Raw genomic sequence first — 69,235 nt, 5'->3', positions numbered from 1 at the left:
TTTTTTTTTTTTTTTTTTTTTTGTATGTTTTCTGTAATATTATTTTATTATAATAAAATTAAATTATTAAACAAGAACAAGACGTTCATTTATATATAAAATTTCTAAATTTGTAATAATAAAATTAGAATAAGAAAAAAAGTTTATATGTGTATCATTTTCTATGTGTTTCTTTTTTTGTTTTTTATATTATGTATAATGATAAATAATATATAAAATAAAATATATTATAAAATTATAAATTAAGTTATTAATTTTGTTTTTTGGTTTTTCTATTATATTTATAATATTTTGTTTATATTAATTATATAATTTTTTGTTATTATAAATAAAAATTTATTTTTTTATATTTTATATACAAATTGAATTATTTATTTATAAAGTTATTTTATAAATTTGCAATTAAGTGAACTTCTGAATAATAATGAAAAAAAGAGGATAATAATAATATATTAATTACACATAACAAAAGGTAAAATTTCTTGTTATTCAGTTTTTATAATAGTGTATTTGTTTTGATTTATGTTTTTAGATTTTTTGATTTTTTATATGTATTTATAACATTTTATAAAGTTTTATATATTATAAAAAAGAGAGTTAAATATTTTTAAAAATTAAGTAACTTTGTAACTTTTATTGAAATTTTGTTTTTATTAATTGTAGATTTTTCACAAATTTAATTTATTGTAAATTATTAAATAGGCTTTTTTTTTTATACTAAAATTTCTAATATATTTTAATTTTATAATTATAAATTATATAATAAAATTAAAGAATAATTTAATAGAGTTATATATTATATAATAAAAATATGCATAATTACAAAAAATATTGATTAATTTCTTAAAATATAATCAATTTTTAACAGAAGTTAAGAAGACTCAAGAAAAAGAGAGGGTCAAGTCTTGTTAGTTACTTTTAATACTATAAAAAAAAAGGAAAATGCTGTTATATTAATTTTTTTTATAAATATAAAAAAGTTTTATATGAAAGGTGACGATTTATTTTTTTCTTAAAATTCATTTTCGTAAATGATATAGTGTAATTTAAAAAAAAAATTTTATATAATAGAATGTATATTTTATATAGGGGGGGTGGTTGTATGTTGTTTTAAATAAAATTTCAAGTGTTTTAAGAATACAAAAATTTTATTTATAAGAATAAATAAATGGGTAAATGTGTATAATTAAATTTAAATGGGGGGGCCCTATTATATATTATTCATCTAATAAAATTATATTATTTTTGTATTTATAATTTAAGAGTTATGTTAAGATTTATGAAATTTAAAAGTACCAATAAAATTATTAATTTAATTACTTTATTTTTATAAGATTCTATGTGTTGTGTTATTTTGTTTTTAATTTTTGGTAATTTGAAAATAATAATTGTTTTTTTGTTTTAATATAATATTTTAAAAATTAGGAATGTTTAAAAGTTTTACAGCATAATATTATTATAATATATATTAAATATTATATCTTATATATTACGATAATTAGAAGTATATAATATATATGTTGTGTGTATGTCATGATTTCGATATTTATAATTGATTAATTTATGGTAAAAAACAAACGTTATATATTTAAATTGTATTTATATAATATTTTATATTTTAAATTTAAATAAATTATTTTTTAATATATAAAATTATACAAAGTAAATATTTTAAAATAATGAAAATTATATTTATTATATATATTTTAAGAAAATTAAACATTATAATTAAATGTTTTTTCTTATTCACTTTATAAGTAAGTAATTATTTACAATAAATACTTACAACTTATAATAAAATAAAAATTCTAATTAAAAAAAAGAAACTAAGTAAGTACATTAATGATAAAGATGTGAAAAGTCATTATAATAATATTATAAAATTTGATAAGTAATTTTAAAAGAATTTTTTATTGATTATAAAATTACATAAATTTCCTATTGTTCCTGCGTTTTTATATTTTTTGAATAAATTCTTAAAATGAATTTTTTTTATAAGAAAAATGAATGGGTATTTGAAGTTCCTAATACATATTCGTAATCAAAAAAGTAATTTATAATTAAGATATAGATCATTTTATAATTTTTTTAAAATACAAAAAATACGTAATAGAAAATAATAAGAGTAGGCAAATTATATTTTTTTATATTTGAGGTTTGTAGGTTATTTTTCATGAATTCCAAAAAGAAAAAAAATACTGAATTTTTTGTTAAAATTTAAAATAAGATAGTAATTTCAAATTGATTTTTCAAAAACTTATCAAGTATATATACTATTTTTAAGCGAACAATAATGTTAAATTTTATAATATATATTTATCGTTATTGTAAAATAAAATAAAGCAGTACAGAAAATAATAATAAATATACCATATGTTTTTTTATAAATGAGTAAATATTGTAGAATTCATTATATATATGAACTGTAAACCAGTGCTATATGCAATGCTAAGAGGGAGAGGGTTTTAAATTCATACTAGTAGATTCTTCTAAATTATTATAATATTTACTATTTTTTGTATATTTTTAATAAATTATAGTAATGAAATGTTAGCTTAATATGAATTTTATTATTAAATTAAATTGTAATAGACCTAAGAGGGGGGGATATTGCACACAGACTAAGAAAAAAAATAACATGCTTCTTATATAGTGAATATATATAAAAAGTCCATTTAAATATTTAACTAATATGTGTTGAAGGTATTATTAAATTTTGTTGAATTATAACAATACCAACAAATAAGCTTTTTTTTAATGCGTTATTGTGTAAATTTAAGTTTAAAAATTTTATAAAAAAATTTAAACATGTTAAGAAAAGTTAGTAATCATTTGCTTTTTAATTTCGCTTACGAAGTCTTGAATACATATCTATTTGAAATTGATGTTATATAAGAGAAACGTTTCTTTTTGAACTAATTTTTTTAATATAAATATGTTTTAACTACTTAAAATAACTGATGCATTTTAATACAATATAAATAGCAAAATAAAAATATAATTATACATATCTTTTATGTTTTTTGACCATATGAAAAGTATGTGAACTGTTGAAGATGTAGATTTTTGTATGTATTAGGTATATTTACTATTTTTATTTTTTAATATATATGAGTTCATTAACAATTCAATATACAAACACATAAAATAATACAGAGATAATAATAGTATCTATATATATTGCTTAAACGGAGAATATATTAATTTTAAGTGTTTTTTCTTTTTTCCAAAAAATTTTAAATAAAAATTTTTCTTTTTAATATAAAAAAACAATTTTTAATTTCACTTGTTTTTTCTTTAAATTATTCATTAGGAGTTTTTTTTTTGGAGGGTGGCAAATTCTAATTAATAAACTATAATAATCTAATAAAGTAAAATGGGTATTTTCCTTAATATAAAAAGGAATTCTTAATTGTTATGATTTTCCAAAAGACACATAAAATTTAATTGGGCACGAAAAGAAATACAAATTATATATATATATATATAAAATATCATCGCAATCTTTATATTTTTTCTTACATGCAAGAAGCATTTTACTTTGCTATATTAAACATATTGCCTTGTTCTATTTGAATATTTATAAATTAAAAATTTAGATAAAATTTCTTATATCCGTAATAAGACAAGTACATAATAATTTGTTTTTTTTTCGTCATTCAATATAGTTGATCAGTGTTGTTATAACATGATGATCACTATTTATACTTTATGAATATCATTTATAAGGTTATAAAAAATACTGTACCTATTTTATAACATCATATTTTTTCAAATAATATCTCATGTTCTTTCATTTAGTGTATTATAACTGTACAACGGCTATTTTTTAACATTAGTATTATATCTTAACTTCCTTAATATATAGTAAAACTCAATGTGTTTTAAAATACATAAAATGCTTCTCTTATCTTTTAAATTTACAATTTAAATTGCGATACCTCAGAAAATGTCACCTATAATGGTAAACAAATGGGTACATATTACATTATTAATATAAATGTTAAAATAACGTCATAAAAACATAAATCATAACATATAAATAATTACAAATTGTATAAAGTACATTTAAAGTGGAGGCCATAAGCTGGTTAAAGGAAATTTACGTACCTATTCTGTTCTTTTTCGTATGGAAATGACATGCATCGTTTTGCGTTCATAATATTTATAAATATATACATAATATATAGAGTAATAAAAAACATTTCTTTTTCTACAAAACAAACCTTAACGAAAATTTAAAAATGTATATATTTTTCTTGGTTAATACTTACACATTTTTTTAATTTTATGTTATTCATGCCTTATACGTGTGTATTTGTTAAAATAGTGTTACACGAAGTTCTACAGAATTTATTATATTTTTTAAATTTCTTAAACGAAACACAATATTTACCATACACATACACACGTATATACACATGTATATCAATGTATATACGCCATTTAATTTTTCCTTTTGTTAACTTCATATGTATATGTGCTCCATTTCTCCCTGTTTGTCCTTATATTGCAAAATATTAATACTAGTATTTTCTTTCATTTTTTATTAAGTATTTTATCATTGCTGTTGTATACTTTTTCTTATCTTTTTGCTTATTATATTACGCTTTTCTTTTTGTTCATTAAAATAGTATCAAAAATGTGTAATAACAGTATCCACTTTTATAACGAAAAATAACAAGCCAATTTTCTTATACTATTATTAATAGTAAAAAGGAAAAAACAACAAATAATCTTTGTAAATATATATTACTTCAGAAATTCATTGTATTTACAATGTAAAAAATTAAAAAATAAACATACATACATACATACATAGACATATATAGCATCTATCATAATATATAAATTTACATTTTTCTACAAGTTTTATTAAATAATGATAACAATGTATAGCCACTATATGAACAACTACATTCTTTCTTAAAATTTAGAATTGCATAAGTTATTATGCTAACGTTTCCTATATTAGCAGAAGTAAAATATATTACAACAAATCACATACTTTGACAGGTAACTTTTAACTGTGTGTTCAGTTCATTAAATATTTACTTTCACAACCTTCATAAAATATTTTCAATCATGATGCATATTATTGCAATTATTTCATAAACGGAAAAACGTAGGAATGAATACGTATATATATATATATTTATGTAATTTTTGTTTTAGTCTTATTATTATATATATCGTGTCTTTATATAAATACTTTAATGAAAAAAAAAAAATTTGTCTTATTAGCACATATAATTTACTTTTCTATAGTTAACAGTAATTTAATGTAACTCATAAACATTAAACAAGAACATACAAAAATGTAATAATAGAAGTACGTCAAGTAAAATATACACTTCGAGCAATATATGTAACACACTACGCATAAATAACAGTATACAAACTTAAACAAATACAGGTTGTTCTATATTTATGTACTAAATAGCAAAATTATATTATTATTCAAGTATATATAACACATATGGAACAATACAGGTAAATATATAATTAAACAATATAAATGTACCATCCTCCCTAATTTAAATAAATCTTTGTACATGATTACTATAACTCTTTCATTATTTACTATTATAATTATTATTATTCCTTTTATTTACTACTATTTTGTTTTTAACAAAAAACATATTTTTCGCCTGAAACAGAAAAGAGATAACATTATTTTATATATAAACATCATTTACGTAAAAATTAAATTTGAACTAATTCGTTACATACACATAATAAAAATTAATGTTTATAAGTATATTTTACTCTTTCTTTAAATAACATATATTTTTAATAATAAAGATAATTATTTTTTTTAATAAAATCTTTTAACCTTTGGTTAATTTGTTCTTTATATTATTCCCTTAATTCATTATTTTATTTTATACTATTTTAAAAATATTTTCTTTAGGTGTACTATTACCATGTTGGATGTTAGTTAATTACTAATAATAAATGTACAAAATATAATAACAAATACCAATAAATTTATCCCACTATGTACATTATATAACAATGATAGGATGATAAATATAAAAAATGTATGTATAAAAAGTAGTAATGTATAAAATGTAATATATAAAATATATGTATAATATGTAAAATGTATAATAACACAAAACATACAAAATAATATACATATATAACAAATAACATATGTAATACATATAATTTTTATAATGGTATAATATATAAAAATCATAATTTATATAACGAATATACTACATATAATGAATATATTTATAAAATTCGTATAATTATATATATATATATATATTTTTTTTTTTTATATATTATATAAATTTATATATATATATGTGAAATATGTACGATTACACCTAGTATTATTTTAGATTTCTGCATGCAAGCACTTTAAAAGCAAGTGAATAATTTTCATTTTTCTAAATAGAAAATAGTAATAATGAAATAGTATATATACATTTTTATATAATAATAAAATTACCATTTTTAATGCAATAACCTTTTCATATATTTTAGTAAATTAAATAAAACACTTTAAAACATAATAAAGTGTTAAGAAAATTTTATTTTTAAATAACTAATTTTTGATTACTGTTTTTTTACCATTTCTGGAAGGGTAAAAAATTCGAAAAAATAGTTATCCAAAAATTAGTTATTATTATTCAGAAATTACATTAAATTAACACACCAAAAAATAAATAAAGGGGGAAGCAAGTGTCGCTAGGGTTATATAAAATATAACAAGATGCATGCACACTAATACAAGAAAATAATATTATTTAAAAAAAAATTATTAATTTAAAAAATTCCTATCCATTTTTGAGAGAAAATAACGATATCACTTACATTAGTGCAAATATATATTAATAATCAATTAATTTCAGAGATCAAATAAAAAAAAAATTAAATAAAAAGAACTCAAAATAAATCATAAAATATATTAATATATAAAAAATCTTACTAATTCCTAAATAAAAAAAAAATTACAAGGAAGAGGGAATATATTTTTTTTCTTTTAGCATTTTATGTGAAAAAAATAAAAATAGTTATATAAAATATTATAACACTTAATTTTATGTGTTCAATTATAATATATATTAAATATATATATATATATATATTATATATATATAATATATATATATATAACAATTTTTACTGAAAAAAGTTATAATTTTTACTTGCCATTTTTAGCATAACATTTTTATTGAACTATTTTACTGAACATTTTTAATGAACAATTTTAATGAACAATTTTTTTTAAACAATTTTAGTGAACATTTTTTATGAACAATTTTGATTTAAAAATTTTTGCTTTAGGATTTCTGTTTTAACATTTTTTTTTTTACCGTTTCTGATTTAACAAAAAATATATATTTTAATTTAATATACAAAATTATTTTAAAAACAAAAGCAAATTGCAGTAAAATAAAAGTTAATCAAGTTTATTGTTATACCTAATTAAAAATGAAATTCTCTAAAGTGTATACAGTTATTGCCGTTATCTTTGCCGTTAAATTAATAAACCCAACCCTTTGTGATCAGGTAAGTACCAATACGGGTCCCGTCAATAACAAGGCAAATAGTGGAACTACGAGTACTCCAGCAACACCTTCAAAGTCTGATTCACCAAATTCACCTTCAGTAAATTCCCCATCGACTAATTCCGCATCGACAAATTCAGTGCCTTCAACTACAGCTTCATTAAGTTCACTTTCAGCATCACCACCAACAGCTGATGAAAGTGATAAAGTAATTGATAAAATTAATGAAGAACTTGAAAAGAAAAAGAAGAAAAAGAAAGTATGTATATTGTCAGCAGCAGCCACGGCAATGGCTCTTCTATTAGGAAGTGCATTAGGTTTCGGAATTTATAAGCACAAGAAAGGATCCAAACAAAAGGTGTGAACTGTTCAAGAAAAGTGCACAACCCATTTCTTCAGGGAATCTCCAATAATATTAAACATCAAAGGTTTCATAATTAAACCGTTATTGTAGTTTATATATGAAGTAAATACACACACATATATGTATATATATATATATATGTGAATAATATGTATGTATACTTTTATATGCATAACAGGACAGCTAACATTATTACCGCATAAAATATTTTATTTAGTAAACTTAAAAAATAGTATAATTTTTTTTTTTTTTTTATTGTTTTATAAATGTTGTTTTTAGAATATAAAAACTTTTTTAAGTTTTACATGTATAGTTTTCTTTTTTCTTATCTCTTTTTTTTTTTTTTTCTTTAAATAACATTATTATATTTTAGTATTATATTTTAAATTATGTTATTACGTTGAAAAAGGAAAATTCATATATACATCTATATTTTTATTTATGTATATATATTAAGTATATTTAGATTTATTATTTATATATTTTTATTTATTGCGTAGTAAATTTGTAATTATTTTGTGAGTGTAAGACCATAGAAAATTTTTGTACAAAGTGATTTTATATATATATATATATGAAGTATTATTCATTAACATAAGGCGTATTTTCTGCGTCCATAAGGAATTTATAAAGACTGTACCGTTGCAAGAAAGTATACATTTAAAGTATATTCTTACACTTGTATAAGAATAGGAGGGAATGCTCCTATATAAAGCATTATTTTTTGGAAAAGTATTAAAGTGGCCCAATTTATATGTATAAACAATGCAATTTAACATTCTATGCTTTATTATTTATATTCTTATTATGTGTCTGAATGAGCTGGTTTACAAGTTTATTTATTCCTTTGTATATATAGGTATATATATATCTATGTAATTATGTGCAGTCCATATAACAGTTTTTGAGTATTGCAGCGGACCAAAAAAAAAATAAATGTACGTTTAGATCGTTCAGAATATATGAAAATGTATATTATTTTTATTGTGCTTATTTACCGCTTCCTTTAATGCTTTTTCGGAAGAAAAATACATATTTGTTGGAATATTGACATTTCAGTTTTAGCACATCATGACGAATAAGAAAAATATGATCTGATTTTTTTTTCCTTTTTTCATTACAAAATAGATGATTTTTGTGTGTTTGCGTGTGTATTTTCGTAATACGTAAATAATGTAAAAAAGTATGATCTTAAAATATATTTTTCATTTTAAGTATTTTTTGTTTATCCATTAAACGAGAACTTTCTATTTTATTTTTATATGGATTTCAGTTTTTCCTGCAAAAAAAAAAAAAAAAAAAAAAACATGAGAAAAATTTTTACTTTTGGAACTTTTTTTCTTTCTTTTTCCCTTTTTGCTGACAATGTTGCTACCGTTCTTATCAACCTTTGGATTAATAATTTTCAGTATTACGTGATCTTTTTGTTTTAAAATATATGTATATATATACATATTATAATGTACATATATTTTGAATTTTTAATTTTTCAGGAAAACATATAAAAAATTGTTTACATTAGTTCATACGCGTACATATATATATTATTTATGTTATTTAATTTAGCAATCCTTTTTCAGTATTATATAATAAAGTATTACATATAAAAAATTAAAAGTAACCGTTTTTCCATAATATTTTCAGTTAATCAAATTGTAAGGAATGTGAACTTTTTAAGAAAGAAATATGTGCAGTAAACCAAGTAAAATTTAAATTACCCAATCACTTATAATGTTATTTTATTTCCTTTTTTTTTTTTTTTCTGTGATTTGTTTGCCCTTTTGTCAATAAACTATACATGTAATTAAAATAATGTGACACTAAAAAATTAATATTATTTTATTTAAATATTGAAATAAATGCAAATATGGAATTGAGAAAAAATTATTAGAAAAGAGTTGAATTAACGTAGTATTCTCCGTACTTATGGAACTTAAAATATCTCCTCATATTTACTATAAATAAATAATACAAAACTGTATATATATGTATATTTATATTGAGAGGGAGAGAATTATTTATATACATACTTTATCATAAACTTCATTTGTTAAATAACAATAGTTTTTTAATACCTTACAATTGGTCAAAAATTTAATAAATAGCACCATTTTATTTCCAGCATAATATGTAAATCCTTAATTCGTTAATACATTATAATTTTTTTTTTTTAAATCTTATTTCATTGTCTGTCTTTTATTTTTGTACGATTTCATCTAAAGGACACTTGTTATATTAACTTGTAGAATAACTTCACATAAAAATGTGCATTCAGTATGGCATGTACATTATATATGAACGAGTACATCAATTATTACATATAAAAAATGTACTCAATTTAGCAATTTATATGTAAGCAAATTTGAGTGTACGTCATACATTTTTATTTTTTTTTTTCTTAAGTTCATGTTTAATAGTACACAACTTTAATAATGTGAAAATTAAAAATGCATAATTTGAAATGAATCAAAAATTATACGTCAAAAAATAAAATACTCTCTTCATACAATTTCATTACAACTGTAAGAAAATACGAGTAAATTACATTACAATGAAGTTTGAAAATACTAATGATATTCAGAATAATATAAAATTATATATAGCACATCTAATTTTTATGATTTATTTTTTTTAATTCTGTGTTGAGCAAAAATTAGAAGAATTTTGTACTAACTTTGCTTATGGCATTTTTAATGATCATTTTATTATTGAGCAAAAATTAAAAGTATGGACTGCCTTTGCTTGTGGCATTTTTAATGCTTCTTTCATTAAATCGTGTGAACGATCTTATCTTTTAATTTTGAAAAACTCTAAAATTTAGTAAATATATACATACATATATGTGTATAAATATCTATATAAGTATATATTTTGTTTTTAAATTCACTTGCATAATTGTGCAATAAATAGTTAGATATAAAGAGTTTGCGCTCTTTTCTTATTTGTAACACCCTAATAAGCTCATAATAAAAGAAAGGCCATTTAAAGTATATTTTCTGTATACAGAACAGCTGCAAAATCTTAAATGCTATATATATATATATATTATAAAGCATTATTATATGAGAAATTTATGAAATACGGTCTTGGAAAAAATGCATTTTTAGTAAGTAAACATAATTTGCAATAAGTAATGTTATATATTCTTGTGAATTATATTTTTATCATTTATTTTAAAATATTTCAATTAAAAAAAATGTTATTAACTAAAAACAAATATACTTAGTTGGATATTGTTATTTCATTTATATTTTTAAAAGAAAAACAAATATACTTGGTTAGAAATTGTTATTTCATTTATATTTTTAAAAATGTGTAAATATTTCATGTAATGCATAATTAAAATTTTATTATATGTTATAATTTTTTCTTTTTACTAATAAAAAAAAGAAAAATGAACATAAACAATATACAATGACATTTATTGTACAACTGTTAAATTATTACATGAAAAAAGGAAAAAAGAAATATTACTTTTTACAAAAGAAAAAAAAAACACATATAAATATTAAAAATAAAAATTTGATATTTAGCATCATAATGTGCACGGTAAAACTTTAATTCAAAATAAATGATTTGTTATTACAAAGTGAGTATTGTAAATTACTATATTAATCCGTAAAAATATGAATTATCAACCGCATGGTCGTAACAAAACTGAAAATATTAGTAGCAAAAATTGTTATAGAAAATTCTTTTCCAAATGAGGACATATAGTCCACCATAATTTTTTAAACATACAAAACATGCATTTTTTAACCTTCCCTTTAAGCTCATTAATGATATTTCATTTCTCATTTGTTCCAACAAACTTGCAATCTTTTTTTTATTTTGTCCGTATGTTTTATTTAACCGAATTACGCAACAAGCACACACGATTTAATAATGTATGTGCATGTGTGAGTGTTTGGGTTTTTGTTTGTATTTTTTAATTAATACAATTTCGAAGATGTTCAGTCTTTAAGTTACATATTTTTTCGTTCTAATTAGTACTTCTTTAGTTGACCTTTTAAAATACCCATCCACATTTTTTTCTTTCTGGAGGTAAAGTCTTCCCATAATTTTATTTTATCCATTATAAATTTTTTAAATTCTTCTGCTGAAATAAATTCTTTTCTTTGAAAAATTATAAAATTCTCTTCATCTGTTCTATGCAATTTCATTAAGTTACATATAAGAATATTTCTGCATTCCCACCAATGTTTAGATCTATAGTCTTCTGAGATTTTATTATTTTTTGCATACGTTAAAGTAAAATTATATAAATCATCTATCATTTTAAGATAATGTCTTCTCTGATAATCATCTAACTTTGAATACATATCTTGTATTTGTGTCTGAGTTAAATTTGTACCAGCTGCATCAATATGATTACATATGTCAGTTGGTACATCATGTATAACAGGGCTTTCATTCTTGTTACCATATTTATCTTCTTTTTCATGTTTTTCATGTTCTTCATGTTTTTCGTCTTTTTCATGTTTTTCATGCTTTCCATGTTTTTCATGCTTTCCATGTTTTTCAAGCTTTTCATGCTCTGCATGTTTTTCAAGCTTTTCATCTTTATCATGTTTTTCAAGCTTTTCAATCTTTCCATCCTTTTCATGTTTTTCATGCTTTCCATGCTTTTCGTCTTTTTCATGCTCTCCATGCTTTTCAATCTTTCCATCCTTTTCATGTTTTTCATGCTTTCCATGTTTTTCGTCTTTTTCATGCTCTCCATGTTTTTCAAGCTTTTTTTCATCCTTTTCATGTTTTTCATGCTTTCCATGTTTTTCAAGCTTTCCATGTTTTTCGTTTTTTTCATGCTCTCCATGCTTTTCGTCTTTTTCATGTTCTGCATGCTTTTCAAGCTTTTCATCCTTTTCATGTTTTTCATCCTTTTCATGCTTTCCATGCTTTTCATCTTTTTCATGCTCTCCATGCTTTTCAATCTTTCCATCCTTTTCATGTTTTTCATGTTTTAGAATAGTTCTTAAATGAAGTTTTACTGTTTTGTCTTTACCTATATCGGTGTCTTTCAAAAAAAATTTTCTTATAGTTGGAATTAACTCACCTAAATTTCTCTCCCATCTTTGGCTCAATAATAATTTTTCGCTTCCATCATTTTCTGATACAATAAACAAATTCTATTAAGAACAATTTTAAAAAAATAAAAATAAAAATTATTTTTGATATATATATATATATATATATATATTAAAAAAAAAAATTACGTAGCAACATAAACGAACACAACCTAATTGAATTATAATGTAATTTAAATTTATAATGGAATATTTAAAGTTACATGGTAAAAAAGAAAAAAAAAAGACAAAAATAAAAATTTATATATATAAAGAATCTTACTAATAACAGCAGATAGAAGGCAGCAAAAATAATAACATTATAAAGTTTAGAAAGTATATATATCTTGCAAATTCTCATTTTCCTATTTTTCTCCTTATATCTTCAAGTAAAAGACTTTCAAATTATTTATAACATTTGTTTTCTTATCTTCTAGTAATTTTAGTGATATATTTTAACAGTTAATACATAAATGCATGATAATATTTTTAATCGTTTTCTTTAATATGTATATACGTAACTTCAATTAATTTAATAAAAAGATGTTACTATTGAGTTATTTTTTCATGTATTACTACGACCTTATAATTCTATTTCTTCAGCTAATATATGATAATAATATTTTTAAAACAAACGTAGTAAAGGTAAATAAATACTTCACAAAAAATAAAGTTCCTACACAACTAATACAATTGTAGAAGGAATAAAATTTAACACGAAATAAACGTCAAACAAATAATAAATGAATATCACAACTAGAAAGGACAAAAATACGTTATGTCCACTTTAAAATTATTTGAAAATAACTGCAAATGCTAAAAAATATTCATTACAACAAAATATGACAAAAATTAAAATTATATATATATATATACATATACATAAATATATATTTTTTTATGTATTAACTTCTTAATTATTCATATTTCCAAAAATGATATAGTATTTCTTAAAAATCTAAACATAATATAATATGTCATGATAATTAAAAGTGGAAATAATTTAATCTAAACATTTTCTAGCTTTAAAAAATACAGATCTCCTTTTTCTTTTATTATGAACAAATTTCCCATATTTTTCTTGGCAAAAGAATTTTTTTTTATAATATTTCTTAAAAAAATGAAGAAAATTTTTATCTTTTTATTTATATACTATGTCTATAAAACATTTTAAAATAAGCAATTTAAACTATTTACACTAAAACATCAACACTATAAATGCTGTTACATCTAAAAAGTAATAATGCATTTCAATTTTTTTTTTTTTCTCCTTTTTTTCCCCTCTTTCTTTATTTTTTCTTTACTTTTCTATTTTAGAAATGTATATTTCTTTTTAAAAAAATCTATGTATTATTACTTTCAACCGGAATTTTCAAAATGACATGATATGATAAATTTGTATTAATTTATTTTATAAAAATTATCAAAAGCTTTTTATTTTTATGTAATATTCTCATCTTACGACAATAAATCAAAATATAACACAATTATATTTTATTTTTAAAATAATTTGCTATTAATTTAATTACTATTAATTTAATTACTATTAATTTAATTACTATTAATTTAATTACTATTAACTTAATTGCTTTTAACTTAATTACTATTAATTTAATTACTATTAATTTAATTACTATTAATTTAATTACTATTAATTTAAATTTAAAAAAAAGAAAAAGAATATTATAGTAGTTTAGCAAAATGTAAAAAATTTGAATAATACATAAATGGTTGTTTTTTTTTAACAGTTAAAAAATTATTACATTCATCTGAAGCAATTGTTAATTTTCTTAACGTTAATTTTTTTTTAATTAATTATTCTGTTTGTTTCCTTATTTTATTAATGATTTTTAAAGATATAAAAAGCACAAAAATTGTTAATAATAAAAATTTCATTTTTTATTTTTTAATATATTAACATGTGAATTTTCCTTTTTTTTTGTTTTTAATAATACCGAAAAAGTTTTTATAAAACTCAATAATTTTATGTTTAGTGCAATTTGTAAATGTAAAACATATCATGCATATATATATGAAATACATATATTTTTTTAATATTTTTACAATTATTTATTTTGAGCATTTATATATATACGCTTATATATATTGTTATTATATATATATGTTTTCTTATTTATTAGTATTTTCAAGTGGTTAAAAGTAATATAATTATAAAAATAAAACCTATTACTCATAAATGAATAAAATTATTAATAATTTACACATTAAGGTTAAAATGAGTAAAAAACAAAGTACCCATAAAGTTTCATTTATTGAAAACAAAGTGTTCATATGTTATTACCACTTAAAAAATACATTATAAGAATATATGTATTATTTTGATATTATATCCCTTTGAGGACAGAGGAACAAAGGGGTTAAGAAGCTGTATACTTTTGTTTTTCATAAAATGAGTTTATATCCAAATATATTATATGCATATTTTTTAAGTAAAATATTAAAATATGATGATAAAAGATAACTTTTTTTTTTTAAACAACCATTTTTGTGAGAATTTTTGGAAAAATGCATTAAAATTATGTCTACATATATATATGTATATATTTATATAAACGTAATAATTTTAAGGAACACTAGAAAATAGTTCATTTAAATTATAAACTAGTAGAACATATACATATGTGGTATGCAGGTAACCCAATGAACCACCAATTGTTTAAAAGAAAGAAGAATATAGAAATAATAAAGATTAATAAAAAATCGCGTTCCAAGATTTCATTTTACTTAATTTTTTCAATTATGTTAAAAATTAATGAAAAATGAAAAATTTGATTAATTATTACTTCTTTTAATGCCATATTTTGAATTCGTCTTTTTTATTTTTATCATAACTATTATTTTTCATTGGGGAACTGGTTGGACATATTATTTTCTTTTTACATATATATGCACATTTTAGAAATGTATTAAAAAATAACTGTATTTGTCTTTATTTTATTTAATTATTTTATATAATTACATTTGATTTATATATATGAAGATAAATAGATAAATAATTTCATGGAAAATATCAACGCCAAAGAAAAAAATAAAATAATAGAATATAACTCTGTATTAACAATTGGGAGCTGAACGATTATTTTTAACCCTTTCGAAAAGAAATAAATTAGAAATTACAAAATTTCATATATATTAAATTTGCAATAAATATATTGATGCACTATAGTTATGTATGATTAAATATAATATGAACTGTTCACATGGTGGTCAAGTAAGACATTCTAATTTCAAGCTTATTTTGTCAAATGTTTTACTTATGATACTTTAAATTCACCCATTGTTATGTATGTTAACAATATTAATGTTGTACTTGAGTAATATTTTTTGTAATAGCAAAAAGTGAGTTGAACGGTAGAATTAATTACAGTGGACTGTTTGCTTATAAAAATATGAAATATATATATAATTATTGTCTATATTATTAATAATTATTATAATATAGAAAATACAAAAGGCCTGTAAATGATATCCGCATAATGAAGTTGCATTGACATTGGAGGTATAATCTAATGAAATAATGTAAAAAAGAAACAGCACTTCGATTTATTACATAAATGTATGTAAGTATGTGTAGGTGTTATATATATATATATATATATTATATATATATATATATATATATATATAAATATGTCACATGTGTTAACAAAGTTCCGAACAGAATTAATTGCTGGACACATAGCATTTGTTTGACATGATGAAACGATTGCTATATTGAAATTTAGCTTGTGAAAAGAATATTCCATGAATTTACAAGGATATCTCTCCTTTAAAAAAAAAAAAAAAATTAACATTTTATTTAAAAATAAATTAGGTGACTTGTGATAATTTCAGTGTAATTTACTCTATTATTTATATACAGATTTATATGCATATGTGCCTAAATATAAGTTTGTAGGATGCACTTTATTTCATTTTTTACACTGACATTATTTCAGAACACGTGAATTAGACTAAGCCATATAAAGTATACATACATATATATATATAATGTTTATTATGCTAATTCACTAAAACATCTTTAGAGCTTCTTGAAAATCGCTTTTTTTAATGACAGGCTTTGATTAATAAAAGCGGGATTAACAAAATCTTCAGGGGTAATTTTTTGCTGCTGTTTTGGTGTACATTTTGCATTATTACTTCATATATGCCAATATAACATTTTTATGAAAATGATATTTTTAAAATAATTCTTTTTTTATGATATAGAAAACTATCATAATAATATCATTTTTTTTTTTTTTTTATATTAAGTTACGCTAGTTTATTCGTAATTATATATTATAGATTCGTTATACTTGTTTAATTACACTATATGTGAAATATATGTAAATTCTGCATTTTATAATTTAATATATTTTTTAATAAATGTAAAAATTATCATCAATGTTTTTGTCATTATCCCCAAAGATAACTACATAACACTGGCATTATAAGTATTTATCACATTCTTACTTTTCATTATATATAGGAAATATGAAATGCAAAATGTTTCAGGATATAATTCTTTAAATATAGCAACACTTTATATAGATAATCCATTACCACATATATTGAGCCTTATTTTTCAATTACTTTCATATGTTTCTCCTTATAAATTATGGAGAAAGAAATTAAGTTTGGTAAAGTTATGACAATGGGCAAATATCAAAAAGGAACATTATATATATATATGTGTGTATGTACATATTTGCATATATACATATATTCCTTTATATGCTCATGTTAGCGTTTACAACTGCTGCAGTAATAATGTTCGCTGCTGTGAAACAAAAACTAAATCGAGTAATAACAGCTACGTGTTCTGAATTCTATTATATACTATTATAACCCCTGCTAATATAAAGATGATCATCAAAATAATAAAGTTATAAAATTTGTGTCTACATTCTATAGGGACTGATATTTCGGAAAATATAATAAATAAAATATTAGAAAAGCTGTATAACATAAATGTTTTAAAAAAGCTTTCAATTTATATTTGACGTCATTTTGTGTACCATTAATTATTGTTTATATTAAGAATTGCGTTAGATTTATTATCATAGTAATTTAGTACTTTTTAAGAAGCAGTAAAAATCATGGAAATTTTTGAATTATTGTTACTTTTAAATGTATAATTTTATCAAATATACATTAAAAAAATATTAATCTATTTGATTTTTTAAAATTAAATTTATGCAATTCGTTATGAAACTCCTTCGCATTTACAAACTCACGCAATTTTTTTTATCATACTTATGCAATTTTATTTTATTTTATTTTTATATTACAAGTAATTTGAACTAAAGTATATAATAAAAAGATATATATTGAAAAACTGTTGAACTGTAATCATTTGCGCTTTAGCTGATAGATTTTTTGTAAAATTAATCAGTACTGCTGAAGGGAAAAAAGACAAAATACATTCTCTTGATGGATAAATTTTTAGTTAAATGATAAACTAAATCGTCCATTTCAAGTACTGTATGGTAAACATGTTCATTTTGTAGCTACACATTTCCAGAAAAATCTTAAATATGTACAGGTAAAAATATATCATAAATGATTATTAAAATAATCAAGAAATTTCGTAATGCCTTAAAACATTATAACTTATTTTGTTATTCCCAATTGTGTTTCACATTCCTGTTCCATGTTTTTCGAATGTATAAATGCATATTATTTATATTTTTACATTATGAAATTTTTCTAACTTAAAAAAATTTTTTTTTTAAGTTTCTGATGATTTAGATTCAATTTTTTCTTCCTCTGAAACTGTTGTTAAATTGTGAGTAAAAAATGAAAAGCTTATATTATTATTTTATACTTGTGAAATATCACTTCCTGTATGAGTACGAGAAACACCATTATTATCGTCATTATTCCGCTTTTCTTCTTCGTAATGTGTTTTTATTAAATCCACTGGAACAGACGGTTAAGAATTTCTCTTCGTAAGACTTACGGTCTTTTTCTCATTGTGTATATTTCCCTTTTTCTTAGGTAACAATGTGCTACTGAATGGTATGCAAAATCTTTCTGTATTTTTCGTCTTACCCGTTCTAGTATCTCTTTGAGTAGTGCTGCTATGTTCAGTATATGTTTTATTTTCTGTAATCACTTTAGGACTTTCAATATTTGTATTTGCAAAATGGCCTTCATTTTTGTTTGTATCACCGCTAACGTAGTTACAAGTTTTATTATAACATGTTCCAACTGGAGTGTTCTAAAATAAATCAAAAATAGAAAATGATTTAAAAGATGCTTTAAAATTTTTTTTTTTTTTTTTTTTTGTAATATCATTTATCAAAACGAAATTTCTTTAACATAAAAAAAAAAAAAAAAGTTGTGACATATGATTGTATAAAATATATGTCTAATGTTTATCTTACATTGTAAAGATATTTTGCGATAGGAATAGTTAATAAAATTGATATAAGTGGCAAAAGTAAAATTAGGTAATTTACAAAAAAATTAAATGTTAAATTACCATTTTCCAATGATAATTCATTTGATATACTAATATTTGAGGAATTCGGAATATTAGAAGCAGTGTAATCGTTAGCACTGTAAACATGGTGTCTTTGAAAATTGAGAGAATCTTTTGAAGTTATATTGCCCATTAAACTCGTAAAAACTTGTGTAAGGCTATTTAATAAACTTTCTATAAAATGACATTGTTTAAGGGTGATGACTAATTAATATTATTACCTAAATTACTTAATAGCGTATTAAGGTTACTTGATAGTGGTGATGAATTAGATGTACTTGTAATTAAATGAGAATTATTTGCTGAAAACATCTCACTTTCTATATCTTTTACATTATTCATTTTTCTGTATGATAATATTTTTTAGAAAAAATGCAAAATTAAATGTTGGCACAACGTATGTCTCAATATTAGTTTTATTTGCTAAATTATATAAGCTACTTGTGGTCAACTATATCAATATTTTAAAATAATAGCATATTTTAACAGGCATTTAAAAAAAAAAATGTACACACATATGTATATATGCATATATTTTTATATATATATATAATAGTTGTGCAATTTTTTCTGTCAAAATATTGTTTATTTTAAAACCGTTAAAGAGATGTTGCATTAATATAATATTTCAGTGTTCACATGTTTCACTCTTCCGAATTTGACCTCTTGTTATTTTACCTTTATTTGCAATTTTAAAACAAGCACTTAAAATGTGTAAATAAATTAATATACAAAAATCATGAACACAAATAAACAGAATTATTGAGGAGGCCTCAAATAAATTTAAAAAAAACAAAAAAAGTCGTATATTAAAAAGGTGATATAAAAAGAACTAAATATGTAATGTGGATTAATTTTGCAAAAATATAAAAATGGTTATGTACATATTTACATAGATATCGAATTTTAATTTACCTACCGTTTTGTATTTTTATTGTAATGCAAATTTAAAAATCTTTTTTATATTTCATTTTTATATTTTACATGTTTTAACCATATTTTTATAGGCATATTTGATTTTTCTTTTTCCCAATTTTGCCATTTAGTTAATGGTCTCATCTTATAACTATTTGAGTGTATAAACTTGCGCATGTAGAGAATTAAAAATATATAATTTTTTCATATTTTAAAGATATACGTAATAGGAAAGTAATATATACATATACATTAAATATATACATTATAAACATTAAATTGAAGCGTAATATACTTTTAATTTTTTTTAATTATTATAATTTTATTATTAGTTATATTATTAGATCAGGCGAAATCTAAATTTATGAAAAGGATGAGTTGTGAACACAAGCGTGCGTTTGTGAAATTCGATAATAAATTACACATACAGGATGCTCAGAAAAAGCATTTATCAAAGAACAACTGTGCCAATATACCAAAAATATTAAAGATAAAATTTGCTTGATACAGTGATATTTGTTGAAATGATTCACAAAAGACATCAAAAATGAGAGCACGATTAAGGAATGGAAAAATGTATGCACCTTTGTTCATTTATGTATACATATATATATCTTTTATTTATGTATTTATTTATTCCATTGGTTAATTTTTCGTATAAATTTGATTTTTTTTAAATATGCTCTAAAGCTTACACAAGTTTCCGAAAAAATTAAAAAATTATTATAAACTCTCATAATGATTAAAATGTGTAAAACTTAAATGGTTTATCACTGTTAATATGAAACATGTATGTATATATATATATATATATATAATGTTTAAAAATACATTACCTTAACAAAACAAGAAGGTTATTATTTGTTCAAGTAGGCATTTATATATAATTAATGAAATAAAGAAAAAACATGAAACACATAATAAAACAAATTTTCCAAAAAATAGTCAACGGACAAATAAAACACATATCCCAAAACATAAGGAAGAATTAGTTAGGTTACAGACGTACTGACAGTAAATATGTGCACACCAAAGTACAGAATGTTAATTATATAATTTTCTTTTCTTTCACACCTTGTGAGCAACACATATTTCAAAACAATGATAATGATATTTTGTTACGTATGTTTATGCACGAAGTAGTGAAGAGATATTAACATTTCAGTGTATATTTTTAGAGCGCATGTTAAAACGAATCATTTTACAAAACGTGTGTATATTTAAAAGTTAAGAAGGCGAAAAAAAAAAAAAAAAAAGGGAAAAACAATGAAAGGAAATGAAAATAAATTATTATAAAAATGATAAAAATAAAATAAAAGACTTTAATTATTATTTAAAAGAAGGAATTTCTTAATATTCTGACACACCGTTATTAATATGTTAACAGATTGTTGTGTATCATAATTTTTCATGAACATTTTTATTTTTCTGAAGTATACCATGTATATGACTGACAAAAGGTTTTTGAATTTCCTTTGTTTTTTGTTTTATAATAGTTCTTTCTTAAGCTGAAATGACAAAAATTAATGAAATGGAAATAAATAAATATATATATAAATATAAATATTTGTTATTATATACATTTGAGCATATTTTTTTTCATAAGAGAGAGTTACAGTGTTATTGGAGTTTTTCCAAGCTTAGGGAAAGTTACTTTTTATTCCATGTAAAAGGCTTTTTGATTGAGATTCTATTTCCGTTGGACTTGTATATTAGTTCAAAAAGATTGAACCTCCATTTTATTAAACTTTCAGTCTGTGGTAACTCATCAATTCGTTCTAATTTTTTTATTACTGTTTGTTAAATCTTATTAATAGAATTTTTATATTCTAAATAGTTTAGATTTAGCTTTGTAAAACATCACGTTACTAATTTAGATTATAAATTGTTTTATTCCTGTGAAAGATATTAGATTATTAGAAAATAAAACATCGTATGGGTATCACAGACATATGTTCGACTGTTTTTCAAAGTTTATGGAATATATATAAAATGGTATGTTTCATTAATTATATCAACTTTATGGTCTTTTTTATACTATTCCTTTTCCATATATTTTACACATTTATGTAATATAGCATCATATATACATTAAGCGCATTAATACATCTATGAGATGTGATATTATGCACTGGATTCTTTTTTCTTTTTTTTACTTTTATTATATATTGAAAATGTATACCAGTGACATGCAAATATATATTTTAGTATAGGCACAATAATGAGCAATATTTAAGAAATATAAGAATGCATATAACAAAATGGAAAATTTATTTACCTATTAACACTATTACATCATATACCTATTATTTTTCGATATCAATATAATGCTTAATGTTTAATCTTATGAGGAAATATTTAAATATTTATTAAGCGCTACTTTTTTAATACCATGACGAAATATATTTTATTGTTTCAATGTAGTACTTAAATCTGTTGAGTGCATACTAAAGTTAGTTAATTATTGAATTATATATACTATGTCATCTATTTAAAAATTTGTATCATTTTGTATGTTGATGAAACATATAATTTAATTTTTCTGTTTGTAACACAACAAAAAAGTAAAATTATAAATAATAAAAAAATATAAACACATTTTTTTTGAAAACCAGTTATTTTGTTTTATTTTATTTTAATATAATATATTTTTTTTTTATAATAATATAGTAGAAAAAAAGTAAAATACAAGATTGGTTAATACAAAACAGATTACAAATGGGGAACCCTCATGAGTTGCTTTTCAAAGGATTTAAAAAATGCCAAATAATTAAATTTGTTATATTTATTTTATAATTTGTGTGTAATCTCACATTTGGAATATTATATTGGTAGCATTTTTATGTTTCAGCTAGATCATAAAATATGTCTTAATTTTTTTTTTCTTTTCTAACAGTAATTCTTTTTTATATAAAGGAAAAGAAAAAAAAAAAAAAAATAAAATAAATATAACGTGGCATACATATATTATTTACTGTTCTGTATAACAAGCATAAAAAAAAAAAAAAAAAAATGAACAGGATATTTCTAGTTAGCATTAAATATTGATTACCAATTATTGGTACAAGTATTTTTTTATGAAAATTTATACCTTTCTTATTTTGATTATTAATTATTGACTTATTACCATATTTTGATTTGGAATTTTCTAAATACAATATTTTTATTTGTTTTATTATATTTCTTTTCTTTAGCAAAATCTGTTCATTCTTATTAATAAAATGTATAATTTAATGCTATTTTGTAAAAAATATTTTTTATTAATTGTTCACCTTTTTTACAGTAATTGTAACTGCTAAAAAAAAGTAAGAATAATAGAATTATAATTTTTATGTATATCTATATGAAATTGTTGAAAAATGGTTACTTACTAAGGTAATATCTAGAATCCTTTTCATATCTTTTTAATACCATTCCATATTTTGTGTTTTATTATATAACAAATTACAAGATTATTAAAATAACTTTATTATAAAATTAGTATATTAATGTTTTTTTTGTAAAAATAATCATAATTATATGGATATTGTATAATTTTGTGCAATAAGTAAGGTTTATTATTTTTATTTTTTTCCTTATTTCTTTTATTTTGTTTCCCCATTCAATTTTTACAGCTCTTTATAAGTATAATATGGACGTAATAATAATACTATTTTTCTGATCTTATTTAACAATCTTAACACAAAATATGTTGTATGAACTTGCAGTATCAGAGTTTTTGTATTACTTTAACAAATTTGAAATGATTCAATTATATAAAATAATAATTGTAATTTTTTTTATAATTTTTACCAAAAAAAATAAAATTATATTTGTACGTTATATTTTAATACTAATATTTAATAAAAAAAACACAACCACTAATCTATGAGGCTGTGTATTTTATATTGCATAATACATATAAAACGTGATAAAATAATATATTTAATTTATTCTTTTCTTTTATGAGTTTATCAAATAATTTTCTTTATAACAATAAACATTTTATAATAAAAATAAAAATATATTCGCAATATTATACTTTTAATAATAAAAAATATTCTTGATTTTAAGGTTGTATTTTATTATATATATATAAATATATATTACATAATATAAATAATAAAGAATAACCGCAAAATTAATCTATTTTGTTTGCCAAATCAATTATTTTTCTATCTTTTAAAATTTATCATTTTTTTTTTTTAAGTTATTTTAAATTAAGAGAACTTTATTTTTTTGATTTTAAATAATACTACATATATTAAATAATGTCAATGAATTAATATTCTGAATAGTACTAAATAAATATATATATATATATATATGTGAATATACTGCATAATAATATAAATTTTTAAAAAAGTTAAGATCAGTTAAGTACCTATAATTTTTAATTTTTAGTTCCATACCCACAAAGTTCAATTGTAATTTTACTAGTCGTTGACTATATTAATTAAAAATAGAGTTTTTTTTTTTTTTTTAATAATTTAAAATAATAGAATTATGGTTAAAATGAATACTTCCTGCAAATCAACCAAAAAAAAAAAAAAATTAGATAGTTCTATTTATGTTTTAAAAACATATATTTCTATATGTATATTAAATTAAAAAAATAATATAACAAAATAATATTAAATATTAACTTATCAAGCATAAGCAGAAAACGGATTATTACCATTGTGCATGTGACAATGGCGAAGGAATTTAATAACAAAGTAAAAATAAACGTTTGCCCTTTTTTAGTCAAGCTCTTTTTATATTGTCTTTTCATTTGGACATTGTATACTTCTAATAATGTAAGATACTATTATGAGAGTTCATTATTATTTTTCAAAATTATAATATGATTAAAATTGGAACTTGTGAATTATGAAATCGTACATACATACATACATACATACATATGTTTGTGTACGTATATATGTATGCTTATATATTTATTTAAACATATATATATATATATTTACGTGTACAAGTTCATATATATATATGTATATAAAAATATGTACATATATGGGTACATACGTTTAATGTTCTATTTTAAGCTTTTCTTCGAAAAAACATGTTTCACCAAGTTTAATAATAATACCTCATCATTCTCAAATGGAAAAGGAAGAAATGAACTCTCTTATATAAAAAGGTTTCTTGAGGAAAAAGAATTAAGAAAAAATATGCCATGGAATGAAATGCAAAATAGAAAATTATTTATAAGAAATTTATTGGAGGAAGAAGATTTGGAGGAACAATTTTCAAAAGAAACATTATTACATGGAAACAAATGTCAAAATAAAATTAGCGACTTTTTTATAAATGATTCAGATCTGGATTTAACAGCAAGTGAATCAAGTTTGGATGAGGGAAGTTGTATATTTTCTAGTAATAATAATATGGCAAATGAGGTAAATTTTAAAGATAGTTACATTTTGGGACAAGAAAAAACTTATAATACAAAAAGAAAAAGTTCAATACAAAAATATTACCTCTATTTTCCAGTGATTCCACTATTCCTATTTGTCATAGGATTTATTATTTTCAGTTCAAAAGTTTCTGATATAGGTGGTAGTATTTATATATTATATTTATCTCTTATTTTACTCCCCTTAACAATATTGACATTACGATATCAAGGAAGGACCTTTCGTAATATATCAGGAAAAATACCAAAAGATAAAAAGGAATATAATACAGAGGAATCCTTTTCTGAAACCTGTAAGAAACATTTAATTAAATATTTATATAATGTATAATATATAAAATATAAAATAACTGACCTTTAATTTCGAAACATTATATCTTTACAAATAACTAAATTTTAATGTGTTCTATAACATTAGAGTATTTTAAAAATCGCCTGCTGAAGAATTAAAAATTATGTAATTAAGCATTTGACATACTGTGTCTTTCGTATTGCTGAAGTAAATTCTTATGCTGCATTTATGAAACATAATATATCGCATGTGCGGATGTGTATATATACATACTTTTTGATAGTAAATATTTATTAAACTACTGTGTTTTAATTTTTTTGTATTTGAGTATTTATTCTAAGAAATTTACTCTTTTTAATTTTTTTTAATGTTTTAGTCTTGTTTATGTAAAAGTTTTACATATTTTTGCTTTATAATTATATTAAAAATTCGACACTCGTAACTATGAAGTGCGAATATATTAACATTAATTTTAATTTTACTTTTTAAGAAATTCTTTTATTAAAAAACTGATAAATATTCAAATTTTTTCTAAATCTACAGCTACAAATTTTTTGTTTTATATTTTTAAGTAAATATATATATAGGGTGGTAAGTATTAGTAGTGCATCCTTATCCCAAATAGAGAATGTAAAATAATACTTTCAACGTTAAATTATATTATCTTAATTGCTTTTTTTTTTTTTTTTCTTTTCTGTATATATATAATCACAAGAACGTAAAAGTGGAAGACAAATTTTGATATATAGATTTTACTGTGAAATAAATTATATGCTAATTATGTTTAACATAAGAAACAGCCATTATACAAGTAATAAAACAAAAATTTACGTATAAATTAGCGGGAAGGGAATAGTATAAAAGATTAATATATAATGTATTTTTGTATTTATTTCATATTATATAATTTATATATTAGTTTGTAATCTTTATTAATAAGAGTATATATGAAAAAGTAACATCTGAAAATATAAATTTGAATATTGAAGACAGAAATTTTTTTTTAATTTCTAATAATTATGCAAATATACTTCTAATTTTAAACTAAGAATATGGAAGAAGTATAAATCATTTATGTGAAACATTTAAAAAAAAAAAAAAATTATAAATAATTTTATCACTATTAGCTTTCCTATTATTTATATTTATGTAAGGATATTAATTATTGAAATTTGTTTAGTACCTTTTTATATTGAATCTTCATTTATTATATATATATTTATATATGAATAAATAGTTAGCGGGAAAATGACATTGCAGTTTAATAATAGTATATTTTAATAATAAAAGTTTTATTATATCCTTTTCGGTTGTTCCCCCTAGAATAACAGTACATTTCATAATTAACTTTGTTCTGTAGATAGGTTATATCAAAAATAAAAAAAATACCATGATAAATGTAATTCTATTTAAATTCAAAAAGTAAATTTATGCAAAATAATAAACATTAAAATATTTAGATATATGTAATTATAGTGAATACATTATAAAAACATTCACAAAAGCATTGCTAGATCATATGTTTTGCAATGTTTTGAGTTATCTCATTGTTTATGTAAATTTATGAAAAATGAACACGATAAATAAGCGGGTGAACAATTCGCCTTACTAGCACAAGACCGGGAATAATACAGCAAAAATCGTAATACATATAATACATTTATACATATATAAATATATATATATATATATATATATATATATATATAGATTTGTACTGAAATGTTTTACAATTTCTTTTGCAAAGTAATATTTTGCTGAATTATATTTAATTAGTATATTTGCTTGTTCATAAGACCTGCAGTAAAATACGCGTATATTATTATATATTATTATTTAATATATTAATTAAGGTTAAGATTAAAATTCTATTAAACTTGAATAAAGTAATATTATATTATGTATGCTAAAATGGAGGTCAATGAAAATATACATTATAAGGTGTTTAAATATACCAACTTGAAAACCTTTAGTTAGTAGGAATATATATACAACAATAATCAATTTTCTGCACAAAAAATGAGTTAACTAATTAATAAGAGATATATATTTTTGTACATTATTTAAGTTCAAATATGTATTATAGAATTACACTAGGATTATTGCTCCTTTAAGAAAAAATGCTATATATATTTTTTTGTTATGTTATTGAACTGTTACAATTAATAGAGGAGTTTAAATTAACAAAAAAATTTTCCTAATTCTGTAGATTTTAATGATATATAGGTCTACGAAAGAAATTAAGTTTTATGTTAATAGTTAAATTCATATTGTATTACACTAAAATTGATATAAAATGGTATAAATGCATATAAAGTTAAAATTTAATAAAATAATATATAAATAAATATATCTCAGTATTACATTGTTTAAAAAAGCTCTACATTTACAATATTATTGTAGCATTAGATGATAATAATAAAATAGGCATATATGCAAAATTGACAATATTTTTATACTAGGAAGTTGTAAGGGAAAAATTACTATTAAATGTAAAATGCAGCGGACAAGAAAAGATTATCCCTAATTTTATATATTAATATAATAATATAATAATAAAATAAATAGGAAATGCAACTTATATTTTTAACATTAAAATAGAAACTATTAAAACAAATAAAACTGTGAATTATATTAAAGTATTAATAATTATTTAAATGTGCAAATTAGGAGAATTCATGGCATATCATATAAACATTTATTGTTATTTTATAAATGTCGTTAATCAATAGCCTGTATTTGAATAAAATACGTTTTTTTATATATAGTAATGAAATATAGCATGGATAATGATTATTGATCATGTCTATTACTTATTATGAAGCTTCTATTCTGATGAAAAAGAGAATAAAATAAAAGTAATCATCAAGGAACAGTTATTATTATCCTTTGCAAAAACAGTTATAAAAGACTAAATAGATTTGAGTGTATTATTAGATTAAGTCAATAGAAATATTAATATAATGTTTCCGTGTATTGCCAATATTATGGGAGAAAAAGTTAAAATAACTTTTCTTTTTTAAGAGAAATGTTAAACGTATAAAACTGTTTAAATATGTGCTTAAATGGAAATGTTTTTATAAAAAATAAACTATTTTACTAAAAAATGGAATAGCAAAGAATAAAAAAATTCTGAGATTTAAAATATAACAATTCCATGCCAGAAGGAAAGGAAAATGTAAATTGTAATCTTCCTATAAGGGGTAATAATAAACTTATAGTATATAATAAGTTATTAGGTAAAAATATAAATTGTTATGCCAATATAAAAGTAGAATCTTAATCATCATATACAAGCTAGTGTAATGGTAAAACAAAAATAGTATTATATTAACGTTACAACTCGTTCGCTATGAATCGAGGATTATTATTTGGTATGGAAGATTTGTGAGAATATTAATTTTTGTTAAAAAATATAAGAAAACGAATAATTATAATGTCTATAATGAAATTATTTACTGGCAGAATTTTATTGCTATTTTCTTAGAAATGAATAAAATAAAAGTATAAAATTATACTGTAAAATTGGGTGAATTAATATAAGTTTCTATGAAATTAGAAACATTATATAATTATTAATATAAGAACCTTTCTATTTTTTTTTTTTATAATTTGCCAAGGACAACTTAGTTGTAACAAAATAGCTTATTAGTAAAGGAATACACCTAAAAAATCTCCCCCCCTCAAAAAAAAAGGAAAAAACATATCTTCTTTTTAAATTTATATGTTTATTTTCACTAAGAATATTTTCAAGAAAACCATATATACGATCAGGTGTACGTAAATTATTATTTACTTATAAAATTAAGCACTTATTAAGTACTTCTTTAAGGTATATGTTTTTTTCATTATTTTGGCATAGTATTGTAGGAAAGTATAAGGTATTTAATAGATGTCTCGAGATTTAACAAAAAGTATTATAACATTAGGCATCTATTTTTATATAAGCTGATGTATATATGTACATGATATATATGCATATAAGCTTATATTATTCTGTTTAGTGCTTTTCACAGTTAAAGTTATAGACATATAATTAGGAAAGATCTAAAAAAAAAAAGCTATAACTTAAGTGGTTATTTTATTTTATGCGTAAGGGTTAATAATTCCGTTAGAAAAAAAAAAAAATATGTACATAGTTTTTATCGTATAAGATAATATAAGAAACAAATAATGTAGCAGTAATAATTAAAAATTAAATAAAAACAATTTTATAAGAACCATTTTTAACATTAAGTTAACTGTAGCAGTATTTTGTCCCGTGGTGAAATATGTGCTATATTTAAAAAAACATACAATTTTTATGTGGTTCTTTTTTAATTAAATGCGCTTTTTGTTATATATAAATGCAATAATAAAGGAAGTACAATTTCATCTATATTTGTGTAACTATATTTAATATAGTTATAAATAAAAGTTTTTAATAAGAAAAGTGTGTATCATAATTAAAAAAAAAAAATGCAATAAAAAAAAAAAAAACCATCATTTTTGTTATGCAAATATTAGATAATACATATCAATTACATATCAGAAAAATTAATGATAAATAGGAATGAACAGTCATAATAATAAGTTAATGAAGTTTTAAAACGTGAACAACAATTAAAATATTTTAAGAGGAAAAAGAATTAATTTTTAAGTTTAATTACAAAAAATAAGTCTTTATGAATTATTAACTTAATACATACAAATTTTACTATAACACCTTTATTACATATATATATATATATATATGAAACACACATAAAACATATAAGGAAAAACAATAGTAAAGAAGATCACTAATAAAGATCAATTTTTTTATTACATAAATAAACATAAAAATATAATTATATTCAAACAAATCCTCTAATTATGAATCGAACATCAATATTATAAAAATTATAATATAAAAAATATTAGGTATTTCCTTAAGATTTCAAATGAAATATAAAAATTAACCAAACATTAAATATACGTATTTATCCTACATATATAATACCATATTTATATATATTTTTCCTTATAAGTTATATAAAATTTGGAGTGTATTTAAAAAATAAATATAATCTTCAATAATTTATAATGCCATTCATAATTTTTTACATATTTTTTCTGTTTTGAATTTTGTGATTTACTGCTCTTGTTCTGCTGTTTTTACTTCTGTTGACTGCTTTGTAAAAACTATGCACCTTCTTCATTTTACCAAATTTAAGTGCGTAGTAAATCATAAGTGCAGCTGATACAACAAAGGATAAACCAAAGAAAAATCCTCCTCCTATGGTTGCTGGAGTTGAAGCAGATTTACTCATAGTACCACCACAAATACACATAAAGAACAATGTGACCAACATGCTTACAGTTATTGGAATATATATTCTAGCCTTTTCCAAAAAGACACTAAATATTTCTTTTCCATTTTTAAATCTACATTCATGAAAACCTGCGTCTGAATTACTATTTTTCATTGCACGTAACATTTCAGCTTCAAATTTTTTATCTAAATCATATATTTTTTTCAAAAACCCTTTTTTAGGTTATTCTTGTTGTAAAGCTTGATGAACCATATTTTGAAGAGCTTCTGATCCGCTTATATCATCATCATTTCTATTTTTTGCTGCACGTGATATTTTTTTATTTTTTTTGTTATTTTTTTTTAAATCATTAATACTTTCCGTTGATTCATAAAATTCGTTAAGGTTCATATCTTTTGTTACATTACCATTTTTTTTGTTATTTTTTTTTAAATCATTAATACTTTCCGTTGATTCATAAAATTCGTTAAGGTTCATATCTTTTGTTACATAACCATTTTTTTTTTTATTTTCTTTTTTCATAATATCATTAAATTGTTTTTGATAATCGATATCCTGCAGAAATGAATCATATCTATTTTTAATTGAGCTATCCTTAATTAAACCATTTATTCTGTTTTTTAAAACAACATCATCATCATATAATGATTCCATTGATCCGCCTTTTAAAAATAAATCATCTTGTGAAGGATAGTTAGCATATACTTCTGTTTGTCCCTTCAACAATCTACCATTTCTTAAACTCATTGTGTTGAAATTAGCATTTTTTTCAAATGATTCTTCATAGTTATTCTATAGTAAAAATAATTTAGTTGAATACATACAATATTTAGTCAAACGAATATATTACATATATACATGTTATATATGTGTACTTCAATATCGTAATCAAACTTTATTAAAATAAAAATATAATAAAATAGCAAAAAAATATAAATTGTAAAAATTTCTTAAAATATCAATAGTTGATACAATACCTCATGTTGAGCTACCCATATTAGAAGGGTGGAGCTAAAAACTTTGCAAAAAGTGATGAATGTATTAGTGTTGCTTTTCTTCATTTTGGAATTCTCTAAAAGTTTGAAAGCATAATTTTGTTGTAAAATAATATGTTTATTCTATAATTATAAATTTTTTGTAGTATTTTCAATTTTAGATAAGTTTTATATATTTTTCTTCAATTTTTTGTTTTATTAAAATGAGATTTATCACATTCTTTTTTTTTTTTTTATAAAAATACTATTAAAACAAACTTTCGTTATAAGGAACTGAATCAGGGGTATTTAAAAATTATAAATTTTTAAGAATAATTTTAAACAATTTAGAATTTCCAAATAACTTCTATTACTAAAAACTGAAGTTGTAATATATTTTATTTTTTTATTTAAATAATAATATTAATAAATAGATTGTTAATAACAGAGAAAAGTCTGTTATAAAGAATAACATTCAAAAATATTATTTTGCAAGTATATATTTTTTATTTTTACAAATAAAATAAAAGAGGAAAAAGTATATGTATTTTATATTTTTTTTTAGATTTATTTTGTAAAAATTTGAATATTGCAGATTTTCAATAATTATCTAACGGTTTTATCATATATATAATACTTTTTTGTTTTATATTCTTTTATGAATAAATACTTTAACAGCAAAAATTATAGAATAACAACACAATTTTTAAAATTTTATTATTTAAATATGCATGTATATATTAAAATAAATTATAAATATTAATATTTTTTAGGATAAAAAAGATAGTGAAAGTTTCGTTAATTATATTTAGTTAACAAGGGCATTTTTTTTTGTGTTAATGAACTTAAAAATATTATGGTTTTATTATAAATATTTTTTTAAAAATTATTTTACTATATAATGTAATTTAATAGCGGTTCCAATGGAAGATTATATGTATTTTATATAATATGAAAAATGTAAGAAATTCTAATAATGATAATAAAAAGTAGGTCCATAAAAATATAGTATTATGAATACAACATGTTTGATTGCGTCCAACTTTATTTTTATAAAAATCCGTTATAATAATAATAATAATAATAATAATGTTAATAATTGAAATATAATAAAAAAAAGATACATACAAAAATAAGGAAAATTATAAATAATATATATAATATTATAATATATAATAATAGAAGTGTTTTTTTAAAAAAAGTCATAAAATATTAATATTATATAGATACATCATTAGAACTTAAATATTACTCGAATGAGGAGTAGTATATGTGTATATATATATTATACTGCTATGCATTATATAAGAAATAGAACACATGCTTATGTTGTATATATATTAATTTATATATTATACTGATATAATAAATATATATTATTAAGAAATGAATTAAGGAATAAGTTTAATAAAGAAAAAAGATTAAAAATTATCTTTTAGGAATATAAAACAAAAGAAAAAATAAACAGTTACTATTTTTAATAAAATATGAAGAACTTTTGATAGTACAAAATTATGTACATTAATCTTCATTTATTGTACCAAAAAGTAAATTAAAATTTATTTTATTACCAAGGAATATAAAAAATTATATAGTCATTTTCATTAATTTTACTGAAACAGAAAATATAAATAATAATTCTAAGTTGTAAATTTTTATATATTCTTACAAAAAATTATAACGAAATACTGTAATTCTCATTTTTTATCAACTTATTATAATTTATAACTAATGTACCATTAAGTTCTAAATTTTGTTCATTACACATATATATTTAAGTACAGGTATAATATATATTTATTATACTCAATGTATAAGAAAATTTTCGTTTATAACTGGATATGCATAAAATTGAACCTAATTTTATACTTCTCAAATTATTTTTCTTTTTAATTATTAAATTTTCATTGATTATTTAAATAATGTTGTAGTGGTGGTTAATTATTTTTTTCTTACATAAAAATATATTAGAACAAAGACAGAACTTTACCAAAATGTTTTAATTTAAAATTTTTTTAATATATTAAATATTGTAATATATGTATACATATATATATATCCACTGATAAAAAATTTATAATAAAATTTTATAAATTTTTTCGAAATATATATATATTTATATACGTATCTTACAGATTAAATCAATGTCTTCATGACAGTATGTAAAATTATTTTTTTCTAAAGATGATAGCACTGATTAATATATTATAAATCTTATTTTTACTAAAATTTGCAACAAGGAAGTTATTAATTATTTAAGATCTACTTCTTTTTTGAACTATAATAATATGTAATTATTAATTATAAATAATAATATATATATTATCCTGAATTACCTATTATAAAAGAAACCCTTTGGGTAAGGTTCAGTATGTTAATAAACCTTCAAGCAAAAGTTACTGCATACCCATATATATATATATATTAGATAATATGAACTGTATATTTTTGAATTATAATGATATAAGATTGAAGATCATATCAAATTGTAAGGATAAAAAAATATCATTTTCATAAGTCCATTATTTTTGTTCATGATCTTTTATATAAGCATTAAATAAATATGAAATTAATAATTTTTATAATGTATAAAATTTGAAGTTGCAAAAATCGATGTCTACTTGACTTCAAAATATGTAAGTATATAAATATATATATATTATAGAATCTTTTATATTTGCTATTATGAGTAGTGCTGAAATGAACTTGAAAGCAACGTTTTTACATTAAAAAATTTATTTCATTTAATGAAGTAATATGAAATTACAAAATGAAGGAATATTACCCTTAAAATATAATAATTTTTAACATATATTTAATATTTGAATATTAATATAATACCCTGCACTGAAATAAACTTTATAGTGCACAAACGGAAAGTGCCATTTAACGAAAACAGTATTGTATTAATGATACTACTGCTGAACGGGTCTCCTATGTAAATTATAAAATGTAAACGGTAAATGAGAATACTTAAATTATATAAGTTAAAAGAGAATGTAAGTATGATAGTTCGTAAGAATAAATGTATTGTTTTCTTTATTTTTCCATTGTTAAAATGGATTTATATATATACATACATTTATACATATATAACTTTTAAAATTAAATAGGAAAAAAAATATGATAAATCATATACAATTCCTGCATACTGACAGTAAATAAAGGAAATAAAATTCTGAAAATTTGTTGTGACAATTTTCTCTTTATTCCTATGAATCTATGTGTATTTAAAAAAAAAAAAAAAAAATGTTTACAGTTTTAAAAGAAATTTTACAGAAAAAAATAAATTTATAAAATAAAATAAGAAATAGAATGAAAATATTTAATATAAATATAGTGTTCTTCTTGATTCCTAGCTTAATGAGTCCCTTTATGTTATTATATTACTTAACACTAATAAGTTATAAAACAAAAATGAATGTTTTTCTTTATTTATTTATATATTTATATATTTTTGAAATATTAAAATATTGCATTTATGTTTATATTAATACAAACTGCCCTATGTACAAGTTTTGTGTGTTTTAATTTTTTTGTAATTTTTGCTTTTAATTTATTTCAGAATTTCATCATTTTCGAAACATCTAAATATATTTAAGTCTTTCGTTCCCTATTTCACACAGGGATACAGGAAAAAATGTATCATAGAAACATTGGAAAAGTTAAATATGATATATATATATATATATATATATATTTTTTTTCTATTTAAAAATTATGGTTATATTTTCGTTTTTATTTATTTTTTTTTTTTTGTAGATTATTTATAAGTCACATGTATATACAATTCGTAGTAAGAAAGTTAGAATGATATGTTTTTATACATGGCCAATTCTGTTAGTGCATTATAAAAGTGTATCATTCATTTTATATTATACATGATATTCTGTTTAAAAATTGGATTATAAAAAGTTCTTACGTACAAATGCATAGAAGAATTCAGTAAAGTATTATACACATTTATGTGGTTTCAAATATTAAAAGTTCACATGAACTTATCATTCCGTAAGATAAGTTAAATAGTATATTTTGGCACATTCTTTACTGTATTCTATTACTATTAAGCATTTAAGTATATAATTTTTTGGCGTCATGCCTATCATTATTATTGTTTTTTATTTTTTTCAGCTAATTAGAGGCTAATCTTAGTGATATATATATATTTATATTTACAATTACAAATTTTTTAATATAAAGAATAAAATTAATACACAATACCCAAAGAATGAAGCATAAAACGTTTTGGTAAAATATGTTAATAAAAACAATATACCCGTAACATTTTTACCATTCATGGTATATTAAAAAAAAAATTATTTCACCTTATTTTATTTGTGATAGTAAACTTATAAGTAGTCCACGTAAAGTTGACGAAATTTTTTCATATTATCCGTTTAAGTGTGTAATAATTTTTTCGTTCTAAATTTAAAAATTTTAAGTAAATACTACAAAATTTAACTATATATCACATATTTTACAAAACACATTCAAGAATGTTATTAAATAAATACTTGTAACATTTTCAAAATAAGTATATCTTTAAAATAATAAATTTATAATTGAAATAAAAAAAATTAGATGCGTAAACAATCATTTAAAATTGTATTTAAACCAATGCAAATGTGTTATATTATTACCACGGAAAAAATTATATATTATTATTAATATTATATATATTTGTGTATCCAACAAAAGAACGAGAAATGTTAAAAAATGTTAAATCACAATATTGCATATTGTAAAATAATTGCCATTTTGGTGAAATAAAAATTACTTTTGAAATATAAACAAAACGTATTTAAAAGAATTAAGATATTTAATAAAAATTTTCAAAACAGTTATATATTAAATAACGAATTATCAACACCTAACACTCAGATTAATTAACAATGTTAATTAGTGAAATCCTGAACAATGCGTCAATTTTTTATTAAAAAAAAAAATAACATCCGAAAATAACTCATTTTAGGAAAAATTTAAGATAATCATATAATATAATTAAAAAATTTATTTAACATTTTAATGGTTGTTTTTTATAGTACTATTTTGAAAGTTTATGCCATTATCAGCTGGATTTAAATAACAGTAAAATAAAATTGGTGTATATATTTACAGATTAATGCACATATAAAACTTCTCATAAAAAACAGTGGTAAGAATGATAATATATCTTTTTATTCTTATGGAAAATATATAATATTTATATTTTTATACTTTATTAAATAGTTACGCGTTACGGATAAAAATATATTATATTTATAATAGCTACATTAACAAAGAGTAATAAGGAAATAATTGATATATGTAAAGACCTTTAAACTTATCCTTTATATGTTAATATGAATAAGTCTAACATTATTTTTAATGTAATAAAAACATATTTATAATATATAAATTTAAAAATAAAAAAAAACAATTATCTTCGTATATACTTTATTTTTTTATATTAAAGAAATTTGTTTTTTTTTTTTTCTCGTTGTACTTTATTTATTGCAGCACGGAATAAAATGAACAACTAATCTATGGTTAAAAAAAAATGAAGTACAAATTTCGAAATATTGTTTTTACATGTAATTAGGAAAATATATGTATAAATGTCTCAATTAATATTATAAGTTGCAATATTTGTACTATGCTTATTGAATACATTATTAAAGGCGAATAAAACTTAAAATTTTGTTAATCAACGCATATATGAAGTGTCTATTATATAAAAATGATTAATACATGTATGGTTAATAAAGGAATGTGGGTTATTTCATTATAATATATTATAACAAAATTAATACAAACATCCTCATTATTAATTTTAATTTACAACGTTACTAATAATCAAAAAATTTTACCGTTTTACAGAATTACTAAAAATAACAATTATCCTTATATTATAAATTAATTTAATTCAGCTAATTTAATACTTTATTTAATTTTTTTTTATTAAATAATTATACATTTTACATTAAATAAAATGAAAAAATAAAATAATACTTATTATACATAATTCTCAAAAAATAATGCTTTATTTTAATAACAAACTTTTTCTTTCATTAAATGTATATAAATTTATATTGTATTTACAAAGGAAAAAAAATATATAGGGCTAAAAAAAAAAATATAACAAGAAAAAATAAATTTAAAAAAAATGATAATAAAATAATAGACAATTTAACTAGTAACAAATATTAATATATGGTTTTAACCTTATAAAAAAAAAAAAAAAAAATATATATATATATATAAAGTATAAAGAATGAAAATACGTTAACCCACATATTATTCTAAATGAAAAAACATGTTATAAAGGATAAAACTCTAATGAATACGTATTTATTTTATTTTTTATATACATATAAAATAACAGAAAAAGAAGAAAATACGCTGAAGAGCAACCTATAGATGATTGAAACAAAAAAAAAATTAAATTAGAAAATATTAATTTACGCATTATATTTTTATAAAATACATAAAATAAACAAGATTACTTTTATTATTTTTTTTTATGTAAAATAGATAAATATATATATTATATATATATGTATATTTTATTTATATTCATAGAAATAAAGTATCTATAAGTGGATTATATATAAAACAACTGAAAAAAGTATTATAAAATAGAAAAAAAAAATAAATATAAAATTATTTCATACAAACATAAAACAAAATAGTAACAAAAAAATAAAAATATTTTAATAATTTTTAAAAATGTATTAAATATTCAAGAAGGTATGATTAAAAGTAAATTTAATTAAATTTATAATTTTTAAATTTATAGAAAATCCTATAATTTTCAAATATTTTATTTGTTAGATTAAGCTTTTTAATTTTAATTATTTAATTAAAAGGATAACGAAAAAATATATAATATTTTATGATAATTTTAGGATATAAATTATGTGCATAAATTTTAAAGATATTTTTTTAGAATTGTTATTTTTGTTTTCTTTTGCCTCATAAATTTACATTTTAAGCGTGTACATTTTATTATTTTATAAATTAAATCCGTAGTATAAACTGATATTTAAAGAAGGGTAATATAACTCGTTGAAAGTAATAGAAGAAAAAGAATATTTTATTGATAAATACTACTCTCTTTTTTGACAAAATATTAGTTGAAAATTACTAACAATTACAGTAAATTAAACATTCAGTCATCCTCTATTAATAGAGCTAATTAGAGAGAAAAATGATTACCATTTAGTTCTTCAGTAACATCCTCAGAATAAAACTGTAAAAATATAATAATAAATATGTTTTCCTTTTTATTAAGTATTATTGCCTTAACCTTTGTATTTTGGCAATCCTATAACACGTATCATTTGAAGTAAACATTATTAAGAGTATATACATTTATATATTTGTATATATATATATTATACAGTACATATGTTTATGTTATTACCCTAATTAAGCATTTTGTTTTTAATTAGTATATATAAAAAATAATAATATGAATACATAATTTTTTAATACATAATAATCAATTTTTATAGAATATATCCTGTTAATTATTCATTTGGTAAAAAAAATGCATATGAAGATGAAGTCGGGAAAAGATATGAAAGAATTCTAAGATCAGAAAACGTAAATATATTTGAAAAATATGCAAATACACAAAATGGAACTAGTGGTATTAACTTAATGTTAAATTTGTCAAATGGGATTCATTATGATCCACAGTTAAATTTAGATGTTCAAGTAGTAAGTGAAGAACAAGAAGATTATGAGGAGGAGTTAAACGAATTAATTGAGCAAATAACTGAAACATGGAATGAGACTTTTGTATCTATGATAGAAGATTATATCGATTTTACAGAACAAAATGATATTATAGATGGAGAATGGAAATGTCAAATGTGGAACCAAAGGTGGTTTATATATTTAAAACTCCTAGTTCGTAGTTTAGGTGATGTTTTACAAAATGATAATTATTCTTTAAGAGCTAAGGAACATATTTCTAATGAATACCTTCAATGTGCCAACAATGATTTTATTTACTTTTTAAGTGTAGTTAAGGAAGAATGGGATAGAAGAAATGCACAATTAAATGAACAGGTAGCTCAAGCATAAATATAAAAATAAAATGTAAAATCCTTATATATACAAGAAAAGGAGATTCTCATTAAAAAAAAAAATTTTTAATAAGAGATTAAAATAAGCTATATTAAAAAATGGTTGTAGAGCATTTTTATTTAAAAGGTGGGAATTGAGTTTAATTAATTTTTAATATATAATAGACATGATTCATTTATTGTATTTCATATGAAATCACAACAAAAAAATGGAACATCGTTAGTATATATAGAAAATGAAGTAGTTTTATTTTATATACTTTTTTTTTTTTTTTTTGTCAAAAGATTCATATATTTCAACGTTTGTAGAGTTCATGTTGGTATTACCTAGTTATTTGTATATAATATAATTAAAATTTTATTTTTGATTTTTAAAAGGGAAAACTGTAACATCTGAAAAAAAAATTAAGGAAAATAAAATAAAATAATATGATTTTAATTAACATCAACGTGAAATGTTGTAGATTAGTATGAGCACATAATTAGAGTGGTATATATACAAAAAATAATTCCATATAAAATCGTGTTTATGAAGTAATGAAAAATTTACATTACGATTTAATCTTTTATATATATATATATTCTTTTTCGCAAACATAAAAGTAATTAGATAGATAAAATAATTTATGGAGTTGTAAAGTGTGTAAATGGATTAAAAAAAAAAAAAATTTCATATTTATGGAGAGAAAAATAAAGGCGCTTTTTATTTTTTAAAGAGTGATATAAATACCTCAGATTTTTTCTTATATATATATTTTAATATACACCATCGAAAATGTATAAAATAATTATGAATGGAATAAAATCAATAGGAGCTGCATTATAATAATGAGATAAGATGGATATTCGTTTGAAATGAGTGGAAATTAAAAAAATGAAGTAATTAAAGTAAAAATAGATATTTAAATATTTTTGCAGAACTAGTGAAAAATATAAAAGGTTACCATAATATATGGAAATAGCTATACGCACATTATGCATATTAAAAGGATTAATATAATTCTCACGTATCAATTTTTGTTCATTTACTACATAAAATGATAAATATCCTAATGGCAATAAAAGTATATTAATATATTAAGAGAATGCTGAATATTATTTTATTTACAGTGGACTTAATATTTTTTAACGGGGTGGATACTCTATTTTTTTTTGTTTATATATATATATATATATATACATATGTGATATTTATTATTTTACGTTTTGCATTAAGAAAATATATGATATTAAAAAAAATTCTGCAGTTATTTGTATTTATTTGATTTTGTTTACCTTTTATATAAAACAGATAGGACATCAGAGTTATGTAGTTGTTTTCCCACTATTATGTTTATAGTATATAAAACATTTTTCTTTATATGGAATAACAAATGATACAATTATATATATGAGTTAATTTTAAAAGCGTATAAAACACATAATTTAATAAACCAATTAATAAAAAGCTTTTCTTTTTGATATATAATAAAATATTAATTTTTAAGATGTGACATTTGCGTTTTTATATTGTTTAAAGTTTTATGAAAATATATATGGATGCATATCTCTATATGATTATTAATTTTTTAAAGAAACAGTTGAACTTTTTATATTATTTTAGAATTATGATAAATGTAATAGCACATGATTTCTTTTTTTCTGTTCTATATTTACACATTTTAAAATCACACATATATCAAATTATATTTGTTTCTGCTCTTTGAATAAATAATGACAAATGCGTAAGGAAAACGTTATAATTAACAATGGTCGGATGAATATGTTGTCATTATTTCATTATATTTGTATAAATGGAAGTTTAAAAATTTTTTTTTTTATTTCGCACAATCCATAGATAATGTACTTTAACTGGGGAAAAATGTATTCAAAAAATATATATATTTATATTAAGAAACGATCGTTTTTCAATAATCTTTTAAATATATTAATGTTCGTAATATTTTTGAAATTAATATTTAAATTTTTTTGCTTTTTATTTTGTGTTTTACGAGTAATTTATATATATAATTTTAACTGCCAAAATATGATATTTTTGTTTATTTTTTAATATAAATATTCGCGCGAATTGTAATGAGATATTTTATGGTTTCATGCTTTTTTTTAAGAATAAAAAAGTGCAATTATTATTGTATATTTAATTATGCAATAGATTATATAGTTATAAACATATATATATATATATATATATATATATTTTAAAGTTATTGTGTTTGTTCCTTTAAATATTTTTTTTTTGAGTTTCAAATAAATAATGTTTTTTTGATTTTGATTATATATCAGAATGCTATAATGTGCGGGAATTGTACATTATTTAATTGGCAATTATACAATACCCTTTTATATCTTTTACGTGTTTTTGTCATTTTAATTGTTATTCTGTTTCGTAAAATTATATTTTCAATGAATTTAGTAATAGCGTAATTTCGTTATGTTTTTATTATGAAAATTGCTAACCTGTTTTAGCGTTTTATTTACAGTACTATTAGCTTATTTTAATTTGTAATTATTTTAAAATATTATAAAGTTTTTAATTCTTATTAGAATTTATGTAATTTTTTGTGAATTTATATTAATTATATATTAAATTTTTCTTTATAATATATACTAACAAAATTGGTTACATTAATGTGTATGTTGTTAATTTTTTGATTTACAGTTTTTATTTGTTTTTCCCATATCCTGTTGAATGCTAAATTCAAGATATTAATGTATATAATAAATTTATGCTAAATATTTTATAGAAACATTAGTATTTGTTCATTAAAAGTGTATAATTGCTTAAAATGACATAAAACCGTAAGGTCATGTATGAACTATTAATTGGAAAAAGTGAATTAGGACTTTTTTTTTGCAGATGAAACACATTTAAGAAAATGCAAAAGGTCGTTTTCAAATTAAAAATGATTTTAGTTTTTGGAAAAATTAAAATCATTTTTAATAATTTGCATAATTTGGGAGAAAAATAACGGACATCTGTGAATATATATAATTGAAAATGAGAAAAAATAATTTTTCACAAGTGTTATTGAATATATGAAAAATAAATATATTAAAGCTTTGTTTTTTTAATATTATTTATTTTATATATTTTGTATCAATATGTTTTCATTATAAGTAACGAACGTATATTTACCACGTGAGGAATACAAAAAAGAAGCATACTTGTCATAGTCTTTACTTTTTTAAAAGAATAATTTTGGACATTTTTTTTTGAAATTTTTGTTTATTCCAAACAGTGCATTGCATAAATTTAAGTTAAGCACATATTTTATATAGTAATATTAATAGGTTAAAATCCATGTGTTATGTGGAAACTATAGTGTTTGATATAAAGTAATAATTTAAATTTGCATTTACTATAAAACTAAGTAAAATGGAGAATATGTTATGACATTACAATATAGGTTATATTATAAATAAAACAATTACCCTTAATAGAATTTTCATATTAACATTTTTTATATAACAAAATGGCATTTATTTATTGTATGTTCTTGTATACTGTAATTTATAGGATATTTTTTAGTATATTAAAATTTTGAATTTTTAATATGCATTAAACAAAAGGTAACAAAAAATATATGAATTTTTGAATGTCCTGATAATATACTAAATAGAATAATTAAAATAAAACAGGTGTAGAGTTTCAGAAGTATGTCATTATATCTAAGTAAAAATATTCATTTATATGCTACAGTTCACATTTGTAACAACATTTTAAATAGTTAAAAAGGATTATCAGATAAATACGTTAGTACAAATGGCGAATAATATTAATGTAAAATAAATGAAATTTGCCATATTATGTAAAATTATTAGTTTTGTATGGATTGTTTTTAACTTGTCATTCTACAAAGAATTAATTTGTAATATTATGCTACATTTTACATGTTTATCACATTCACAATTTGAATTTAATTTCTATTAAAATAATGCTTATTTTATGTGATAATTATAAACTTTCTACAATTTAATGTTAATAAAAAATTATAGAATAATCCGTCGTTATGCATATTTATTGAAATCTTATTATTATAAAGAAATACATAATATGTCTAAGATTAAGTGTCGATGTAGTGTATATATAGATAATATGCTACCATAATTGTTATCATTTATGTAAATAATATGTATATTAAAATAAAATCTAAGACTTCGGAAAGAAAGTATGGGTATATTTTTATTTTAAAAATTATGAATAGATTATTATTTATGTCTTATATTTATGTTGAAGTGCAATATAAAATTCATTTATGAACGAAATTATTTATGTGTTTATGCAGTTCATTTTATCTGTTGACTTTTCAGGAAGGTGAATTAAAAGTGTTGCCTTTATATAGATTATGTTAAAAATTGGTTAGTGAGGATAAAATAAAAGACGATAGCGGTTACTGTAACAAGTAAGGAGATACTGATGAACATATTAAAACTCTTTGAAAAAGGCCTGTAGCAAATTTAACAGGGTTGTACATTATCCATATTGTAGAAGTTGGAATGTAGCACTGTCATGCTTTGAAACACTGGTTCTGTTTTAGGACGCGGAAAAAATTATATACTAGTAAAAATTTTAATAGAGGCAGAGATGTTGATAAAGCTATTTTATGTAGTGAAAAAAAATCAGTTTAGACATTAGAGAGATGTATCATGTGAGGATCTTATTAAGAACGTTATGAAAATATTGAAAGATGAGAATGATTTGCGAGATTATTTTATAAATCATAATAGTGTTAAATGTGACCATGCTCAAAAGGATAAATGAATATATATAAAGAATATCTTATTTGTATTAATAAACTATATGAAGAAAATATTGAACAGTATGATGGTTGTTTTTAGGAAAAAGTGAGTAATTCTTGTAGACATTTTTTAAGTGTGAAGAATAATATAATCCTACTGATCCTTGAATTAGAAGGAGGAGTTTAAGGATTAAGTAAATATAATAATGAAGATAACAACGGTGTAGCAGATACAGAATAAGTGTATTACAATAATTCTAAGTCATTAACGATCAAAATATGAAGTAATATGATTACTAGTAATATTTATAATGCGGGAAAAGATACTGACAAGTTAATAGTTGGATATCCAGAAAAACATTAGTGCGAAGAAACGTAAAATGCACACATACTAATTTAAAGAAACACTTAGTGCCGCTGTTGTAACACCAGAATATATTATTTAATAATAAGGTGATGAAACAGAAAAAGTAAATGAAAGAAATATCATTCAAAAATCAGATAAATATCATGAGTAGTTATTAAATGAAAAGCCATCAACATAATTAGAAGATATACGAGAAGTTTTGAATGTTATAAGGACTGACAAATGTGGATTATCTGCTGGTTCTTATTAAGAAGTTATTTTATAACATGGGGAGGGTAAAGGCACTTCTCTCATTTATGTACATACACACAATTCATTACATCAGTTTACCACTGTTTCTTTCACCATTCTAAAAACGAAATATAATATATTACATATTATTTTAGTATTGAAATTCTGCTTTATTTAATACTTGGAATATTTTATTTTATTTTTTCCAAAATTATATAGTAAATAAAAATTTTACACTAAAATATATACTAACATTTGTAATTTAAAATTCCTTAAAATTTATAATTAAAATATCAATAAATTATATATGTTTTGCTTATTTAAACTGTGCGTTAGTTCATTTTCTTTGGAATCCAGTTTCAAAAGAGGGACTTAAAGAATTAAACAATTAAGAGTAGTACTTATCAAGAACATCCGCAACATTTATGAGTATACGAATTTGTATGTATACTTATAAATTCTCAAACATGGCCTTTATATCTATATAATTAATCGGAACGACGCTCTTTGAGTTAAATGAATATTAAACGCAAAATCATTTAGATGATGACGCTAATACGTATATATAATGTTCCATCTATAGTTATATTTTATAGAAAAGAATAAGAAAATAATCACATTACAAAAAAATATAAACACTATACAATTAAAAAGTTAATATCTATTGCAACATGTGACTGTTATATACAAAATGCATAGTTATTCGTAAAATTAAAAGAAATAAAACAATGGAAGTATTAACGGTTATATAATTTAAATATGATATATTTATATTAAATAGTGTATGAATAATTAAAACATACAAAATGAAGCGTTTTATGCATGTAATAAAAATAAAAGCAAGTTTACAAATAAGAAAGTTGGAAGGAATATATATGTATATTAAATAAACATAAAAAAAGGTAAATAATATAAAATATATTGGAACAAATATAATTGAGTATGAATATGATCAAAGATAAAAAAAAATTAATACAATTAAAAAGCTACAGAGGAAGAAAAAAAAAAAAATTATTATTAGCAAATTTTACAAATTGTTTGTATATACATATGAACAAATAACAAAATTAAGAATAAAAAGTATAGAAAAATAAAGGTATATTTATGAACAAAATATAAGAAAACATTTATGAATATAATTAACTTACGTAAAAAAAAGGTACTTCCATTGTTAACACATATTATGTGAATGATTTTTTTTGTTTCATAAGCTTCCATTTAATTTTATAACTATTTTTTTTGTTTTTTGTTTATTGTTATTTTCAGTATTTAATATATAAGTATAATACATTTAAAAAATTAAATTTTTTATAACACACTGTTCTAAATATTTGTTTAAGAATATTCTCTTTTGTTTTTATATATTAAATTAGGAATTATGTTAGTATATCATGTAATAAAATAAGATCCTACGAAACATTTTTATTATTGGTGTAATATTCTTCTCATTATATAGAGGAATTACGTTTAATTTATTAAGAATGATGAATAATTTTAATAAAAAATAAATTATTATAAAATAAGTCAGCTAATAATTAACAAATGAATCTTGAGTGTTGGAGTACCCATATATAGAAGGTTCAATTATTTATAGGGTTGTTTTTTAATAAGTGTTCATAAAAAAAATTTTATTTTTATGAACGCAATGTAATGAAGAGTTCATTTCGTATAAGTCATCATATAAATAGGAAAATATGCATCACGTTCTCTCTATGTAAAAATGTTTCTAATGATTGTCTATTTTTATAATATATGTTAACAGATGTAATAAAAATAATAGATTATATAAGTGTAATTTTATTTAATTTTATATAAGCATATAACCGTTTCCTCGTAATAATATTAAGCATAATTTTATATATTTCATCGAAGTATTATCAATAACATAAATAAAAAATTTTAATTATATATTTATTTTATCTGAAAAGAAAACAACCCTTACATCATTACAGGAAATATTAGGAATCTTTAATTTTATACAAATAATTTATGCGTTTCTTCTTAGAGAATGCGTTATTATTGAAACAATCCTAGTAGATGAGTGGTTAATAATTTTATCATTTAATTTTATATTTGAAAAAACAGTTTCTATATTACCCGTATAATGTATATATTAAAGGGGAATATATTAAGGGAAAGTACTGCTAAACTTCATGTGATATTACGAATGAGACAAGTGTATTTATAACATTAAAAGTGTTCGTTTTTACGGATTGATGGGCGTTATAGTACTAATTAATATTATACATAACAATTTTTCTTATTCATTTGAAATATATAATATATTATTAAAATGTTATAAGTACCCCTTGAAATTAATTTTTCCTTCAAAAACCAAAAGAATGTGAAAGTTTGACAAATATTAATAATGTATTTGAAATTATATATTAAAATAATTCACCTATATATATATATATATATATATATGTACAAAGATATTTAAATGAAATGGACTTTTCTTTTTTTCAAAACAACATATAATTAAATAAAAATTCAGCTTAAAGTGAATTAAACGAAAATTCATTCATGATAAACATGCATTTTATTTGTTCTACAGTGAATATACAATTCAATAATATTTTTACGTAGTTTTAGTTCATACGCCATAATATTAAATATAATATGTGATCTTCAAAATACATGTAACAAGTTTTTAAAACAGTATTTATTGAACAACTGTTTGGGAATATGTTTGAAATAGTGTAATAAGAATGTTTAAATAATTTAATTTTAAGAAACCAAATTTCTATATTTTTTTATCGTGTCTCTTAATGTGTGCAAAAATTTTGTACGAATTATTGAAATTTACGCTGTAAAAAATACAGCGTTCTATTTAAAAAACATTTGAAATTTTAAATAAAACATGAGATTCCATAATTATTAGATATTCATGTTATAATTTAATTATCCATTCGATGTATAAATAGAGAATATATTAGTGTTATTTTTTTTTTATAATTTTAAGTTATTTTTCACTTCGAATGTTGTAGTTAAATTATTATGTTTACAATATTTATGAATATCAATTAAAATTAATTTGTATAAAACAGTAATCATGAAAGGTAATGATAATATATTTCATCTTTATCTATTTGTATTATTGTGTGATGTGGTAAATGTAAGAACGTCTTCATTATTTGCGTCATTATGTAGCAGTTTATTATAATTAAAGAACTAGTTTATTTGTTTGTAGAACAAATTAACAATTAAATGTTTTCTATTTATGAGTATTAATAACTGGCTATGATAATTTTGAGATTAATTCATATATATATCATTATGCAAGTTGTATGCATCAATGCTGTATAATTAATTATTATATTCTCAATAATCCTTTATATAATAATCATGAATAAGGACCACCTTTTTTAAATTATTATTATATGTTTAACATTTTATTAATGCACTTTATAGGAATTTCTTAACAAATCAATGTTTGACGATCTTTTATATTTTTTTTGAAGTTTTATTTATTGCATTTTTATTTTTATTTTTTTTTAATTATTAGTTCCTAAAATTTCAGTGTTATCTAAAATTTAAAGGTCAATTTATTTTTTACAATATATATTTATTTTATTGAATTATTTGTATAATTATAGTTTTTCTTATCACACGTATGATATATAAAAGTATATAATACAATATAAATTAATCAGTGTTTGCTATATTTCCTTATTTTTTGTATTTATACTTTCAAAATTAATATTTTAAGATTAAAAAGTAATTTTTATTATTAAAATGGTGCACTTATAAGAGGAGGGCATTATGTTGCATCGATTTTGTATTATATTTTCAATAATTATTAGATTAGTAGATGTATAATATCGTTATATATGTATTATATACTCTCTAATTTTTTTTTTATTTTATTTCTTAATAAAAGTATAACTAAATTGCTATTTTTATGTGCTTTAATACTATTGATGCTGCTTTATGTATTGCACGTAATTTTTTCCTTATAAACTCTATATAACATATATATATATATATATGTATTTCTGTTAATATAAAATGAGATTATCTATATTACAATGAATTTATTCAAAATTGCCAAAACATGGATAATTTTAATAACTAAAAATAATTATTTACTTATAAAAAAATATTATTAACATATTCTAATATATTTGTTTTATATATTATAACGATATTATATTACAAAGATGGATTTATATTTGAGTTGACGTATTACTTGATCGTAATATTTATAGTTATACCAGAAATATATTTTTTCGTTTTTGTTATTACTATTATTACTGCATTAATGATATTAATTAAAAAATAAACATAATGCTTTTACTATAGTTTGTACATAATATAAATCAGTAAATACAAATTTGTTATGTTCCTATTTTTGTAATATATAGAAAAAGTAAAAATTTATTACATATCAAAATGGATTTAATATTTTAACAAATAAATCTAGTATTAGTTAATATTACAAATATTTATACATATATACATACATACATAATTTATAAAATATTATAAAAAGTGTTAATAAGAATTAATCTTATTAACTAAGTATTAGAAAGGAAAATACTATTATGTAATTACAAAAAAGAAAAAAAGAAAAAAAATTAGAAAGTCAAAATTTATTTGTTCTCATTAAAACTAAAAAGAAAGCTACTTGAAATTTTTTATAGATATTACCTAATAAGAATGAAATTATAAATTTATATTAAAGGAAACAAATAAAGATAATATATCATTTTTATGAGTTCCCATAAAATAATAATATTTTGATTCGTTTGGAATTAGTTTTAAAAATATGTTGAAAGTTATCAAATTAATAACCTTTAATTTATACATTTTTTATGTGTAACTTTTATTTTTATTATTTAATACAAATGTTAATAAATTATAATATAAAAATTAAAAAAATAATTAAATAATTATTAGTATTTTTCTTATTAATTTGTTTATATATTTTTTTAAAAGCGAATATTAAATAGATGTTAATGTATATATATATATTCAGCATAATATCATTATTATCATATATTAATAATCTTAAAAATATCGATGATTTATTTAATGAATTTTAATGAAAATGATGTAAACAAAAGAAAATACTTAATATTATCAATATATATAAATATTTTTGAGTATGTTACATTTATTTTATAATATTTGTTATAAAAAAAATGAATTTCTTTAATAACTAATGGATATTCTGAATTCAATTTTTCGATTTATGTAGATATATAACAAAAAAAATACTGATATATATAAAACATAAAGGGTTGAATATTTATAATAAATAAACATTATTAATATGCGAAAATATACTAACTCATATCCGTCCAGAATAATTTAACTAAGTAAATAGTATATTTATTATATGTTTAATTACATAAATTATGTATGTATTTTCATTACATATTCACACCTTTTAGTTTATTTTGTTTTTCTAATTAGCAAAATTTTTATATTAATTAAAACATGAAACGTTCGAATAATGAAAATTTTTAAAAATACAAATTAATCATCTCACTAAATGTGAAAAAACTGTAGACTAAGTAGCAATGAAATAATATATTACATGAATTTTAGTAATATTATATTAGTAAGAAAATAGTTTTTCGAAATTATGAATTTTATTTTTTCTCATTTTTCAAAATCTTAATTTTCTCATACAAATTTACTATTTTAGTATAATATTAATATTAATTATATTTTTTTTGGTATATGTATTAACATCTCGCTACTTATATTGAGTAAAGTTCTAAAATATTGTTATAATAAGTATTATTGTGTAAATATAAAAGAGTTTATAAAATGTCAATATATATTAAAAACTGTATTTCGATTTTCATATTTTAGTTATGTTTTTCTTTCTCATACTACCCATTATACTGTATTCTTCCTTTTCCTTTATTTATTCCTATATTATAAATTTAAGGTATTTGTTTCATAAAAATTATCCGTTACCTTAATGTAGCTAGAATTTATGTTGGATGTATATGCCTCAAGTTATGAAATGTATTTTTCTATTATATCATCGGATTTTCCTACAATATTATTATTTATAGTAGAATTTGAATATGAATCATCTTCTCTTATCCAATCTTCTATGTTCTCTCTAAAACATTCTTCACCTTTATAATCATGTATTTTCTTATTTTTACTACTCTCCAAAATATTGCAGTTAGTATCTCTTATATCCTGTATGATTTGTTTTTTTCTATCTGAATTTTCTTCTGACTTACATTCATTTATGAAATTATCAAAATATGATTCCCTATTTTCTATACACTCCTCTTTTTTGCATTCCTCAAATATCGTCATAAATACAAGTATACACAGTTTTGCTAGTAATTTTTTTTTAATATATTTATATAATTTTTCACAACTTTTGTTGTGTGCCATTTCTTCTATTTTTATTAATGATACTCTATTTTTAGTTTCTTCATTTTCATATTCACCCAATATATTATTAAATTCATCTGTTAATCCCTTAAACCAGTTCTCTTCCATATTTTGTTCTACAATTTTACGCTTGTTTGATATCCACTGTCTCCATATAACTTTTTCTCTTTCTAAAAGTGAAACTTTTTCATTTTCTTTTAAATATTTCTTGTTTAATTCTTCCATTTCATTTACCATAGCTTTATCTTTTTTCCATTCATTTTTCAAATTATTAAACCAATCTTCTTTTTTCAATTTTTCAGAAAGATTTCTATGTCTTTCTATCCATTTATTCCACAAAATTTTTTTTTCTTCAATATCATTGCTACGTTTAATATTTTCCATTTGATCATCATTTATAAAATTAGGATAGGACGTATATTCCTCATGTGTGTATACTTCTAGACACATTGCTAAAAATTCTTTTTTGCTTAATTCCCATTGTTCATTTCGGAATTTCTCGAGAACTTCCATGTGTACTTCTATAATTGTTTTGGATTTGTCCTTTTTTCTCTTTAGCATATTTGTATTATTTATAGTTTTATGTTCATATATTTTTAATTTTTTTATGATTTCTTCATCATCATGTATTGGATGATCCAAATGATCATCTGATAAAAATATGTCTTTTTTGTCAGAATGTGAAGGTAGTAGTATTCTGAGAAATTTAACTTGTCTTCTTATATTTTTCTTTTTTTTAAACTTCCCTATTAATGCGTACTACAATACAAAAGAAATATAATTAAAAATTATATTATTACAATTATCAAATATTTATAATGTTTTTAATACTTAATTTTATCTTACTTTAATAAAAAGAGAAGATACAATAATAATTAGAAATGTTATTAAAAATGATGATATGTATGGGCTATGTGAATTTACTATGGGACCTGCATTAACATTATATATATATATACATTAATTTCAATTAAAACAAAAGTAGAAAAGAAAATAGAAGTAATGATACCTTGAATCTTAGGGTCTACAGGAGTAGATGGAAAGGTTTTAGGAATTGATACTTCATTAGCTACGGATGTAGTTTTAATACCACCTTCTGTGTTTAAATCTTGATCAACTGGAGGTTGATATACAGAATCCTGTGTTGTTTGCTGTTCAGGTGTTGAAAATACAGGAACACTGGTTATTTGAGCATCTCCATGTTGTGTATCTTCACTTGAACTATCTGAATGCGTCATAGAGTTGTCTTCAGGCGTTGTTAGAAGTTGAGATGGATCTGAAGGTGTATCTTCAGGAAAATTGTTTGGTTGGCTTTCAGATGGACTATTAGGTGCACTTTCAGGTAGATGCTCCACTTGTGGTAGACTTTGATCTTGAGATATAAGATCATCTTCAGCGTTACGTTCATCGAATTTGGGTTCGCTTAATACATTTTCTATAACTGGAGCTTGACTAGGTACATCCGGTTTTGGCGATAAGCATTGAGGAATTTTATTAAATGTTTTAAGATCTAATATGTTGCATTTTTTTTCTGGAAAATGTAATGTTGCACTTTTAAATGTGCAGCTTTCATGAATGAGATTTCTCTTATTCTCGAAGTGCTGCTTCTTACTTACAAACCACTCTTCATATTCCGTACAAAGTTTTATACAATTAGGATCACTATTGCAATTATATGTGTTACTATCTCCCTTTTTGAAGGCAGTTAGCTTATTTTGATATGATTTATTAATTTCACAGAAATCTAGTGCATCATATTTTAATTCTAACAGATCTCTATCTTTTTGTTCAAAAATCATAGGACATCCGCCATGTTGACTAAGCTCCTTAAATTTATGTCCAAAATGATTTTTAAGTACTGGTACCCAACGATTTGGATCAGTATAATCTGGGGGTTTATCCTTTATTTTAATTAGATAATCAGCCAATTTTAAGCATCCAGCTCTAAATTCGTTTTTAGATGTCTTTGTCTTTAAGGAAGCAGTGAGAGATGGAATGTTTTTTCGAGCTTCTAAAAATTCTATTTTTCTAAGATATTGTGATGTTCCAGAACCAAAACCAGTGTAGTCCTAGATTCAACAAAAAATATTATGAAGTATTTAACCATTAGTTTTTTGCGTTATTTGTATTCTAATTTCTTTTTATTATAAACAATTAATTTATTCATAAATTTATGAATATTAGAAAAACGTTGAATGTTACCCACGAAGAACAACTTTCCATATTGACTCTACATTATTATTCTAGTTCGTTGTAAATTACAAACTGAAAAAAAGGTATAAATATATATCTTTCTGGTTATCCATAGCATAATTTTAAAATAATAAATAATAATAGAAATTCGAAAATTTTGATATATTAAGGAATTTATATGTGAACTAAAAAATAATTTAATAGATTAATATTCATTTTATACGAATCTAATAATTTTTTACTTTAAATAAATATATTACAACTGAAGATATTTTCTAATTTTGTACATACTTTAAATTATAGTTAAGTATATAATTTTACATAAAATTCATACTAACGTTATAAAGGAAAAGCTAAATAACTAACATTAAAAAATTACAAATAAGTACTATTTGTATGTAATATAAATGTTATGCAAAAATAATCATCAGTATATGTACTAGATCTATTTGTTTCTTACCCCATAAACATATATATAAATAATACAACATGTATTAATATAATGAATTCCTTTTATTATTTTCTTGTTTTTTAAAATAAATTATCTATAAAAAAAGTTGTTATTAGTATGTTAGTATGATCCATTTTTATTGTGTTATATGTCTAATTTACCTTCAATATAATTCTATTATGGTTTTATTATTATGATAAAAGTTTTCTATATTTACTATAATATTAGAGAGAGAAAAATTATTATTATGTAAATTATACTATGTTGTTGCTGCATTTTTTTAAAGTAAACCATTGAAATTTGCAAATGACTTTTAATATTATATATATATATATATCAATTACCAAAAAATTAATTTTATTCTGTATTTATTATTTTGTTGAATTCTTTATAATAGTATAATTTATTAGATATATAAGTTGTCATATATATGCATAATGCCACTTATGAATATGATTTCTGTTGGAATTAATTTAAATATTAAAACACGTATTAAGATATATTAATGAATAAAAAGAGCGTCAGGCACTTTTTTGAAATATTGAAAATTAAAAAGATACACTTATGTAAAAATTAATTATATTATGCTATTTTAAAAAAGTAAAATATAGTATAAACTTATTTAGAAAAAATTATAATATTATAATTTCATGTAAATGGAATAATCTACAATACTAAATAATAGAAAGAATATTTAAACTTAATAATTATTTTTTGTAGTTATTTGTATATATTTTCTAATAAATAGATTAAAGAGATGTTATTTTTTTTTTTTTGATTTTTCATTAAATGAAAATATATGAAAATATGTTTTTTTGACTATTAATAAATATTTATTTAGCATGCAAAATAAAGAAGCTGGTGTATTGTGTTATAACTTTTTAAGACGTGAACTTGTAAACATAATTACAAAACAGATTAAAAGCATTACCAACAATATAAATTATTTTATTATAATGTAAATATATTATTACTAATTTTAATGCTTATTGTGAAACATTTACATAAGAGATAGGAAATGGTGAGAAAATAAAAAAAAAAAAATACATATATATATATATATATATATGTATTAATTGAAAACAAATTTTTGTAAATAACTAATTCACGTAACAAATTAAGGTATTATATATATGTTTAATATATCTTTTATCTTAAGGAATGATTGGTTTTATTTATTCTTAAATTTTGAATTTGGTTCTATGTATTTTTTTTTTATTTTAATCGTTTATATTTTATTTTCTCCCTTTTAAATGTAAATTTTTTAACTGTACACTGCGGGAATATACATAATATTTTTTTATTATTTTTTAAGATATTATGTATTTAAATTATTATATTCGAATATGTTACTTACATATATGGTAAACATAGTACATTAAAAATATAAAATATAAAATATAAAATAGTTTGCTAATATATGGCAACATTAAAGAAAATTTGATTTCGCCAAATATCTAAAAGAATAATGGAAGAACTACATAACAAATGTTTACAAGTATTTTTATAAGAATATTTATCTTTTCTTTTTATACTATTTTATAAATAAATGAATATTTTATTTTTTTTATTATATTTAGAAAACGTATTATTTTTTTTAAATGAGCAATAATTATGTCTTGTTTTTCATTCAATGAAAGAAATTGAATGTGTTTCCCTATTTGATATGCATATACATATATTTTTTTTTAAAAGTAAAAACTAAATTTTTATTATATAAAATAAGCTTATGAGAAATATTGTAAAAAAAATATTTACTGTAAAAGGTTTTTTAATGTACATTTAGATTGTTATTTGATTTTTTTTCTTTTTTGTAAATTTTATTAATTATTATTTTTATTGGGTAATTTGGTCTGTGTATTAATTAATTATATTATTCTGTTCTCATACATTTTCTTGTTCTTGTTTCTATGATAGAAAAGACGTTAATAATCATATAAGGATTTACATAAATTTTCTTTTAAATCTTTTCTTTACTTTATTATTAGCTCTATATTTTAAAAACTACTTTTGTATAAAATAATATATGTATAATAATAAAGCACTTTGTATTTCTTAAGTTCAACCAATATTATAGTAAAATTAACATAATTTTTTTTTAATATTTTCTAGATACATTCAATTACAAATGTTCGAGTTGTATATATATTATATATGTATATATTATGTACATAAATTAATTTTATATACAAATTTTTAACAACATAAAATATTATTCATTAATATAACATTTTTAATACTTACTAAATTTTATACATTTTAATTTATTTTAATTAATAATGTATATTTACATATATTATCTGCTGAAAAGTACATATATTTTTGGTTTTTTTTTTCTTTTAAGCTAGCATATATTAAATATAAATATAATCACATAAAAGAGATAAAATAAATTTATATTTTAGAGAAAAACTAAATGCGAAGAAATATAATATTCCAATTGTTATTTATAATTATTAAAGAAGTTACTTATCTAACTAAAATTTTCATTGTTTTATATACATTGGAATTTAAAATAAATATGTTTCCTATATGAGACAAAAATAAGTTATTTTTTGTTAAATTTATTACTTTTACCTTCTTAACATGGAACTTGAAATGTTATTATGAGTTAGAATATAAAAATAAAATTTGTGAATTTACTATATCTTTTGGTAGTTATCTCATTATATTTTTATTTTAAAATGAACTTTTATTAATGCTAGAATAAATACACTTTTATAATTATTGAATATTAATCTGAATTTTTAGTTCACTACATCTTGTCAATTATGGAATAACAGAATCTTAGAAAATATTGCATTAAAGGTAAGTATTGATAGATAATTACTGGGGATAGAAAAAAAACAATTATATTCAAGACTAGTAAATATCGGTATAACGGTAAAAAATAAAATTAAAAAAGGTGAAAATAATTTCATACATCGTTCAAATGAATTAAAAAATGGAAGCAACTGTGAAAAGTCTAACAAATTAGCTCATAATGACAAGTCCAAAAAACCAGTTAATGCACCAGCATATATTGATAATTTTGAAGGACTAGATGACTTACATAATGAAAATAATAAAAAACACAACTAAGTAATTCATTTTATATTGATTATATGGAAAGTTGTCTAAAATTAATATGTTTATATATTACATTAAATCTTTTATACGAAGTATTGTTAAAGAAAAAGGAACTAAAATATGAAACGCACTTAAACTTATTAAGACCTTATTGCTTTAAGCATTATTATGATGGAAAAAACAGAACAGTTATATGATACATGAGCCCCTTTTTTAACCATTTTTTCTTTATTTCTACAATTTTGTTATTACCTATATCATTTGTATTCATTTTTGCATGTTGTTAGGAGTAACTTATACATTACATTATTTCTTTAGAGACAGGCATTTTGACAGAATTTTATTTTATATACAAATTAATAAAATGTATTAAAACTGTTAAAGCTCCCGCTTCCAAGAATCTGCGCTTAAAATATTTCGATTGCGAACACAATGAAAAAGCAAAAAACAAAATTCTTTTATGTTGGAGTAAAATAAAAAAATCTGATAGTGAGGAAGATGAAGAAAATGGAATTATTGATTTTGATAAAAAAAATACTCCATTAAAGAAAAAAATTTGACTTATACATTTGAATATATTTAAAATTATATAAGAGCTTAATAGTAAGAATATATAAATGCCTAATATAAATATATGATATTTGAGTTTTTCTTAATTTTATTTCTTATTTTAAAAAATTTATTTTGTATGATTTTATATTTCTTTCTAATATATATAGGATCTTTTATTTTTATTCTTGTACAGTTAATAAACTTTTGTAATTATTATATGAAAATGTTCTTCTTAACAATTTTTTTTTTTTTTTTTTTATTTGCCTATGTAACAAAAATATTCATATTTTTATTAGTTCTTCTTTTAATATGAAAGTATTATTCTCGTACTTAAAATAAATTTTATGTATTGCTTTCATAAAATAAATTAGTGTTTTTGTATTTTACTCACATGAACATATTTTAGCCTAATTTAAAGATCAAAACTATTTTAATAAAGCTAAATAAAGTGTCATTATTAGTATTTATTAATACTATATTTATAGGCTTCCATTATCTTAAAATTTTAAGGCTTAAATATATAGATAAGATAATCTCATTACGATTAATTAGGGTGGAAAATGTCCCTAATATAGACAGTACACCATCAACCAAATTTGATGTTATGCTGAATATTTTAAAAATAAATTAAGTTAGTTACCTATACGGAATCATTTAGTTCTTACTTATATCAAATGTTTAGTAGTCTCTATTTCATTTATTTCCTTACATATAAAGAACATATTCTTTTTACTAAATGGTTACAATTTTTTACTTAAAAACATTCATTATAGCTTTAGATTATGTATATTACACTATAGATAATTCTGGGATTATATAGAAAATGGAGATTATGTTCTCACATATATATTCATATGCTTTCATCAATGTTATACTATAAACATTTTAAAACTCTATCAAGTGCGTAAACTATAAACATATAATAACATACATGCTTTATTATATATGACATGCTTTCTTACTTTTGTTAGCACACTAAATTCTTACATATATACTAAAATTTGTGATACACTATATAATAGCTACGTAAATATATGTACTTTACAAAATTCAATAATTATAGTATTTATTTGGAAAACTTCAATAATGAACATGTTTTTACTAAAAATAATATGATGAGGTAAATATGTACACCATAATTAAAATATCTTAATGAACTTAAATGAAGCTACTGAAACATAGCTATATTCAGTTCCAAAAAGTCATCACTTCAATGTTTACTATCACAAGATGTACCTTTCATTGTTACTGGATATTAATTTATATCCTTATTTCAAATAATTAAATTAACAATTATTGCAATTTTTTTTGTATTCTTTTTTTTTTTTTTTAATAACACAATAAAACATTCTACTTGAAAAGGTAACCCTTCTTCTACAATATCCTTGATATATTTTAATAAGATAATATAGTCGTATAAGTGTTGTATCTGCATATATGTACGTTTTCTAATATTCGTTGAATCTATTTTATACTAATGTTTTGTTTTTAATAAGAAAAAATAAAAATAAGTTGAAATGTACAAGTGCGCAAAATGATCAAATACGAAAAAATGCTACTTAAGATCATTAAATATATTCACTAAAAATCAGGCGTTATATAACATATCATAATGTACAAAATCATAATTTATAAATTCTCAATAATAGATATATTTATACGTATAACATAAAGTTCTCAACTAGTTAACTGAAGAATGTTTTAAAAATATACCAAAAAAAAATGTTAGAATAAATTTTTTCACTAATAATACAGCAAAATTAATAATATATATGTGAAGATAATTATGAGAGAAATATGGTATGCACATACAAAAATAATAGTGTAAACCTGTTTTCTTAGGTAAAATATATATATATATATATATGAAATCAGACGATAATTATATAATGCAAAATTACGTGTTATGAAAAAGTGATAGTGAAAATATAAATGTACGCTGATACTGATTACAAAATCAATATTAATATCATTACCAAGAATAACATATTTAATATATGAAATATTTATTATGAAAAATTCATCTACATAATAGATATATAAAGATAATTAAATAAATAAGTATGCGTGACTTTATCACTAGCTGTAGTGGAAAAAAAAAATTTTCATTGTATATTATAAAAACTGGTTACAATAAAGATTTGTTACATATAAATGTTGAATTAACACATAAATAATAATTTTCATGCTGTGATAATTAAATGATAAAATATGTGAATATTTCTGGAAAACTATTTTTTATATATAAGTGCTAGAAAAGTACGATTTGATAATGCGTAAATTAAACATAGAAGGTTGATAAATAGTCATAGAGCATAGAATGATATTGATTAAAACCTAACATTAACATCACATATTTTGTAATAAGTTAATGACCATAAATATAATTTATTGCATTATTCGTGATATCAAATATAAAAAAAATCCTGTGTTATATGATGCGACTCTATATTTATTTGCATAAATGAAAGAATACACATAAATTTAAAATATATTTATCATAAAAATTTTTTTTTTATAATTTATTCGTACACTTTATTTTTTAAAATTTCCTGAAATTTTAGAGCATACCTATTATTATAAACTATAAACATAATATAAAACGAACTGCATATTTAAATACATAAGTGGCTTTTTATTATAATTTTGTTCACAGTTACTATATGTGTATATATTATATATTTAATAAAAAAATATTAAAACATGTTATTTAAAGTAATAAATAATGCTAATAAAATTTAATTTTATATATATTCTCAGCTTTATGCTGCGTTTTTAAACATATATATATAGGAATTATATTAGTGTATTTTATATTAAAATTTTACATGTTAAACATAGCCATTTTATTGTTAAATATTTATTTTAAATACATAAATTATATATTTATAGAGCTATTAACAAATATTCAAAATTTTGAATTTTTATTAAGTCTGAATTATTTTAAATTAAATTTTTCGTATAAAGTGCAGTATCATATAATGATTTTAACAATATTTAAAAAAAAATAATGTAAGATATATCAAAAAAGATAAAGAAATGTTTTTTTTATTCATAATACAGTAAAGAAAAAAAAACAATAAATAAATAATAATAATAAAATAAATATTTTTATATAAATATTTGAAAATTAATTTTACATAGTTCTTTCCATATATTTTCAGATATTTGTAAAAAAAAAATTTTTCCTTATGTTACCACACGTCACCGGCTATTATAAGAATATTATATATTGTGTATACCATGTATGCACATATAATATGTTAAAATACAACTATTTAAATATAAAATATTATAAAACATTATGAATTGTTTTTATGTATATTCCCCGCTATGTTACTATTAAACAAAATATTTTTAAAGCAGTGGGACAATATATAGGGAATTAAAATAAAATGAAAAGGTGATAAAAAAAAAAATTGTATAAATTTATATTTAAAAATTAAAAATAAATAAAGCCAAAATTATATAAATGTAATTTGGATAAACATAACTATAATAACATAACGGTTTATGTCAAGTAATTATTTACAAAATTTTCCTATTCATATATATATATATATTTTTTTTTTTATTTCTCACCATTCACTATCTCTTATTTATTTTTTCCAAAAAAAAAATTTTAAATTAAAAATAATATACTTACTTTACGTCAGAATAATCTATGTAGTCTGAAATAAGTTTAAATTGTTCTGTAATTACATTTACAAGTTCATATCTTAAAAAGTTATTATAAAATAGTCCATGAGCTTTTTTACTTTTCATCCTAAATATATATTTACTTATAGTGATAAAAAGATAACTTTATATAATAATCAAATATAGAAAAATTCAGAAAAAAAGAATAGCATCATTTTAATCTATTTGTTCGAATATATCTACGAATAACTACCGAATAATAATTATGAAGTTTAAATGTTTCTTATATTATTTAATGTTGTACATTATTCCAGTTACATGAAATTATAGTATTAAAATTATTATTTAAAAAAGATATACTTCGTTTTATGCTTTTTTAAACATATAGCATAATTAATTTTGCTATAATTATATCCTAACAATTTTTCATAATTTAAAGAAGTGGCCAAAGTTATATTTATTGATTAATTTATGTTAATATGTATTTTAATTATTAAAATTAAGACCAAAATAAATCATATTCAAACGTTACAATAAATATATAATTAACAACATTTATATCTAATCAATAATACTATTTTAAATTATTTAATGGCCTAACAAATACCATAAATATTTAACTTTTAGGTAATATAAATATAATAATAAATGTTATATATAAATTTCAGTGGTATGTACATTCCACTTTAGCAACAATTTAGTATAGTTTATAGAATATTAAATTGTCTCGCTATAATATCATAGTAAATATAGAAAACTACTATAATAATAATGATAAAACCGTAATGGTTTATGTCAAAAATAAAGAAAAGATATGACACAATAATTAAGTACTGTACTAACATGCTAATAACAATTTCTTCTATAGATTATTTATTTTCAAAAAAAAGAAAAGCGTAAAAGCAATCAATTATATTAATATATATAGTATTATTTAAATATATGTGTCCGGGTTAAGAAAAAAAAAGATATAATATATATATTAATAATATTTTTACACAGTAACTTTTATACCATTTGTATGTAATATTTTAATATTAGTTATTTAGCTTTTTCTTCATAAAGTTAGTATGAGATATACACAAAAATAATTACTCAACCGTGATTTAAACTAAAAATATTATTAGAATATAATTTCAGTTGTAATATATTTATGTAAGGTAAAAAAATATTGTATGCATATAAAATGAATATTAATCAATTAAATTATTTTTTTAGTTCACATATAAATACCTAAATAGTTCATAATTTTGTAATTTCTATTATTATTTATTAGTTCAAAATTACTCTATTGATAAGTAGAAAGATATATATATGTATCTTTTTTTCAGTTTGTAATTTACAACGATCTAGAATTATAATGTAGAGTCAATATGGAAAGTTGTTCTTCATGGGTAATATTCATTGTTTATTTAACGTGCATATATTTAATGATAAATTAATTATTTATGATAAAAAAAATTATAATACAAATAACGCAAAAAAATAATGCTTAAATACTTCATAATACTTTTTGTTGAATCTAGGACTACACTGGTTTTGGTTCTGGAGCATCAGAATATCGTGGTAAAATAGAATTTTTAGAAGCTCGAAAACAAATTCTATCTCTCACTGCTTCCTTAAAGACAAAGACATCTAAAAACGAATTTAGAGATGGATGCTTAAAATTGGCTGATTATCTAATTAAAATAAAAGATAAACCTCCAGATTATACTCATCGAAAACGTTGGGTACCAGTACTTAGAAATTATTTTGGACATAAATTTAAGGAGCTTAGTCAACATGGAGGTTGTCCTATGATTTTTGAACAAAAAGATAGAGATCTGTTAGTATTAAAATATGATGCACTAGACTTCTGTGAAAAAAACAATGCATATTAAAAAAAACTAGATGCCTTCAAAAAAAGAGGTAGTAACACATATAATTGTAATAGTGACACCAAATGTATAAGTGAATGTACAGAATATAGCACGTGGTTTATAAGCAAGAAGAAATATTTTGAGGGAAAGAAAGGTCTCACTAGTGAAAGTTGCATATTAAAAAATACATCATCACAGTTTCCAGAAAAAACATGCAACATATTAAATCCTAAAACATTTAATAAACCTCCTCAATGCTTATTACCGGAACCGGTTATACCTAGTCAACCTCCACTTAAAGAAAAAGATTTAAGCCCACCAAATGTATATCAGATTAAATCCGAAGATTTACCTGCAACTCAAGAACAAAGTACATTTCAAGGGAAACTCCCATCTGATAGAGGATCTGATAATTCACCTGATATAGCATCTGTTAGGTCACCTAATAGAGCATCCGAAGATCCACCTCAACTTCAAACAGCATCCGAAGGCAACTCTGAGGCAAGTTTAACTAACTTAACAGAAGATACACAACATGGACATCATGAAATAACCAATGTTCCTGTACTTTCGACACCTGTACAGCAAACAATACAGGATTTTGTATATAAACCTCCAGTTGATCAAGATTTAAACACAGAAGGTGGTATTAAAACTACATCCGTAGCTAATGAAGCATCAATTCCTAAAACCTTTCTATCTACTCCTGTAGACCCTAAGGTTCAAGGTATCATTACTTCTATTTTCTTTTCTACTTTTGTTTTAATTGAACAAATTAATGTATATATATATAATGTTAATGCAGGTCCAGTAGTAAATTCACATAGCCCATACATATCATCATTTTTAATAACATTTCTAATTATTATTGTGTCTTCTCTTTTTATTAAAGTAAGATAAAATTAAGTATTAAAAACATTATAAATATTTGATAATTGTAATAATATAATTTTTAAGTACTTTTTTTTTGTAATTTAGTACGTTCTAATGGGGAAGTTTAAAAAAAAGAAAAATATAAGAAGACAAGTTAAATTCCTCAAAATACTACTACCTTCAAATTCTGTCAAAAAAGACATATTTTTATCAAATGATCACTTGGATCAGCCAATACATGATGATGAAGAAATCATAAAAAAATTAAAAATACATGAACATAACATTATAAAAAATACAAATATGCCAAAGAGAAAAAAGGACAGATCAAAAACAATTATAGAAGTACATATGAAAGTACTCGAAGAATTTCGAAATGAACAATGGACATTAAGCAAAAAAGAATTTTTAGCAATATGTCTAGAAGTATACGCAAATGAGGAATATATATTTCATCCTAATTTAATAAATTATAATAAAGTGGAAAATATTAAATGTAGCACTGATACTAAAGAAAAAGGAATTCTGTGGAATAAATGGATAGAAAAACATAGAAATATTTCTAAAAAGTTGGAAAAAGAAGACTGGTTTAATCATTTGAAAAATGAATGGAAAAAAGAAATGGAAGAACTAAACAAGAAATATTCAAACGAAAATGAAAAAGTTTCATTTTTAGAAAGAGAAAAAGTTATATGGAGACAGTGGATATCAAACAAGGGTAAAATTGTAGAACAAAATATGGAAGAGGACTGGTTTAAGGGATTAACAGATGAATTTAATAATATATTGGGTGAATATGAAAATGAAGAAACTGAAAATAGTGTATCATTAATAAATATAGAAGAAATGGCACACAACAAAAGTTGTGAAGAATTATACAAATATATTAAAAAAAAATTACTAGCAAAACTGTGTATACTTGTATTTATGACGGTATTAGAGGAATGCAAAAAAGAGCAGAGTGTAGAAAATAACGAATTATATTTAGACATTTCCATAAATGAATCGATTACAAGAGAAGACTCTGATAGAAAGCCAGAAATTGCAGAAGAAACAACTGAAGTTAAAGGTGATATTTTGGAGTATAGATTAAATGATGAAACTCCTGGTTATAAAGGAAAGGACTGTTTTATGAAGGAGCTACAGGATTGGATAAAAGAAGATAATAAAAATGAATATTCTACAGATAAGGAATATAATGTAGACAGCTCCGATTAAATAATAGAATTATACTTCTTGGAAGTTCAAAATGGTACAATCAGAATATAATAGAATGATATTCAAGTAAAATCAGGTGATACTGATGAAATAAATTTCATAAATGTTATCATATCAAAAGGGAATGAATAAAAAGAAAAATATATATATAAATGAGTAATTTATAAGGGAAAATGGTCTTGAAATACAGAGAGTTAAATGCAATTATTTAAAAAATATTCCAGTTATACATAATTTGTTTTATTTCTACTAGAATATTTTATTAGTGGTTGATTCAATAAAAATAGTATGTTTTAGTATGTATATATATAAAAATGATCTATTATATATTAAATATTATCACATTAATTCATGAAATTTCGAGCAATTCCTTTTTTTATTATTTCCTAATTAAATTTTTTTTTAAATAAAATCGTAATATATATTGAATATATAACTTATAATTTTATAGTATATTTATGTTCATGTATTTATAACTTATATTTATACGTAACATTATTTTGAGAATTTGAATCCCCAAATAATTATATCAAAGGAAAAATTAAGCCCCTAAATAAGAATTCTTATAATCACATATATATGTTAAATCATCTGTTCATTTATGTATGTTTTGTTTTTAAATAATTGATTTGTCTGAAGTTTTTTTATTTAATTTAATATTGAAATCTTGTAACAGTTAAATATTATTTTTTATCCTAAGTGTAATTAATTTTATTATTTTTAGTAATAATTTCATTTTTAATGCATCATAGAGAAAAAAAATTCTTACATTTTTTGATAATTTATTTTTCTTTCATGTTAAAATGGAAAGTTAAATGTTATGTAGAATAGCACTTTTTAATTTTTATAATTTAATATAAAGTTTAATAAATTTTTTATTGAATGAATTTTCATATTAACTATATAATATAATTATACTTTGATTAACAAAAAATGAGGTAATAATATACATACAGTAAGCAAATTGTAATATAAATGTACAATACAATTAATTAATAATAGTTTTTTTTATTGCTTATATTAGATTCATTAAACGTGAAAAAAAAGTAAAAGGATAGGTCTTTTGCAATTGCCTTCTTCGTGTTTCATATATAGATATGTTGTTTCTTATACGTATATATGTTACATAAAATGAATAATAGAATTTTATTTATGTATTTAAAAAATAATATCACTGTTAAAAAAATTCCAAATTTCTCTTATAAAAAATGATATGGCTTTAATTATCATAATTAAATAATTATAAATATATGTATATATATATAAATGCAAATGTTTTATTATTCGCGGAGATATGAATGAGATATTAGAATATTCTTTTATAAATAAAATATTTGTGTTTTCCTGTGATATATTATTAATTTTGTATAAATATTCAATAATTAAAGACTTAATAATAGTCATACTGAAAATTGCGGCTTTATATTTATTTTTACTCTTCGAATGAATTATTTTTAATGCTATAGAATATGTTAATAACATTATACTCTTTATTTCGTTTTGTTCTATCTTATTTTTTTGTCAAGTAATATAACTGTGTGGGAAGAAAAAAGAAATATTCTTAAAATACTCTTTATAGTAAATATTTTTATTATATGGTAAATTAGAAAAAATTTAATTGTAATTTCACTCAAAATTTTTATTAACTGATTTTGGAGGAAATACAAACAGTTTATTATCAATAAAAAATGAAGTACACTATAATAATTAATTTAAGTTATTTAATTTTTATCATGTAATTTATTATATAAATTTATCTTTGATATATAAACTTCATGACTTATATAATTTTCTGAAACTACATTTTAGTAACATTGACAAATTATCACATTAAACCTAAGTTAATAGCTTATATATTACAATTCAAGTTAAGACTAATTTTATGGTATTAGTAGAATAAACGGTAACCTCCTAATATATAGTACAAATATCTATAAATATAAACATATTTTTAATGAATAACAATATAAAAATTAGAAAAATTCTTAAAAAAAGTTCTGTATACTAATATGTTTTATTATTTTTTATAAATAATAATTCTTTATTCATATGTGAATATAATAGCTACTTAGGAAGTTAGCAAAAATTTTTAAATTTTTAAATAGAAAAATGTGAAAGTATTTATTATTAAGTATATCATATAAATAATACTTCCATTAAATTTCTACATATTTTTTCTTATATCTTAAGCTAAAGCGTTTTATACAATAAAAGTATGTTATTATTATTATGATATTTATTAAATACATAATAGTTATAAATAACGAAATAACGGAAATTCCTTTGTATGTGTTGTTTGACACATAATTAATCATTATAATATAAAAATAATTTTTTTTTTAAAACAAATGAAGATACATATATAAACGAAGAAAATAATTAAATATAGTAATGTATAATTTATTAAAAACAGAATAATACATAAAAGAAAAAATAACTTTTTCATTGTCAATTTCTTACGCAACAAATATATTTAATAAATAGACAATATATTTATTCTTTTTCAATAGATATAATTCCATATTATATCAAAAAAATATTTAAAAAAAAATTAATTTAATTTTAATACTATGTTTAAAAATAAGGCATATAACGTGAACAATATTTTACTTCGATTAATAGTGATTATTTTTTTTTTATTTAATATTTTTCATTTCTCTTCTTTATTATTTTTTAGTGAAACCATTTTAATATTTTGATATATTATGTATTTTCTTATTCAGTAATGTGAAATGGATAATAATTGCATTTTAAGATATCATTATTACCTTAATTACTTAGCTACATGTAATCTTTGTAACATTTTTAAATGTATAAATTTTATAATTTTTATTTATTTTTTTATATTTTTTTTTTAATTTTCTATTTTTATGCGAAGAATATTAGAAAAAAACTATTTTCTCTTTAAAATATTTTTAATATTATTTCTTAAACTGTTGTATTATTTAAAATTTTTAATTAATATTGAAAAAAATTTATGTCATCATTACATAAGAAAATTCTGTTTTATGTTATTCAAGAAAATAAAATTTTATTTTATCTTATATAAAATCGGGTGTAATATCATTTAAATAATATATAGTTTATTGATAGTTATCTATTAATCATTCTTACTTAAAATATATATGAGGATAATATCCTGTATATTATATATTAAATTCTGTTAAATCGCTAATCTTATATATATATATATATATATGTTGTTCTAATTACATTATTTTTATTGCAAAAAATTTCTAAAAATATATTTTAACAAGAATTTAACTGCAAAATAT

General features: G+C 20.4%; 10 protein-coding genes across 10 annotated transcripts; 5 read left to right on the top strand and 5 right to left on the bottom strand.

Moving 5' to 3' along the window:
- Positions 1–7,452: 7,452 nt before the first annotated feature.
- On the top strand, positions 7,453–7,893 carry MKS88_003086 (early transcribed membrane protein; the record flags this gene model as incomplete). The annotated part of the gene is made up of 1 exon (XM_067216148.1): positions 7,453–7,893. The coding sequence occupies one exon, from the start codon at positions 7,453–7,455 to the stop codon at positions 7,891–7,893; it is 441 nt and encodes a 146-aa protein (XP_067072825.1).
- Positions 7,894–11,879: 3,986 nt separating this feature from the next.
- MKS88_003085 (uncharacterized protein) lies at positions 11,880–13,320 on the bottom strand (the record flags this gene model as incomplete). The annotated part of the gene is made up of 2 exons (XM_067216147.1): positions 11,880–13,022; positions 13,243–13,320. The coding sequence occupies 2 exons, from the start codon at positions 13,318–13,320 to the stop codon at positions 11,880–11,882; spliced, it is 1,221 nt and encodes a 406-aa protein (XP_067072824.1).
- A 5,463-nt stretch (positions 13,321–18,783) lies between these two features.
- On the bottom strand, positions 18,784–19,791 carry MKS88_003084 (uncharacterized protein; the record flags this gene model as incomplete). Its single annotated transcript, XM_067216146.1, has 4 exons — positions 18,784–18,884; positions 19,017–19,185; positions 19,352–19,623; positions 19,701–19,791. The coding sequence occupies 4 exons, from the start codon at positions 19,789–19,791 to the stop codon at positions 18,784–18,786; spliced, it is 633 nt and encodes a 210-aa protein (XP_067072823.1).
- A 5,585-nt stretch (positions 19,792–25,376) lies between these two features.
- On the top strand, positions 25,377–26,093 carry MKS88_003083 (uncharacterized protein; the record flags this gene model as incomplete). Its single annotated transcript, XM_067216145.1, has 1 exon — positions 25,377–26,093. The coding sequence occupies one exon, from the start codon at positions 25,377–25,379 to the stop codon at positions 26,091–26,093; it is 717 nt and encodes a 238-aa protein (XP_067072822.1).
- Positions 26,094–31,135: 5,042 nt separating this feature from the next.
- Positions 31,136–31,513, bottom strand: MKS88_003082 (uncharacterized protein; the record flags this gene model as incomplete). The annotated part of the gene is made up of 1 exon (XM_067216144.1): positions 31,136–31,513. The coding sequence occupies one exon, from the start codon at positions 31,511–31,513 to the stop codon at positions 31,136–31,138; it is 378 nt and encodes a 125-aa protein (XP_067072821.1).
- Positions 31,514–31,570: 57 nt separating this feature from the next.
- MKS88_003081 (uncharacterized protein) lies at positions 31,571–32,409 on the bottom strand (the record flags this gene model as incomplete). The annotated part of the gene is made up of 2 exons (XM_067216143.1): positions 31,571–32,140; positions 32,326–32,409. The coding sequence occupies 2 exons, from the start codon at positions 32,407–32,409 to the stop codon at positions 31,571–31,573; spliced, it is 654 nt and encodes a 217-aa protein (XP_067072820.1).
- A 7,166-nt stretch (positions 32,410–39,575) lies between these two features.
- Positions 39,576–40,395, top strand: MKS88_003080 (uncharacterized protein; the record flags this gene model as incomplete). Its single annotated transcript, XM_067216142.1, has 2 exons — positions 39,576–39,649; positions 39,819–40,395. 2 exons carry the CDS (start codon positions 39,576–39,578, stop codon positions 40,393–40,395), a joined length of 651 nt encoding a protein of 216 aa, XP_067072819.1.
- Positions 40,396–51,710: 11,315 nt separating this feature from the next.
- On the bottom strand, positions 51,711–54,329 carry MKS88_003079 (uncharacterized protein; the record flags this gene model as incomplete). Its single annotated transcript, XM_067216141.1, has 3 exons — positions 51,711–52,852; positions 53,116–54,175; positions 54,309–54,329. 3 exons carry the CDS (start codon positions 54,327–54,329, stop codon positions 51,711–51,713), a joined length of 2,223 nt encoding a protein of 740 aa, XP_067072818.1.
- Positions 54,330–57,854: 3,525 nt separating this feature from the next.
- On the top strand, positions 57,855–58,379 carry MKS88_003078 (uncharacterized protein; the record flags this gene model as incomplete). The annotated part of the gene is made up of 2 exons (XM_067216140.1): positions 57,855–58,007; positions 58,218–58,379. The coding sequence occupies 2 exons, from the start codon at positions 57,855–57,857 to the stop codon at positions 58,377–58,379; spliced, it is 315 nt and encodes a 104-aa protein (XP_067072817.1).
- A 5,004-nt stretch (positions 58,380–63,383) lies between these two features.
- On the top strand, positions 63,384–65,960 carry MKS88_003077 (STP1 protein; the record flags this gene model as incomplete). Its single annotated transcript, XM_067216139.1, has 4 exons — positions 63,384–63,404; positions 63,537–63,835; positions 63,917–64,589; positions 64,848–65,960. The coding sequence occupies 4 exons, from the start codon at positions 63,384–63,386 to the stop codon at positions 65,958–65,960; spliced, it is 2,106 nt and encodes a 701-aa protein (XP_067072816.1).
- Between the last annotated feature and the right edge of the window lie 3,275 nt (positions 65,961–69,235).

The sequence above is a fragment of the Plasmodium brasilianum genome, chromosome 10, assembly GCF_023973825.1.
Source record: "Plasmodium brasilianum strain Bolivian I chromosome 10, whole genome shotgun sequence".
Classification (NCBI taxonomy): Eukaryota; Apicomplexa; class Aconoidasida; order Haemosporida; family Plasmodiidae; genus Plasmodium; species Plasmodium brasilianum.
Note: the sequence above shows the minus strand (reverse complement) of the source record. Positions and strands in the feature narration are given on the sequence as shown.